Genomic DNA, 64789 nt, shown 5'->3' on the forward strand with positions numbered 1-64789 from the left:
CCTAAATCGCGCTCTTACGCACTGCAGGGAGGATCTGGTTCCATTGGCCAAGGCGCGCGCACACACACACACACACGCGCACACAGACACAGCTACACCCAGTTCACTCAGCCAGCTTTCTTATAAGGGGGGGAACCACCCGGGCTATGAGGTTGCATTGTTGTGTTTTTATTCTATCTATCAATGGCAGCAATTAAAGTGTTGGCCGTGTAGCCGCTCCACGTTTTTCAGGGGGATGATTTTTAAGGACAAAACCTCATTACTAAAATTGCCTCCTGCTGGAAGACTGACCAATTATTAAGATTGTCTGCATTATTTGCGCATTTTATTATAAAGACACTCCACGTTCTTGGGAAATAACCTCAAAATAAAAGCATAAAATCAAATGTCACAACCATTTCACTTTGAAGAGAAACATAGCATAAAACCACGTTAAATTGTGCATTGAGATCATTGGTGGCTGTTATATTTATATTTTATAAGTATATTTTAACAGGGACCTAGATTAAAGATGATGGAATATCCGATACAGTCCATTCCTTTAATTATCATTTAGCATTTAACAGTGTTGAATATCCTGTATATGTTTAGTGTAATTTGCATATTCAGTATTATTTAATGTGCTTTGTGCCATATATTCTAATACGAATGAAAATTATACACATCCGACTTTTCTAATTTAATTCAAACCCCTCTTGATCTTTGATTATTGGTGTATAACAGTGTAAATATTGACCTAACTCTGCCGATGGGATCATTAAATATGAATCTTCTCATCTTTAAAAACCCTGCATGTGAGATCAACGCCCGGCCTGAGTCGGACACATTCAGTGGTGAACAGAGCCGACCAGTGGACAAAGTGATGAGCTGCAGCTCCAGCTCACTCCAGGAACAAACCCACAAAGACACATGGTGACAAAAGAAAATAAATGGATGGTGAATCAGAGCTCAGTGTTGAAATATAAGAGCTGAAAGCAAAAGCAATAACAAAATCTAGAATGACACACAGTGGGTGCACATACCTCTGCCAACAGTCTTATAAAACCAAATCTAAATTCACTTTAGCTTTGGTTATTTATTATTCATCAAGAACTATGAATTATTCAGTGTAAAATCAACAAAAAAAACAACCTATTTCACAATGTTACAGAATATGAAAAAAATAACAAGGGTCCGTATTGAAACGTAAGGGTTTCTTCCTGTGTTCATGTCCCACCACTCCCTAGAATTTCACGGAAAGTATTTTTTGTGCAGTCCTGCTAACTAACAGATAAATAAACGTAGAGGAAAACATAATAAGCTGGAGGTGACAACAATCACAAAAAATCTCTCAACCAACACTGGATACATATTATTTTACCTCATGTATTAAAGCATATATTGCCTTTATTAGTAGTAGTAGTAGTATTATCATACACTATATTCCTTACCCAGTGACATAGTAAACAGGAAAAAGAAGCAAGAGTTGAAACATTTTTTTTGAGTGTTATTCAGTTACATTTAGAATGTGTCACAAGCATTCCCTGATCATTCTGTACAGACCGACAGAGATCGAGAAACAAAGGTGTTGCAGGAAGGTAATAAGGCACAGGAGTGGTGCTGCACATTTCATCTGTACAGAATGGTGCTAAAAGACAGTCTACCTGGACGAGTCATCACAGGGACACCATACAGCATTTTCTCACAAGTCGACGTCTGAAAGCAGCACCTGGATAAGCCAGAGCCATTTTGGAAACTGGTGCCATATAATACATCATATTATAATAATAGATAGGGTATAAACTGAGCTACTTGAATGCAAACGCCAGAGTTTTGAGGGAAAAAATGAGAGGAAATTCATGTAAAGAATGATTTACTGTTTGCTGGAAATTACTGTTTGCAGCTGCGTGGCAGAGGCCGGCCAGAGGAGCAAGGTAGCACAGCCCAGATAGATGGTGCCATCAGTAAACATCAGGAGATGCTGGATGCACAAGTCGGTGTGGCCTAGGTGGTAGAGTGGTGGTTCTGCAACAAGAAGGTTGCCGGTTCAAATCCCACTCTTACCCATCTGCATGCCGAAGTGTCCTTGTCCCAAGATACTGAACCCCTAAATGGCCCCTCATAAATGTTGAGTGTAATAATTGTAAGACGCTTTGGACAAAAGCATCAGCTAAATGACATGCAATATGAAAGTCAAAAATTCAGACGTCTGCAACAGGACAACAAACCAAGGCTGACTCCCAACTCCACCATGAACCACCTCATTCTTCTGGAAGTAGAAGAAATAATAAAATATATCTGGGGATGTGAATGAAATTTCATAGGCAAATGTAAAAAAAAAAATTCTTAACATCTAGATTAAGTGTTTGGAATCTTTAATGTCTGTGGTTACAAACTTCTGCCAAAATCTATGTTATTAGTCCTCATACTATAATAATAATGTACTGGTTCTAATTTCAGTTTTACTACTTGAACCAACAGTGAATCTAGCCAAACTTCTCTGGCTTGTTGAACCTTCAGGAAATGTTATATTTGTTTCACATATAAAGTGTGTATATAAATTACCACTAGTAAATAAACTCAGGTGTTAGCAGTTAGCTTACCTTCTCTGTCACCCCGGAAGTACTTCCCCTGTGAGATCACATGAATTCCTTCCTGCGGTGTCCGCTTGTTGACATTTGTTTACCAACTCTGTTTGTCTCATAATACTTCATTAAACTGGAATATTCATGTTCATCACGCGATAAAGCGCCAAACAAGTATTTTCAAGAAGTTTACTGAATCAAGAAAATCGCGCTTTCTCCATTTGAATCGGGGTCGAGGCTGAGAGCGCGCGTCCCGCTTCTGACGTCACGGAGAAGGTCATCCAGCAAGATAGTTCCCCTCCTGTTCACATCTATAGACACACAAACTGAGCGATGTTATATTGTCCAATACGACTGTACACATTTAAAAAATGTGACTTTTATGTAAAGGTTTTGTGTCTCAACATTTGTAATTATTGAAAAGGTGGCATTAACGCAAAGTTTCCCTCGAAAAAAAACCCGTCTGGGCTCGCTTGTCTAACCGGAAGTGACCATAGGCGGAAGTAGGTGGTAGGGAAGCCTCTTGCCGTGCATGGCCCTCTCACTGCTGTTTTGTGTGTTGGGGGGATGGGGCCGAGCAGAGGATGAGAGTCTCCACACATTTACCACTTCGCTAACTAAATATCTTTCTTTCCGAGCCGGCTTTCCTCCATCCGCTCCGTGTACATCAACACCCCTTCGACCACGCATGAGTTTCGGTGGGATTCGGCCAAAATAAAGTGGAGTATCCGCACGTCCACGACTCACGCTCGGAAAAAGTCGACAAAATGTATTCCTCTCCCGGAGGTAAGTGCTACGGCTAATGTTAGCATCGGCTAATTGATGCCGCTAGCTAAAGAAAAAAAGAACCGACTCGCTAGTTGTAGCGCCTTTGCTGCCACATTGCAGCGACTCGTTGCGGAAAGACAGACCCCCGGTCCCGTCTCACTGCCGTTTATCACCAGAGTCGAGCGATCCCCGTGATTAAGAACATCTCGTTCCCAGTCTTTAAGTGGAGGCATTAGGAGGAGAGGTAATCTTAGCTAGCGTGCAGCCACAACGAGCCGCTGTTAGCCGAGCTAGCTTCAGCGGCGCCTCGTTTCGGCAACTTGCTGTTAGCTTTCAGATGTTGTCTCGGGAGGTGCGATCGAGTGGTTTATATCGTGTGGGTAAATCGCACGATTACACACAGATCGCGGCGAGATCATCTCAACGCTAAGCAGAAAGGGTAGCCTGCGATAATGCTATCTAATCTCACCAATCTTAGCAATGGTTGGCTAGCACTATCCCCTTATGGGAGGCAGATGTAGCTGTGTTGACATTGTTTATGCCCACGGAATGAACACTTAAACAAATCTCCCTGTTGATGTGTCACAGACAGTGTGACATTAACATATTAAGGACATCGCCTCGGGTTAGACACAGTTATAGTTCAACACCTGACAAGCAGACTAGGATAGATTACTGCAACATTCCTTGATCAAAGATGGTTTCCATTATTATTCTACAGCTCAAAGAGCACACTGTATTTGTGTTACATTTAGTTCATATTGTAGTGTTTGTTTGCTTTGTCACAGAAGGCTTCTTTCTTGTTGCCTTAGTGAGCTGAAGTATGAATTCACATCCAGCACCAGTCTCTTCCCAGGAGAACGGGTGGTTTCAGGCAGATGGGCAGCTTGCACCATCCCTCCTGTGTGTATATTGATAAGGGTGTCTGTAAAAGTCGCCCCTGATTGTGGATGGAGGCGTTCTGGAAGCGATAAGCGAGCTAGACATATACTGAGACGAAGCTAGTGTTTGCCATGGAGACATACAAGTAAAGATGAGTGGCAATCTCCACTTATGGCCACCAGCTACATTAAATTACCAACGATTTCTACATGTCTGTCCTGTTGATAAGTGACTCAAATGTTCATGTTCCCTCCCCTGTATGTGTCACGACAGTGTGTATTAGACCAAATGGTTTTTTTGTGTCTGCAATCATAACATGTCATTTTTGTCCCCTGTAGCTACCGAGATGACCGAGGCCCCCCGTTCCTCCGGGTCATTAAGCTCCGGTAAGCGCTTCCCATATTTGGGCCATAAAGCCTTAAACTGGTCTCTGCTGTCGGCCAGTTTAAGTGGCCAACTGTATTATGCTTTTTTCTGACCCTTCTATTGTCACAATCATTCTCATTCAAAGTACATTTTAACTGTCTTGCCGAATATTGAAATTGACCAGGAAATAGTACACAGGTAATGTGGTGCCACAGATGAGATTCTAAGGGCGACGGCGTAGTTTGAGATTGACAATTTCCATTTAAACGCACCCCATTTTGTGCACTGAATAGCAGTGCGCTTTTACACACTAAAGAACATTCAATAAAGGCTACCATATATTATTAGGTTTTATGGGTGTTATTGTGCGTGAATGAACAGAGCTGTAGCACAAAGATAAGGCACTGAGGGGAATGGATAGAGCGCTCTCCCTCTGTCTGACCGTAGCATCTGAAGTTGAAGTAATGGAGCTTCTTGGTTCAGCATGTTGACCAATGAAGAACGCTTATAACATCTTGTGCAGGTTGACATCTCAAAATGTCCCTAATGTTTTATAAAGGAACAGGCTGCCTTTAAATTTGCTGGTGGGAAAGTTCACAAACTCACATATCTTATCAATAGCAAGAGTTTTTCCAGCCCCATCAAAAGCTTAATATTCACTGAAAGAAATGTATCTTGGATACAGTTCAACAAAACCGCAAATTACATCCCACAAATTGATCACATAGTTGCATACATATATATTTTGCATATATCTTGGATTATTTCATCCAGGTAGCCAATAAAAAGAAGAATAGACATTTATTTCTTCTCTACATGTCTCCCATAAACTTTTTCTGTTAAGATCGGTTGAAAAACACAATTGTTATTTGTGGTATCTGTTCGTGAACCATTTCGGTTACATTTGTGAGCATAGATGTTATTTATGATATAAATAAATATTGGACACTGGTTTAAATATTGTGGTAAATTTCTAATCTGTCAATTGATGTCAACCTTCTAGAGCCCCCATCTTCACCGGTGCCAGAATATGTGTTCAAGCCACCATCACGGCCCGACTTTGGCACCATGGGCAGGACAATCAAGCTCCAGGCCAACTTCTTTGAGATGGAAATCCCCAAACTGGAGGTCTACCATTATGACATCGACATCAAGCCCGAGAAATGCCCCAGGAGGGTCAATCGGTATATACACACACCTGTAGTCCTTTATCACCTGCATCCATGTTGGAATGTTTTCGGTACTGTGGTAATTTATTTGTTTCATTTTGTTTCCAGTGAAATTGTGGAGCACATGGTCCAGCACTTTAAAACACAGATCTTTGGTGATCGAAAGCCAGTGTATGATGGGAGGAAGAATCTCTACACAGCGATGCCCTTACCCATAGGCAGAGACAAAGTATGTATTCACCAGTACAACCAGCACTAAAATCTTCACCTTTTTGACGAATTTCATGAAAATCAGTGAAAAAATTATGTCTAATTATCTTCTTTCCCTTCTAACACACAGGTCGAGCTCGAAGTGACCATTCCTGGTGAGGGCAAGGACCGCAGCTTCAAAGTATCCATCAAGTGGATGTCCTGCGTTAGTCTGCAAGCTCTGCACGAGGCACTGGCAGGGCGGCTTCCCAGCGTCCCTTTTGAGACCATTCAAGCCTTGGATGTGGTCATGAGGCATTTGCCCTCAATGAGGTGGGTCTTAGACTATTGGATCTTGTTTCAAATATAAGTGATGTGTTGTCGTTATAGGTTAATAGCACAATTATCTTACTATAGGCAGAGATAGTTAGCATGACATTATTTTTTTCGGTGTCTTTAGTAGGTGGCATTCTTTCAACCTGTTCATCTAATAGCTTCTGTTTCTCTTAACGTGTCATTTGTCTGTTAAAGGTATACCCCAGTGGGCCGTTCTTTCTTCACCCCATCAGAGGGATGTTCGAACCCCCTCGGTGGTGGCCGAGAGGTGTGGTTTGGTTTCCATCAGTCTGTCAGGCCTTCCCTCTGGAAAATGATGCTCAACATTGATGGTAATTTTCAAGTCGCTCCCGCAGTGCTTGTGTGAAGTAATGGCGTTTCTGTGAATCTCACCTCTGTGTCCTTGTTTTGCTTCCAGTTTCGGCCACTGCATTCTACAAAGCCCAGCCTGTAATTGAGTTCATGTGTGAGGTCTTGGATTTCAAAAGCATTGAAGAACAACAGAAGCCCTTAACGGACTCTCAACGAGTCAAATTTACAAAGGAAATCAAAGGTAAGTAACGTTGTGTTCACTGAGCAATGACTCTGTTTGACAGTCTTTATTTTGTAGGGTTTCCTAAGTGAAGTGTCTTTCAAATCAAGAGTAGGATAGTCAGAAGTAGTAGTCAAAACCATGTAAATGGCTGAAACAAGTATGGTCCTATGTTTGTCATTTACATGTTTTTCTGTTTCTGTTGTCACAAAGTGGCACAAGAGGGAAATAGTGACGTAAATGAAACAATGAAGACGACATGTTCACCAGCTTTTTCAAAGATATTCCGTTCTTGTCTTCTAAAATCCTGATTATATAACTGCAACATCTTCTGACAAAATCCCCATAGACAAAGCTGGGGGCTGTACTGTCATTTCAGTCTCATTTATATACCAAACGATGAGTCATAGTTACAAAGTTAAAATCTCATGCAGGTCTTTGTCAGCAGTTATGAGGTCAATTAAATCAGATGCCTAGGGAGGTGTACCTTTGTAGGTAACCTTGCATTTGTGGGGCAATACTGGAGACTTGCTCTGGAATGTAGCTAAGGTCTTTCCAAGAAGTCTCTAGATTTAGCTCTGAAAATTTGGCAAATGTTGCGGCAAAGGTGCTAAACTGGCCGCATTGCCAATGAACGTCCCCCCCGGTCAACGTAATATAAACTGTGTCCACCAATTAATTTTGAAGGATCAACGGACAGTGGGGGAATTTCCAACTCTCGTCTCCTCTGTCCAGGTCTGAAGGTGGAGATCACTCACTGTGGGCAGATGAAGAGGAAGTACAGAGTGTGCAACGTGACCAGAAGACCTGCCAGCCACCAAACGTAAGAATTCAGTGTTGTTACACAAAATGTCAAATGCACATTGATGAAGGAATGTGTCCTAACACATTGATTACAGGTGATAGAATTCTCTCACTATGAAAAGCTGCTGCTTAGTGATATTGAGTGTTTCATTTGTTTATTCCCATAGGTTCCCTCTGCAGCAAGAGAACGGCCAAACTATTGAATGCACAGTAGCACAGTACTTCAAAGATAAGTACAAGCTCATCTTGCGATACCCCCACCTCCCATGTCTACAGGTGGGACAGGAGCAGAAGCACACCTACCTACCTCTAGAGGTAAATATCAACGTCTTGTGCTCACAATATTTGCTTCTACAAGAGTGCCCTGATTCACATTTTGTGTTTTGCTTTGTGCGTCCTCTCCAGGTGTGTAACATAGTGGCAGGACAGCGCTGCATAAAAAAACTGACAGACAATCAAACATCCACTATGATCCGCGCCACAGCCCGATCTGCACCGGACCGTCAGGACGAGATTAGTAAACTGGTGAGTCATTGGGAGATAAATGTTTACTAAATGCAAAACAAAATAGTTTTCCCCAGGTTTGACACTGTTTATGTATCAGTTTGACACGGTAAACAGTAGACATGTTGACACTGTGCTGTTGGATGCCAGGATTCATTGATAGTGGTTACCTGGTAATTTGGGGCCTGTAGCTAAAAAAAAACAGTCAGGGAGATAAAATAACAAACTTTATGAAAACATGACCCCAAATAACCACAAACAACAAATGCTTGTAAAATCAATGGTTGTAGCCGGTCCACTGACACATGACTCCATACCAGAGAACCTTGAAACATGCACATGTGACAGCTGCTGCTCAACAAATAGTCCTGCCAACCAGCTGTCGGTATTCCTGTCTGTCAGGACCAGGGCTTCAGACTAACGTTTTACATTGGTCGCACCCGTGTGCCTAACCTTTTCAGTTAGGGGCGCCAGCAGCATTCTTAGTTCAACAAATATCTGTAGTAGCACAAACAAGGCATAAATGTGACTTGTTTTTTTACCAAACTTTTGAAGAAAATTAATTTCTTATCTGAAATGTTAATTTAGTTGGCAGTCTTTCTGATGAGGCGTAAAGGTAATAAAAATCCATGGGTCATTTTTCTTTCAGATGAGAAGTGCCAATTTCAACACCGACCCTTACGTTCGCGAGTTCGGAGTGATGGTGAGAGACGAGATGACCGAAGTGAACGGCCGCGTCCTGCAGGCCCCCTCTATTCTGTATGGAGGCAGGGTACGTGGAGCAGCCGCTGATGTACTATTCAAGCATTTAATTTCACACAGCTCATACATTGATATTAAGTTACATTTCTAACCTCGTCGGCCGGACAGTTGATTGGCTCTAATGCGGCTGCTGTTCTTACTATTTGCAGAACAAAGCAATAGCCACACCTATCCAGGGAGTATGGGACATGAGGAACAAGCAGTTCCACACTGGCATCGAGATCAAAGTGTGGGCCATCGCCTGCTTCGCACCACAGAGACAATGTACTGAACTCCTGCTCAAGTAAGTGACATGCATAGAGTGCATCTTCCCCAGCATACAGCTGCTCTTTGCTGGCTATTCAACAGGTGTGAGCATAGCTTGATTTTCAAACGTTGCAGCGCAGAAAGGGCAATGAGGTTGTCTTATTTGATTTGCTTCTGTTTTAAGAGCACACGTTGAGTATGTACAGCTGTGCCATGCGTAAGCCAGGCTTTATCCTTTGCTTTTATGTGCGTAAGTGTATGGTAGAGTTTGTTACAAGCTTCATCATGTTCGAGGCCAAATATAGTGCAAAGAAAGACTGGTAGTTTTTTCTAGGTTTCAGATTATCGTCTCATGTTTACAGCCGTGCAGGCTCCACATTGTGCTCTGGAGTCCCTGAACTGCTCTTGATTTTGCTGTGACGTGGCTCCGTCTTTTGTCTGAACGGATAAACAATAAACAAGTTCCTCATCTGCCTCAGAGCCTTCACAGATCAGCTGAGGAAGATCTCCAGGGATGCAGGGATGCCCATCCAGGGTCAGCCTTGCTTCTGTAAGTACGCCCAGGGAGCGGACAGCGTGGAGCCCATGTTCAGGCACCTCAAGTACACCTACCAGGGCCTCCAGCTGGTCGTGGTTATCCTGCCAGGGAAGACGCCTGTCTATGGTGAGGAGTGGACTTCTACTACTACTGTTTGACGTTATTAGTAAAATATGTTTTCTTTGCGGACAATCTGCCTATTCTACAAATTATCATTTCCAACAGTTAGGGCTGATAACAGTAAGATAACTGTATACATTGAATATAAACAGTATTTGTCTGAATAATGAGTCAAAGATGGCATGCAAATTAGGTAGTTATAAAAGTATTTGTGGTATTAGTGTCATGCTGATTAAAATCACAAACTCTAGTACATTTTATGGCAAGGTAAGTCTTGCACAAACTAAATCAGTGAGTTGTATTTGAAGCTTTGATAGTTGCTCTGGTGAATCCAAACCTGGCTTCTGAATCAGAGCCTGCTGAGTAGATTTAACTGCTTCTATTTTTTTGCTTTAGGAGATAACCACGAGGAAAAAAGGGTTAAATCAGCCACATTCTCTCTGTGGTCCTCCCCATCTGCTCTCATGTTCCCTTCCCAGTCATTAAAACATCAGTAAACCTGTTTCATATGTGCACAGCAGCCTAATTAAACCACTCATGTCGTCTGAAAGTACTCAACTGCTGTGATTGGTCAGTGTAGCTGTGTGCACTTGATCAAGTTGGTTAAGTGACACCCTTTATTTGTTTTTGTGTCGTAGCTGAAGTGAAACGTGTCGGGGACACGGTACTCGGCATGGCCACGCAGTGTGTGCAGGTGAAGAATGTTCAGAAGACAACACCTCAGACTCTCTCCAACCTCTGTCTGAAGATCAATGTGAAGCTGGGTGGCGTCAATAACATCCTGCTCCCACAGGGCAGGTTAGTGGACATACTACTACACTCCAATTGAAATCCTGACAGTAAAACGATGAAGCCCACATGAGTGTCACAACCCAAATGTTTGTTTTTTTCCCGTTGCCCCTGTGTCTGCACTGTGTATCTGCTCCAGGCCGTTGGTGTTCCAGCAGCCAGTAATCTTCCTCGGTGCAGATGTGACTCATCCGCCTGCGGGAGATGGAAAAAAGCCTTCAATCGCTGCCGTGAGTAACATTACAACACGACCGGAACAGAGTAGCTTCAAAAAAAGTGAGCTGTAATATCATTGTAGCTGAAAATAGAGAGAATAACCAACCATCCCTGCAACTGTGGTGCTTCTTTCAGCTCATTGCATTAGTTTAATGGTCACCACATTTACTTAAAGGTTGAGTTTCAGTTTCAGTCGCTGTATGTTTCAAGCAAGAATCCACTGCTGAGCTCAAAGTTGAAACACACCCCTGCACAGTGACACGAAATTAAGCTTCTGAATATTTGACTAGTTGCCAGAAACAATGTTGTCAAATCAAAGTTGGATTTGAAAGTAGGCATCTTTTCCCTTAAACTTCCGCCATCACGACTACATAAGCACTTATAAGCACAGGACCCGAGACCTAAGAAATCATCATCCAACCATATTATTGTCTGCAAATAAATTCCCCAGCCAACAAGAGTTGTTAAAGTAATGAAAACGTATCACTCTTTAATTTCTGACTTCGTATTTTCATTTCGTTTACATTTTTATTGTGGATAACTTTGATGTTTATCTAAGGATATCTGCTCTTCCTCTTCAGGTTGTTGGTAGTATGGATGCTCACCCGAGCAGATACTGTGCCACTGTCCGGGTGCAGCAGCACCGACAGGACATCATCCAGGACTTGGCCACCATGGTGAGGGAGCTTCTCATTCAGTTCTACAAGTCCACCCGCTTCAAGCCCACCAGGATCATCTACTACCGCGATGGCATTTCTGAGGGCCAATTTAACCAGGTGGCGTGCACAGTGAGGATGTTCTTAAAATTCTAAGCAAATTTGTGTTACTCATTTCTTCCAAATCCACTCCATTTCAACTTCTTAATCCTCAAAATATTCTTGAATTGCACTTCTGCAGGTTCTTCAGCATGAACTGCTGGCAATCCGTGAGGCCTGCATCAAACTAGAAAAGGACTACCAGCCCGGCATCACCTTTGTTGTTGTGCAAAAGAGACACCACACAAGACTGTTCTGTATGGACAGAAATGAGAGGGTCAGTATTGCATCATTGAAATTAATATGACTATCGATTGTTTCATTGCCTAGCTCGGAAATAAGACAGAGCCGACTGCAACTGTGTTGTAATTTGTCTTGGTACTGAGGCATTAACACATTTTTTGGTGTATTTCTGCAGGTTGGGAAGAGCGGCAACATCCCTGCAGGCACAACGGTGGATACGAAAATTACTCACCCATCCGAGTTTGACTTCTACCTTTGCAGTCACGCTGGAATTCAGGTACAAATAGTATTTGGATCACGTGGAACTGAATCACCAAGTGAAGCATGGCATGTTTCTCAGAGTTACTTCAGAAAAAAGGACAACAAATTTAGGTTAACAATTATTCATAGCTCAATGGGTTTTTGCTCAACACCTGTCATTCATTGTGTCTCCTTTCAGGGCACCAGCCGGCCGTCTCACTACCACGTGCTCTGGGACGACAACCACTTCACTGCAGATGAACTGCAGGTTCTCACCTACCAGCTTTGCCACACTTACGTGCGCTGCACCCGGTCCGTTTCCATCCCAGCACCAGCCTACTACGCCCATTTGGTGGCTTTCAGGGCTCGCTATCACCTGGTGGACAAAGAGCACGACAGGTAAGAATTCAATGGGATTCGCTGTGTTGTGAACCTTGTCTGTAAACCTCACACAATGGACGTGGAGGATTTTAATTTTCAACTTTTCCCAATTTCAGTGCTGAAGGAAGTCATACCTCAGGCCAGAGCAATGGGCGCGACCAGCAAGCCTTGGCTAAGGCCGTTCAGATCCACCAGGACACGCTGCGCACCATGTACTTTGCCTGAGAGCACACAACCCCCGGGTGGCGTGGGTGAGACTGATGGAACACACTACCATAATCCCCCTGCTGTCTCGCTGTCGGCTCTAGATAACATCACAGTGGTTTTACATCGTGATCTTCCTACTTAACAAACCTGTCAGCTGCCCATACACATCTACAATTGTACTTGAGCCCCTAGCCCACCCAAACCAAGCCAGCTATTAGATTACGAGGCAAAAGAATCCCTCTTCCACGGGGGTTGAGTCAGAGGAGGTTCATGTTACATGTCGTGACATGTTGTGCATTCGTGTGTTTGTACTTGTTGTAGGGGAATATGTTGCAAAGCCTGAGAGGAAGAGGAAAAGTTTTTACACTGATGGGTGGAATCTACCATTTCTAAACAAGTGGGAACTAACATTTTACATGGGGGAGGTTTCTAATTAAGCTGTTCACCCTCCTCCTGTCTTTTATTGTTTGTCATGGTCTTGGTGCTCGAAGGGCGAAGGAGGCGTCAAAAAGACGAGGGGTCCCGTTCACTGTTTATATGCCTGATGTTTCGCTCCTCTGACAAACATTATTTATCAGCCAATCAAAGCAAAGTGCACTGACCAGAGTGGGTACTTAACCTGGACAAAAGTACTTAATATATTGAGGATGTGTGTGATTTTTCACATAGGACACTATGTGATGAAAAGTGCCATTTAAGACCACCTTTCTATCGTCATTTCTATGTAAAATACTATTGATATAATTGTCCCACATCTGCTGGGTTTTCAGTATTTGTCCTTGATTGACCTTGACGACCATTTCACGCCAAATCTGGTGACAACTAACGGATTCCTTGAGTCAGATTTGTTTTCAAACCTCGAACCAACAGTTCATTCTAGATGGGGTGGCTTTTAGTGTTCAGATTTAAAGTGCAGCAATTTTATCCTCCGGAACTGACAGAGTTGCACCAGTAATTCCCATAGGAGAACTAGTGTATTGGGACTGGATCCCAGCAAGGACTCCTTTCTAATGTACTCTGAGCCATGTTGATATAACCACACACACACGATGTAGAAATCAACATAGAAGGGATCTTGATGAAATCAGTTTTCCTTCCTTCCGTTTTTACAGTCTATTTTAATTTCAATCATTTTATTTTGTAATGATGTAATCTGCATGTAGCTGACTCATCTTTTTAGACATATAGGCATTCGTGACAATTGTTCCTTTCTCCCACTTGTACACATGAACCCTTCTTCGGCAGAACAAGCGTTTTCTGCGGTGTCTTTGTCAGAGCAACGTTTGCGTGGCGTATCGATATCCGGGCGTACGGTACAGTGGAGTGAAAGCTGAGTTTAACCGATTGAAATTTCCTTTAAAAAAAACAACCTCTTGAATTATAGTGTTTGCTCCGGGAAACGGGAGCAGTCGTCGCACAAAAGCTTGGGTTTTATGCAAATGACTTTTTGTGAGTCTTTATACTATATATAGTAATGTTGGTAATAAGGTATATTTTGAATAAGCTTTCAGTGAAGGCTGCTGAAAATACTATAAAGATTTTTGTTAAGGTGACTGGCCCACATGTAGTCTAAATTAACACTGTCTATTTGTATACAGATTTTAAATGCAAATATCCTCTTGCCTTTTGGAGACTGTTACAGTCTTGTTAACAATTCTAGACATTTCCTAAAACCCCACCTAAGTTTTACTACTAAGTTAAGCTGGCGAATGTTCACAAAGCCCTGATCAGAGGCAAGTAGTCTATTTTCTAACTATGCATCATTTTTAACCAAGAGATTTAACAGTGGGTTATCTCACTGGAATTTAGGTCATTTATAGAGGTAGATAATCAGGGCCTTTCTTTTGTTATCGTAGTTTTTTTAGCATGTCGCATTTAGTAGCGTTTCTTAGTGCTTATCAGCATCTTCATGCCTTTCTAACGGGATGAAGTATTTATGTGGTTGTTTGTAACATTGTAGATTTTATAACCTTTAAAAAGAAAAAAAATGTGGGTGTATCCTTTGTAACACGCGATCTTTCTTAGCCAAACAAGATTACAAACTTTTACATGATTTAATAATCGAAAAAAAAAAGACATGGAAGCACAACAAGACATGTTGACCTCTGGGTGCTAGAAGTTTTCACTGTAAACCACCTTTTAAAATCCTCACTGGATTTGGTCCACAGAGCTTTTTTCTTCGTACGCTAAAGGAAGCTTCATCATTTCGAGGGTCTTCTCTTCTCTCTCAAATTGACGACCTCTCCCTCTGAACTCATCACCCGCGAAAGCAACTAGAGAAGCCGACTGACTGTGTTTGTGGGGCATTCTAAAAGAGAAAAAGAAAAATCACCTACTTGATATTTACTGTTATGATGTCAATATTGTTCTTATGGGTGCTGGTCTCACAACATGTAGATTCGGATGCACTTTTGATAGCAGAACGTTGGTATGGCTTCTATAGATGTGGGTCCTCGATCCAAGCAGGAGACTCGGCCATACCGTGTGACACTGGCGTAATTGTATGGAAATGGCCGTGTGTTCTACCTCTTGTTACCTGTTTTAAGTGTTATGGTAACATCACAACACTGGCCATTTCTGTATAATTACCCCTGCTATCTCTCTACTTGGCATTGTTTGAGTCTTGCATTTACAGTAGAGGTTCAGAAGGCTTGGCGTGCGTGACGTCCAGCGTGCTTTTCTTAGTTTGTCCTTGTGATTTTTAGTAGTTTTACTCAAACTGATAAGAGAGAATGTCTTTTTTCTTTCCTTTCTAGTGGTTTTGAGCGTCTAGCTGCACGACCAAATCCTTGAAGTGTGTTTTGTATTCACACACAGCTTTTCCCTGCATTTGTTCCTTTAATTCTATGCACCAAGGAAAAGACGGACATTTGCACGACACATGCGTTTTTTTTCCCACTAGAGAAGTGTGACAGCGAGTGCAGAGCTCCCACCGGGTGTGGTCACTGCGGTCGTAGACAAATTGACGAACGGCACCACTCGGGTTCATTTACAGACTGTTAACTAAAATAGTTTGAGAGCTCAAAAGAAATGAGAAAACAGCTGAGAAATTCCTGTTAATAGATGTTTGTAGCGCAGCGAGGTCAATCTGATCAGGTCAAATTCCCCACAGAACATTTACTAATTTGCACATTAACCTAATTAAAGTACAGTTAAGTACAAAGCTCTGCATTCTGTAACGTGAATGTCCTCTTCTCTGTGTGAATGCCGGCCTTTACGATGCTCCCCCGAACATCCACGTGAGTTGATGTACTTGAATGTTCAGTCTCTCTAAGGGATGCCTGGGTGTTAGAGTTCAAGTTGCCGTTGGTCGTCCTCAAGAAGATGCCCGAGTGACATGTTGACCACAATAATAACGGGTGTCCCCCAAACATTTTTTTCGCTAATTCCAAACATCAAGATGTCATTTAGGAGACGTGTTTACTTGTCATTGCTTCTTCTGTTTGTTTGTTGTTTTTGTGGGTTTTTCTAGTTACCGATACCAGCACCTTAAAATACCAGATGACAATGGCATTGCTTCTTCTTTTTTTTTCTGGAGATAAAACTCAAAACATTTGACAAATGTTGTTTTTGCACTAAACAAGAATGGACTTTGTACCTGTCGCAGCATTATGACTATTATCAGGTGGCGCAATGGCAGACATTATTTTTCCCTCCTTTTTCTTTTGTTGGTCAGAAAGCAGCAGTTGGCGTTGGTGGCTTTTCAAAATGGAAGATGCACAGAGCCTCAAATATGTGCGCTCGTCTAGCCGACCAGCATTTAGCATGTAATCTTAAAACAAACAAAAAATCCTGATGCCTTTTAAATGTTAACGAGAGAGTGAAACTTTGTAGTCGCGTGGGATGCATACTGATGTGGGTGAAAGGTGCTTCACGCAGAAACAATCGTGACAGGATGAGTTGAAAATCACCAGTTGTGGATGATGCCGTTTGTCGGAGACGCGATACCAAAGTGCTGTGCGATGAGTAAAGTGCAGGAAGACGTCAGTGTGCATAGGAAAGCATACTGAAACCAGCCATGTCGGACATATCGATATTCAGAAGAGGCTTTATACCTTTTTCATCAATCTGCCTGATCATGAGCTAAATGGAGAATGTGTTTGAAGTAGGGATGTCACGATACCTAACATCGTAGCTGTCGGTAGTGATACCATGACATTTCCACGATTTCCAGATTGCTAATTCGATACCACTGCAACAGAACAATAAATATCATTGACCTCATCAAAACACTCCTTTTATTTAATATATTTGAACAAGCAAAAAAACTGTGGTTATGTAGCCTTCAAGTTATAAATAAAAAGAGAAGACTTATAACATTATAAAGCAGAACACTGGCATATAGGAAAATAACACGCCTATATACTCGAGTGTGCCTGCCCCGATCACGAGGCAGCAGCCGCAACATCCGGTTCTGTTAAATAAAAAAGTACCGTGACACTTTAGGCATCGACTTGATACCGAAGTATCGGTTCTCTTGACATCCCTAGTTTGAAGAAACAAATACACCAGCCTGGATGAATGTGGCACTGCTCCCTCAGTAAAACTGTGCCCACGGTGCTTAGGTGTCCATATTACCTGCAATGGGATCCATCATTGTTAGACAACACTTTTTCTTTATCAGACACGTCAATTGAATGCACACCTCGACCTCAGTTCACCTGTTTTTCCGTTATCTGGAGGGGACAGAACCATTACAAAGCAGGTTCTACAAATGACTGATTTGTAAATAACACAGTATATCGTAAGATATTTTCACAGATGTTTGAAATGTAGGGTTGAAACAGTGATCAGCCTGTTAACTGACTGGCTTTTGAATAGTTTTTGGAATTGAAAAATAGCTTGAATTCAAATGATGCGACGACTTAGACACAAGTTTGTTCCGAACCCTTTCCCCTCGGTGTACTAACGTCTTTCCTCCGAACCCGTTTCCTGTAGAGAAACTATCGCTGACATAAAGAAACCTCTTGTAGAGTCAGACCTATTTTCCTAGCTCCAAATAATAACTATGAATGTACCTAGAGCCCTGCGTGGTTTGTAATATTGTATGGGCGATCCATCCAGTCAATTTATGGTCATGTTTGCTTCCCGTGTACAACCTTTTCTTTTCTCTCTTCGTTTTAACTTATAGGCTTTAACAGTTGCAGAAAGTATTATGTTTTCTTTAATATTTCATTAATTCGCAGCTCATATAATATATCTTCTCACTGTGAGACCTAGAAGTCTGCAGTTGTCCTTGTCTGGGCGTCGGCTGCTGTATCTTCTAGGAGGCGCAAGTTGTCTCGCTGGTGCAGAGGGGGGGGCATCTTTCCCGTGCTTTAGTGGTGCTGTAACATACGAGCCGTGTGCGTATATACGATTGTTGCTTTCGTGTGGGATCTTGTTTGCCGTTGAATTTTTTTTGTCTTCTACTTCTTTCTGTCTGAGCGGAGCTATCATGTACAAATCGTGTAAAATCCTCCCACCGGAGTTTGAGTCACTAACTAATTAGCGCAGTGCCACCTTGTTTATTCTTTCCGTACTTTGGTTGATTGTATTATTTCCCGTTTTTTTTAATCCCACATTTAACGACAGCTTTACGTGGCGGTCTGTTGGTTTCAGCCGAGCTTCTTCTCCCGTTCCTTTGCCTAGATTAACCTTTTCAAAGCATCACCTTGTCCATGAGTGTGTATCATGCCAATGTCCATCCAGTTAGCCGCAGCCGTGTGACGCCAGTTTGGTATCGAGGTTTGTCCGATACTCTGTTGTTGTTGTGTTTTTTTTTTTTAGCTACAAGTCCGAATTATTAAGTATAAATTCAAATGGGTTTCTAGCAGTCCTGAAGAAACGACCTCTCACGTCCACCACATGCAGCTCCTTGAGCACACAGAGCTTGAGCCTCTTTGTCTTTTTATTCTACCAGAGCCTTGAAACTCGTATGCAGCTCATTTCTGCTCAGTGTGATGACAAATATACGCTGAAGCTGAATTTTAAATCACATTTTAACAAGTTAATACACAATTACATCCTTCAGACCCCTTCCACCTTTCGGCACCTGACAAAGATGGTGGGCGCTCTTGAGTCAACTGAGCCGGGATGTGACCAAGCTGCACGTGGTGGACATCAGGGGTCTCGCTCGGGGCTGCAGTGAATCTGACCTCAACCTTGAGAACTGCTACCAGGCTTCACCAAACCAAACCAATGCCATCCAGTTGATTTACACGCAGCCAATCATGCAAGACTTACTGGCAACGCATTTTTGTTTTGTTCCTTTCAAAGCATTTCTTGTCCTCAGAATGGCTTGGCTTTATATTTACCAACTTGGAAGAAAAAAAAAACTACCTCAGAGCAGTGTCAGGTGCTAGCTGAATATCCCCAATTTTTAACCGCGGCAATGAAATCGAAAATTGTAGTGACCAAACCAATACAAGCCAATATCTCGTGAGAGCACTGTTCTTCTCTTGAACCTCGACTGGTCGGTTGCTTCAGAGACACGTTAGGGGACCAAATCTTTGCAATCGGGAGTCTCGTCATTTCAGTTTAGTCCTTTTGTTTTTCAACTGGCAGCCACAGGAAATATACAAGCACAAATGAGGATTCATACATGTTGTGAAACAAACTATAGGCTCGACTGCATCATATGTTAGATAATTACTTTAAACCATGAGTGTGTTAATATTCCAGATACATTTTGGTGATGTAGAGATTTGTTTGGTTGTGGCGATGAGGGTTTTCTCGGATAGACGTATGTACAGCAATAATGTCAGTGAGAGTGAGAGCTACGAGTTGTTGGTTATTGTTCGTTGGTCTTTACACCGGTAAGTCCTCTTAACGCAGCTCAAGGCAACGCACGAGAAACATTTGAGACTCTTAGTCAGCAGAACACTTATCAAATGGAGAGTTATGTGGAAGCCAGCTTCTCAGTGGTTGCTTTAAAAAGATGGTTGAAGTATTCAGATAGTCGCTCCGTGTGATCAAATGCCTCCATGTCTCTGCCGTGTTGAACCCAGGACTGCAATAAAATCAGGGCTGAGGGTCCCTCGCTCTTATTCAGTTGATTTCCCCCCTTTCTTTCCTTTGATTACCCGAACTCGACGCCATTTTTGTTTAGGGTTTGACGTATAGTTTTGCATGCAACTATTTTCAAAGGGAATATACACATTTTACCGGACATTACAGTGAATCGACATCATTGTAAACATCAGCGAAAGGTACATATGAGGTTGTGCGGCGTGTCAACGTCAGGTTGTTGTCATTTTAGCGTGGGCGGAGGTCATCCAGTGTGGCGGTAGTCGATTTGAATGTGTGCCTTTTTTGTGGGTTTCTCTGAGTCCTCTCTACATTCAAACATACAAGAATCTGCTGCGCCGCATGAAAACAAGAAACTATCCCCATTTCGAACTATCATGCAACCTTTCGTGTAGACGCTGCATAAAACGATCAGTATTTGTGTTTTGCACTTTCAAAGCAGTCTCAAAAAAAGTGTCCATGTGAGGATGGGCAGAAAGTGAAAAGAAAAAAAAAAACAGACGAGGTATTTTATGCTATCAATAGGAAATATAAGGAATAATATGACTTTGAAGAGCTTTTCTAAAAAGGTTGATATATCTATATATATTCATGAAGTACCTCATAAGCCTGATATATGCTGCATTGACTTTTTTTCTTTAGTGTACTTCATATTTTCCAAATAAAAATTTCATTTTCCCCCTTCTGGGAGGGTTGAATGTCACTACAGGCTGTGCAAATGCCACAACCATTTCGTCTCACTAGTCTGTCCTAACAGGGGAGTGTGTTATTCCCTGTGGCCAAATGATAATTAGTCATTTATGCAATTTATACTCTATGGTCTCATCAGAATATTTTTCTCAGCTGTAGCCAGGTCTTCTTGTGCTGTCTTTCTCTTTTATTATTTTGACATCTTCCCTGTGTCTGTGTAGCCAAAAAACATTGGGTTTATTTGATAAAGAGTTAAACAACTGTTGACTCGGGTATCGCCGTGAAAGGGCTGTATCTGTTTACTGTGTGTCCGCCCCCCCCCCCCCCCCTGCACCTTTGTCTTAAAATAGCCTTAGATCGTTAGTGAGGTTCCTATTTGGCCTTAAAAGTTGAACAAATTCCAGTATGCACTACAATTCCACAGACTTGACATCGAGCTCGACTCCTGTTCAGACACATTTCTGAATGTGTGTATTTTTTTGTTTGTTTTGTTTTTCTTCTGCCCTGTTATCTACCTCCTCTGAATGTAGTGGCTGGAGTCGACTGCAAAACTTTTTTGATTTTCTCGTTCACTCAAAGAAAAACAAGACAATCATCTGTAGATCCTTGAAGTTATAAAATCCCCCCCGCGTTCATTCTGTCTTAGAGCTTAATCCAGGACACTCCATTTCTCCTGATGCTTCCCCCCTCCCCCGCTTTCATTGGCCATTGCCATTTCTACATTGTGCGTTTGTTTTTTTTTGTTATTGTAAGCCATGATGGAGAAGCAAAGTGACCAAAGTCTCTTGGCAAAGGCAGCCCTGCACAGCCGTGTGAATTCAAACCTCCCTTCATTTGTGTCATTTTGAGCTCAACCTCTTGAGTTGTTGTTTTATTTCCTCTCTTCTCTCTCTTCCTCCTTCCTCCATTATTTAAGCCACGACATGCCAAAACTGAATTTGCTGTCATTCCTGTTCTGGTGAGGGTCTTTTTTGCCGATTTTTAATTTGTTCACATCCACTGCTAAGCTCCTTGTTCTTGTTGTTGTAAAGTTGTAAGCTTTTTGATTTCTATTTTACATTTCCTTGTTTTGTTTTTATTTTTGTTAACAATTATGCTTACAGAACACAAGATATGCTGTAAACCCTGTTAGAGGACATAATGTGAATACGTATCACTTAATGTAGTTCACTCTTTGGCTTGACTGTAAGTTGCTATTAATTAATAAATTGTTTTAAAAAAAGTTTTCTTGCCGTCTCACATCTTTTATAATATATGTTCTTAATCGATTTTTTTATAACTTTTTAGAAGGATTTCTTTTCGCCAGACTACTTTTAATAACGAAAAGAAAAGCCCCATCTCGCCATGAAATGGTTTCTTCCTTGGGTCCTCTCACAACTGCACACACTGGACTAGTGGCAGAAACTTGGACTAAGGGCAGAAAAGGTCTCTGGTTCGACTCCACGGAGAAACAAGACGAACCTGGATTGATCTGTCCAAAAATCCAAGAGGATTCTCCCTACCCTGTCTAGTGCCCCTGAGCAAGGCACCTTACTCCCCCAACATCTGCTGCCCGGGCGCCGTACATGGTCGCTCACTGCTCTGTGTGTCCTGCACACAGATGGGTTTAAAGCAGAGGTTCTATTTCCCTACCTGCATGAGTGTGCCTGTGCATGTTTGTGCATGTGTTTGGGACTAATAAATGCATCTTAATCATAATCTGCTGATACACAAACAAAAAAGAATATTGCTTAAACATCAATGAAGAAATAACCACCTTGATAGGTCATCTATAAAAAAGAATTACCCATGTGAGGTTTAATAAACTTTATTCATCATAAACTTGCTGATAAAAATGTAAAATCAAATCTGTGGACATGAGGTTGATGTAAATACTACAACAGGCAGTTGGGCAGTTTTTCTGAAACGTGGCACAAATTGATCTCAGGATGTTAAAATGTTACATAAATCATAAAGAATATTCATCAAAAGCTCATGTCCTTTAGTGAGATGGTCATTTTCTTTAATGCTCTCTGGTTTTGACTAAGATTTACAAAGCATTATGAGACATACAGTAGTACTAGAAATTTACCCTTTGGCCTTGCAAGCTGCACTCACCATCCAGCGTCACATTATTTCATATTACAGCCTGTAGTTGAACTACCAATCCGACACCACAGGAAGGGAGAGGATTTCAGCCACATTCACATATATAAAACATTAACAAAGTGGTTTACGCTGTCAGTAACAGTGGTGATCACACTCCAGACACATACACTGAGAACAGGATCATTTCAAATCAAAGCAAATGATCGTGTGCGAAGAAAAACACTAAACTATAAAAAAAAAATCACCTCACAAAAACTACAAGAAAAACAAATCTACACAGAATTACCAGACACAGACAATTCTTCATCTTATAAAGTCGTTTTTTCTTGAACTTCACAGAGTTGTGCTCTTTTATTTCCCTCCGCCCAGTTTCTCCTGTGGACAAAACCATGAGACGACTTGAGGACCCGCTAGGTCAACACCAAAGGATTCAGTTGTAGGGAGGTGAAATAATACAAACAAAAAACACAAAGCCACACGTCGCTCAAACATGACGACTGCTCATACTCTTCTAACTCATCGTCTCTCCTCATCTTCATCGGTGAGCGTGGGGGGTTACTGTAAATCCTGGGGGTCCGTGAGGGAAGACGGCAAACAAACTAAAATCACGTTGAAACCAATAAGACTACAAAATAAGACGTGTCACTACCACATCAATAAATTAATGCAAAAATATGGCCCGAGTACGAGACCAGATTTTCTTTTGTTTCATTCTCACTGGAATTCCACATTGAATAGAAAGATCTTTCATAAAAAGTTATAAAATAAATAAGCACTCTTTCCCTTTGAGTTTGGAGTAGAAAAAAAGTTGCGAGCCGTGCAGGCCTAAGAGGAGAAAGAGCAGTAGGAGTTTTTTTTTCTTTTTTTTTAATAATTATTCAGGTCATTTTGCAGAAGTATCTCTGCACTCGTCTCCTCGTCTTTGGCCTTTGTGGTCATAAACACTAACATACGCGCACACACACTCACACACTCTCTCTCTCGCACTCTCACACGCGTGCTGATGGGTCAGTGGGACCCGCTCAGTGGCTGCGGCTAGTCATCAGTACACCCAGTTCACGGGCACCCACTGGGGTTCACTGCACAGTTTGTCCACAGCGGCCTGTAACGTCTCAAAGGCCTTGTCCAGGTTGTCGTTCACGATGGTCAGGTCGAAGTAGTGGCTGTACGCCCTCTGGATGCGGGCGCTCTCGTCCACCGTCTTCCTCAGGTCCACATCCTGTTAGCAGACACGTTGACAGGTGAGGTGTGGGAAGTTAAAGGAAATGAGGCGCGACCCGATGAATGAGTGGAAGTGTGTGAATAAAAAAGAACTCTACAGAAGGGTGTATACACTTGATATGATGTAATACATGTGTATCATGGTTTCTGCAGGTTTAAATCAATTAGCCCTTAGTAGAGACTAACCACATAGTGAAGCAGACTACAGGCAGAGACAGTGGGTATCATTAGTCTTTCAAAGAGCCAAGCAGATCAATTCTGAGTGTTTGTCGTCTCTGTTCCATGTTGCTCTTGCTTCCAGTTTTATTATATTATATATTTACCATTACTATAATATGGTAAATGGTCTGTGTTCGCAGTATATAGTGCGTTCCTAGACTTGATGGCCACTCAAAGTGCTTTAGTACTTTTGCCATTCACGCACACATTCATTCAGTGCATATATGTGCTTGCATAGTGTGCTAATATCTAATATTGTTGACCAAGAACTACAATACTCAGAGACATCACAAACAATTTTAAAGGGCCAGGAGAAGCATTTAATATTGCTATAATTAAGACCTAGCTAAATATATTATTTATAACATAGTACATCATATTTTAACACATTTAAGACTTTACAAGGCCTAAAATTCAGATTATTAAGTTTAAGACTATTTTAAGCTTTTTTTTAAATCCTCAGGAACCCTATAGACAGATGTTGTCACTCGACATTTGACACAAAATTACGATATACATGATTTATGCCTTCCCTCTCCTGTCTGCATCGGTAGGACGGCTGTGGAGGTGGTCCCTGCATACAAGTACCTGGGTGTCACACTGGACAATAAACTGGACTGGTCCACCAACACAGAGGCCGTCTACAAGAAGGGCCTGAGCCGGCTTTATTTCCTGAGGAGGCTCAGGTCCTTCAATGTCTGCAACAAGATGCTGCAGATGTTCTATAAGTCTGTTGTGGCGAGCACCATCTTCTTTGCTGTGGTGTCCTGGGGTGCGGGCATCAAGGCTAAGGACGCCAACAAACTGAAAACACTGATTAGGAAGGCAGAGTCTGTTGTTGGCTCTAAGCTTGTCACCCTGGAGGAGGTGGTGGAGAACAGGATGCTGGCAAAACTGCTGGCAATCATGGAAAATCCCTCTCACCCTCTCCACAAAACACTGGACAAGCTAAGGAGCAGCTTCAGCCACAGACTCATTCAACCCCGCTGCTCTATGGAACGATACAGGAAGTCGTTCCTCCCAACCGCAATAAGACTGTACAACTCATCTACCTCTGTCAGAGCCACCATCACACAACTGCACTAAACATACCTGTCGCAATTCATCACTTTATACAATAATATTGTCTTTTGCACACTCAGTCTACATATTCTTACACTCATAGTATATTATATATCTATTGTATCGCCAAATACTTATATTTATACCCGTACTATATATCATATATTATATCATACTCTTTATATATTCTTTGTATAGATAAGTCTATATACACATATTTATACATGTGTACATGTTGTTATTATTATTATATTTTACTATTATTATATACTATATATACTGTTGCTGCTATTATTACTATATACTGCTATTATTATATTGGTATAATTACTTTCATACTTTCATATATAAATATATATTATATACTATATATACTGTACTATTTTTTTTATTATTTTTTATAGTTTATAGTGCTATGACGACTTAATTTCCCTATCTATCTATCTATCTCTCTTATTGTACAATTTATATATTGAGTAAATTTTATTAAAGCAATTTAAATAAAACCTTGAACTTGTGTCTTTTACTTGTATTGTGTGTGTGTTTGCGTGCGCGTCAACCTACCGTGAGCTGCTTGGTCGTGATGCCTGCGTCCACCACAGCTTTGTGCATTCCCTTGAGTGTATCGAAATCTGGCGCCGCGATGAAAACCACGTAGGGCATGAACTCCGCAGTTTTGAGAACCTTCAGAGCCTGGACGGAGACACGAGGGAGACATTACAGCCAAAACAAAGAACCGGTGGTTCTCTAACACCGATTTCCCCTGCATCAACCACCTCTGCTGTCCCACTGCTCTAAAGACACCTGACGACCTTCAGTGTCTCAAACCGTCTGGTACCTGTGGGTTGACGTCCAGGATGCAGGTGCGTCCCGTGTCCACCACCTCGAGGATGGAATCGATCTTGGTGCCGTACAGGTTGCCATCGTACTCGCCGTGCTCCAGGAAGCGGCCGCCCTTCACGTCCACCTCCATCTCCGTCCTGCTGGTGTAGTGGTAGGAGTTGCCGTTCAGCTCGTCGTCACGGGGTCGCCGCGAGGTGTCTGACGGAGGAACACCACGTTTGATTGGACTTTTCATGACGGGGGTGGGACAGAGCTTTAAAATACAGTGAAATGCGAGCAGGGGCGTACATGGTATGGTTGTGCCGAAGCGGGTCGGCTGGAGCACCATCAGCCGGTTTTTGAGGCTGCGTCGACCCACGCCCTGAGCACCAATCAGAACCAGCGTCTTCCTCTGGAACGCCGGCACTTTGGCCACTTCCTCATAGATCTGCAGCTCGTGTCTGTCAAACTCTGCGAACACACAATCACACTGTGAGCCAATCAGAGGAGAGGGAAACAACGATGTGAACGGAGGGTCAGCAGCGTGGGGGGTTCTCCGACCTGCGTTCTTGGCCGTCAGGTACATCATCTTCTTCTTCTTCTTTCCAGCTATGGTGCCACAGAGGATGCCTAGAAAAAACAAGACTCCACATTATATGTGCTGCTTCTTTCTGCAGTTATGGTGTTTGGCCAAAAGGGGGCAGGTGTGGACCATTTTCAAATAAAAAAAAAAGAAACAGCCTCTTCCCAGCCGCATTCACCATGAATCAGTGCAAAGTGGTGAAAGCAATTGAGAAATCTGGCAGCGAAACAGTTGACAGACCTTTCGGGGGTCACTCCATCTTTTCCACATCAGCACTGCTCAAGAGAAAAACTGTCTCGAACAAATCTCAACAGCATCTGTACGAAAACACCACAGAGAAACATTGGCAGGGACCCACCTGAGCCTTCATAGTCTCGTGGGACAAAAGCTTTCCTCTTCTCCTCCAGGAACTGACTGGGAATCAGTCCTGTCGCTCCAGCCACCACATGACACGCCTGGAACAAGATGGTAAATAAGTTCAGGTCTTCAATTTCAGTGACAGACGTCCATCCATCCATCCAGTATCTACACCACTTATCCTTAGAGGGTTTGCAGGGGGGGGGGAGCTGGAGCCAAACCCCAGCCGACATTGGGCGAGAGGCAGTGACACATAAAGGAGAATCGACGAATGAAGGCCCACCTGCCACCAGTTGGGATCCTCCCTGTTGACGATCTGAAGGATGTCGCCCCTCTTGAAGGTCATCCCCGCCTCCCGACATGGGATGAGGTTGTCGCTGGCCGGGTTGTAGTCAAAGTACGGCCTCACGTACACCTGTCGTGAACACACAAACCGTTTAGCTTGAAGGGGGTGTGGTCATCGGGACATCAGGCGCATGTCGAAGAAAGGCGTCTCACACTGACGCCCTGTTCAGACCCGGAGCTAACATCTGTCCTGAGACATCCGATCCCAAGTGGTCAATGTTAGATCTGTGTGCTCCCACCTGGCATTAGAATGAGTCCTGACTGCGTCTCCTGTGATTGGACCTCACTTCCCTGCACTGTATGTAAATAAACACGACCATCTTTTGAGTTTGACAGATGTGTTCTTAGTGACTGTGTGTGTGTGTGAATGAATGAATGAATCGCATGAAGTTGTGCGGCGCTGAATGATTTGACCATTTTAAGAAAAGTATCAGTCGTTAGTGTGGAGGTTCAGGGTTGATGTTGTGTTAGCAAACAAACGTATGGACACTGAGATAAAAACTTTGGAGTTATTGTGAAACTGCAGCGTAGACGGACCTTCACATGTGGCCGAGGACACGTTTGAGTTCACACAGCGAAGTGAATGTCTCCACATGCGTCCCAGACCACGTCCAATTGTGTCTTTTCTTTTTTTAATCGGACAATCGTGGGTGCGCTCAGACCTGAACGTTAATATCAGGTCTGAACCGGGTCACCCTGGCACGATAGAATCGAATTCGCACCCATTCTGTCTCACGATGCACTTGACGCAGCTGCTCAGGCTGCAGTGGCTTCTTTTTGCCAGGAAGGCAAGTGCTCTGGCTGACGTATTCGATTAAACAAGCAACCGGAGGAAGCAATAAAACAAGCCAGTAGAGTATTCTGTGCAGCGCGCCCTGAGCCACAGAGCAGGATGTGATTTGGCCTTCTGTCTCGTTCCCTCTAACTGCTGTTCATTCATTTTTACTCAAGAGCTACCACTGGTGAGAAGGAGGAAAATGACTGTAAATATCATAAATCTCTGTCCACTTTCCACGAGCGGGAGCGTGAGATTACAAGAAGCCCATGTGTGTGTGTGTGTGTGTAAGAGACAGAAATGGCTAGTGTGACCTAGATAGCATGTGGAGTGTTATTAATAGGGCTGCAAGGGTTCACATTCCTGCACAGGGGATTGTAGGAGGGCTGTAGGACACATCACCAACCAGCCCTGTACCACTGCCCAACATCTGCCACCTTATTACATCAGTGTGCATGCACGTGTTGAGGTTATCATCTCATTTGACGTGTGAGCGTGTGTGGGTGTGTGTGTGTGTGTGTGTGTGTGTGTGTGTGTGTGTGTGTGTGTGTGAGCGTATACCTGCGGAGGAGCGGGAGCGTCCCGGTAGCTCGGGAGGATTTTCAGCGTGATGCCCCCGCTGCAGTCTTTGAGCATCTCCTGCAGCTCGGTGGGGTTGTTGCCCACGTCCTTCCCGTTCACCTCCTTGATGATGTCGCCCACGTGGAGCAGGCCCTGCCGGTCGATCATGCCGCCGTGCAGGATCCTGGCAATGACCAGGTCCTCCTTCTCCACTCGAAACGTCACACCCTGAGAGGAAGAGGAGGCGAGGAGAGGGTGATGTTTTTTCATGTACTCATCCAATGTCTTACGCACTCAAGTTGGCACAGCTATCCTCAGTAGGACTTTGCATTGACTTCCAATTTATTTTGGACAGCCTAACCAAAACTTTATCCCTTACCTTAACCAGGGTCAGTTCCTACCTAGCCTTAAGCTTTACCGACCCACCATTTACATGTCGCCCCCAACCTTTACCAGGAGCTCAGAAATGAACTGTTGCATTATTAGGACCAGGCTTTGATCTCCATGAGATTAAGATTAAGATTTAAGATTAAGATGCATTTATTAGTTCCAAACACATGCACAGACATGCAAAGGCACACTCATGCAGGTAGGGAAATTTAACTTCTGCTTTTGACCCATCTGGTGCGGGACACACAGAGCAGTGAGCGACCATGTACGGCGCTCGGGGAGCAGATGTTGGGGGAGTAAGGTGCCTTGCTCAGGGGCACTAGACAGGGTAGGGAGAATCCTCTTGGATTTTTGGACAGATCAATCCAGGTTCGTCTTTTGTTGTCTCTCCGTGGAGTCGAAACCAGAGACCTTGTCTGCCCATATTCCAAGTTTCTTCCACTAGACCACCACTTTACTGGTAACATAAATGTATACACACACACACACACACACACACACACACACACACACAGATCATTTCAGTTAGAGCGTGTCTCCGCTCACCAGTGGCTCTCCGGCCTTCTTTCGGATGCCAATCATGCGCACAGCGTCGGCCTGCATCAGAGCGCTGTTCACCGCTGCGTCATTGGGTATCTCCACCGGGGGCAGGACTTCGAAGCACTTTGTGGCCACCATGTCATGGGCCTCCAAAAGAGACTGAGAGAGGGGGATGATACATATTTAAGTTTTGGAGGAAATAAAACACACACACTCGTCTTCTTACTAATGAAGATGTGAATCCTACAGCAATAACACACACTTGAATACACTGAGCTGTAGCTTGAGGTTGTTGATGTTTTTAATCTGTGAATGTTCTGATAATTTCTGTTTGCTGCCTCTTCTCCACTTGAGCTACTGATACTCTACATTTCACTTTTCACTATTATCCTGTATCTGTCTCACTTTAAATAACAAAATATATATACATTTATTTATATAATCATATAAAAGCTGATGTCTGTATGAAGTATTGACTGATGGTAGAATGGTGAAGTTGCGCAGTTACATTTGCACTCAAGTCAGGAGCAGACAGCTGAGCTGAAGCTTTTGTATTATTGTCTATAAGAAGACGAAATGAATAAGAATGTGAGCACAAAGCTGTTTAAACAATCATGCGCCTTCTCAACAGCAGATTAATAGTTTAAAAAAAGATGAATCATCTCAAGACTCAAATCCCAAACATGGATTTAAACCAAAATACACTCAATTATTTCTCAGTTCGCTGAGTCGCCCAGTAACGGCTTAAATCCAAAATCATTTCTTGTTATATTTTCGGAAATATTTTTTAAAACATCCTCCGGCAATCAGAGAAGTGAGCCTGTAAAAGTCTGTAAAGTCACACACTCACTATGTGATGTAATTTCTGCTTCCCTCGTTCCCTCCCTCTCTTCTCTCCCAGCCTGCCTTTCCCTGCCTCCCTCCCTCCCTCCCTCTCTCTCTCTCTCTCGCTCTCAGTAGGTCAACCGGGTCTTATCCTCCAGCTTACAGCACAAAGGGCTCTGATTGGTGCACAGGCCTCATCGGGCTCAGAAGTGTAACTCCTATTGGTGGAGCCTGTTAAAAGCCCCTGGCAGCTCTGGGGATAGAGGCTGTAGAGTCCCGACTGATGAACGAGATCGGGATCCAAAATATCATCTCTGTGCTACTGTATCTACAGTCAAAACATGACACGACTGCAGAGTGTAACATTTACTACGACACGAACAAGTGACAGAAAAACATCTCAACCAGTTGCTAGTTCAAACAAATATAACGTGGTTTAATACAGAAACTCACTTTACTCAGAAAAAGGTGATTTAAATTGGCAACAGGTTGAGTTACTGGAACAGAGCTGCAATATTAATTTTGATTTATAATGTTTAGCATTATTTTATTGATGGAAATACATTTGCAATAATATGTGATCTGCTATTATAGTGTCACCGATCACCGGAGTTGGAAGGAAACAAACAACACTCTGTAACTGTAATTAAGTCAATATTTTAGGTAACTGTACTTGAGTACTTGTTTTCGGATTACTTTTAGTTTTACTCCTTACATTAACAGAAATATCTGAATCTATACTTTCATTTTAATGAACAATCATCTCAACAGAATTCAACCTGAACCCTTGATGTGACAATAACTCCGAAAAGTCGATCCCGGGTAAAATAAGTATCAGGGATAATTATATTCTGTAGTGAAGTCAAACTAAACAAGGCTCAGTTTGATTTGCTCAGATACAGCCGACAGAAATTGCCTTTAAATGGATACTTTTTACTTTAATACTCCGACTACATATCAAATCCTGTACTTTTACTCGAGTAAAGAAGTTAAATCAGTACTTACACTCAAGTTTGAGTCAAGTATATATTAAGTATAAATGTGTGTATTTTTGCCATCTCTGCTGATCCCCTGTATTTTACTTCCCCCATTATAAATTCACTAGCAGCCCAATTATGTCCAGAATGATCCTATAACCTGCTCATGTGTTATTCACCTTATCACCAGAATAAAGATCTGACATGCAGCACATGCACTCAGTGTGTGGATGTGTGTTTACCGCCTCACCTGGAAGTGTGGCTCCTTCAAGATCTTGGACAGCTCGGCCGCGCTGTCGTCTTTAACCTTGAGGTTGTTGATGTCTCCGATGATATCGGTCACCAGCTCCATGTTGTTGTCCTGCACCGCCTCAAGCTTCACCTCCTCCAGCTGCTCGTGGGCCTTGGGGGGGGGGAGCGCAGGGTGAGTAGGTTTCTTACAGATGAGATGACCAGAGCTTTTAGTTTTGAGTAGTTAGAATAAATTCCTTTCCACCATGACATTGGATTCTTCATGTACACACTGTTTGGACCTGGTTTACCATGGATATATATTTAGCTGACTCATAGAACCAGCCACTGCCTGCAGTATTTTGTTACAGTATTTGTTTTAGTTTAGTCATCCGTCCTCCCTACAAGATCCATCCCCGTGGGGAGCAGCTGAATGTGGGAAATGACAACAGCGCGTCGAGCAGGAAGTACGACTGTCCCCTGACTGACCTCAGAGCTCAGCAGACTTTAAACAGCACTGGAGATGTGTGCACAGGCAACATGCACTGCCAGTTAAAAAAAACTGAGATAACGGAGTAGCGCTAGGTCACTTTGTTGCTGACAGAATGTATGCACTGTGTTGGTCCTGGCCCGATCGTACATCAGCACCTCAGTCACAGCGAGCAGAGCACTGCTGGGTGCAGGTGTGAGGCGGGGGGGCTTGGACCCGGGCAGCATGTTAGCCCATGCCTCACCCTGGTCTATGTCTGTGTGCTACCTTGGCGAGGGAACGTACATTGGGACTTTCCATGATGCCGCGCAGGAAGAGCAGGTCGATGTCCTTGGCCCCCGCGGAGGTGGGCAGCTCCCCCACGTTATCCAACACCTGCTGCATGGCTGGAGTGACGGGCCCGAGAGATACAGACACAGACGGAAAAAGAGAGGGAGGGAGATAAGGAGGCGTTAGCTCAGGCGTGAAAGTCATACAAAGCATAAACACACACGCAACAGTTTGTAAGACACTGCAGCAGCTAGAGAGAGAGAAAGAGAGAGAAGTCACTGACTCAGGCCACTTTCTCACAGTCTTGCAGGGAAGATACAGATCAAAGAGATACCCTGATACTCATGACAACGGTAAAAACACTACATCAAATATAAAACTTTACAAGTTTAGTGGCAGGGGCCTACACTGCAAGGGGAATGAGACTGAGAGTGAAATGACAGGAGGGCAGAAGATACTTATTTACAAAATAAGATGCTAATCCTTGGAATAATGTGTAACTGAAAACCTGGCAGGACAATGTTAAATGTGTGGAAGAGGTGATTCATTCATAGGAATCAAAAAATTATTTAAATATTTTAAACAGAACTTGGGTTTAGCTTGAGAATCAAAGGCGATCAAAGTTATGAAAATATTACTATCATCAGCCAAATCCATAACATGTAACAGTGTTATCTCCAGAATGCTAAATTATATTCTCCAAGCCAAGTCTGAAAATACATTGTGTACAAAAGATAAGAGTGAGAAGGAGGGTAATTTTAATATGTCAGAGGAGGGCTGCTGAAGAATGTGTCAAACACAACTAAATTCAACTAGCTTAACTACAGGATGAGGATGAACTATTGTAATTGTGGGGAATGTCAATAATCTAAATATCATATAATCAACATTAACAAATAGTATATTAAATACTGTGTACAATATGAAAAGGTTGACAGTTTCCCCGAAAATCAGAAAAGACAAAGACCAGGTGGACTGAGAACATTAAACCCATAGGGTCAAACTGCAGCTGACTGGATAGAGTCAAACAAGTGTGAGTATATGTATTGGGTCTTACAGCTCTCTAGGTCAGAACCAGCCTCTAACTTTCAGGTTACTGCAAAAACGAATCGTCTAAAAGGCTGAAAATCAAACGACAATTTCATAATGTGACCTTGATCATGACTGCAGCCCATTCAATCTCTTTATGCACGGCTGCGAACACAAGTCCTACGGGAGATCAAACTAAAGCTCCCTCTGGAGGTGCAGTGACTCAGGTCTGTTTAGACACAGCTTGTGCAGAACGGTAGAATAAGCACGACGTTCAAGCTCAATGATATCCTGTTTATCTAACTATCTAGCTACACCATAAAAAGCATGTTCAATCACAACTAATCTCCAGGTTTTCAAGAGTGAAGTTGTGAGAGTGATTCCTGACATACAAGCTGTGATAGAGTCTAGTTCACAGAAATGGAGAGAGAGAGGGAGAGAGGGAGAGGTGAGAACTGCAGGTATGAGCCAGTTAACGCCTTAATGCCAGGGTCTCAAATGTAATGCCCATGTAAGCTCATCTAAGACACTTAAAGCCCTGGGAATGTGTGTTTGTGTGTGTGTTTGTGTGTGTCATTATACACTTATGTGCGTAGTAAATGTATGTCCAGTCAGCACTTGTATGCAGTTCCCTCACTCTCATGTACGTACTGTATTTTGTTCCCCTATCCCATTATTACTGTGTAACCCTGACTCATGTTCAATGTCATTAGGTCAAGTCTTACTTCTGTCTCCCATTTAGAAGAAGTGGCACTTACTAAAATCGCAGCTTTGGAAATACAAGTGCTTGATTTCTGGTGAAATCTCAATCAATGGGCTGTCACAAAAGAAATCAATTCATACGTGATAAATGCAGTCTCAGCTATTTTACCCATTTTTGTACTGCTTCTGTCCTCAAATCTGAATTTCTCTTTTGTGAGTGCTCAGAAGGCCCTTTTATCCCAAATTAATCTTTTAATGTATCTCATATGTAATCTCTTCGTAAATTTCACTTTTTTTCTGGTCGGCAGCACAAAAACTGCCACATCAGTAAGTCATTGTTTTCAATCACTTATCATTCATCCGTCGTTCATGCAGGGGCCATGCGGGGGTATGATTAAAGAGGGGGGGATTGTAAAAATACAATTGATCTCACAGTGGGCAAAGGACCTCGCTGCGGGTTGGACCACCGCAGGGCACACACAGACTACATAAACAGCCGGCTCCATCCTAAAACAAACCTTAAATATTTATGATCCTCTTAAAGAGGAACAGATAGAGGGGGGGGGGGGGTTAAAAAGAAGCACTGCAGATGATCGGACCTTATAACCACGCAGCTACATGCATCTCTTGATAGAGTATATGAACCTCCTACTACTAATTAACAGAATATGCAGGGTATTCAGTTTCAGTATCGGGACCACACACAATCTTTCAGAGCTGTAATTGTAAAGGCCTCCACACAACCATAAACAAGCATCAAAACACCAGCCTGGCTGCAGTGCACTCACTCACTGACTTTCTCATCGCTTACACTTGTGTTTTTCGCTATTTTTCAAATTCACGCATCACACAACAAAATAACTTGGAGGAGTCTGACTGAATTTAAAAAATGTGCTAAGCGCAGAGAAAGAAATCCAAAAATCCAAACTGACCTCACTAACATACTTGAACACGATCCCGAAAACACGCCGACGTATCCGAGCTTACATCCAACGTTTTGTGCTCTCCCCCTCTCTCTCGTGCGGACAAACTTTGGTCAGCTCGTTGTGTCATCGACCACAGGAATGTTTGCTCATCCCGGCCAGTCCGCCGCCCCCCCCCCCCCCCGCCCCCCCCTCCCTGCCACGTGTACTAGTGTGTACATTACTCATTCCATCGAGCCTCCTACCTAAAGTCTCCGTAATCCTACAAAATATGGCACGGTGATAAAACCACCTACCGGCCTCCTGCTCAGCCTGGCCATGAAGAACTTGGAAACGCTCAGAGAGCAGAGTACAGTGCGGCCGAGTGTTTTCCTTTCAGCTGGTTGGTTCATCTACATAATGAATCATCCTGCATACCTGCTCTTTAATTTCTCTCTGCAGCTCTCCGGCGTGCCTCCAGTCTCCCTCACCATCGAAACCACCGCCCGTGTGCACACCTACCAGCACTGCAGTGGTTTGAATGCCAATGCAGAGAGTCCTTACTTAAGAATTCCTACCTCTTGTTTTTCAAGGAACTCCAGGCAAATCCCTCAGGAAAAGACCCAGCAACCTGTGCTATTATTATTTTTTCAGCTCGCAAGATTGAAATCACAGGAGCACCTTGACAGGAACGAAAGTAACATCACTCATAACAAATACACTATATCGATTTTAGTGTTTTCCTTTTCAGTAGTTCAGGTTAACGACCGAACCTCCTTCTGGGAAAATAGGCAACACAAAGCAAAAGCAAAAGCTTCTCTAAAGCCTCAGATTCCTTCTGCAGTTGCCTGGTGGTCAAATGCTGCTGAGAAGCTGAATTATTGAATTAACAATTAAAATAGTTAGTTTAACGTATCGATATATAGGTAAGCTAAAAGTAATTACTTAATAGTTCAAATACTAAGCAGGAATGAATAAATAGTCCAAACAGTTAGCTAAGTAGCCTAATAGCCAATAACTTTCGAAATAGCAAAGACTATTAACTTTATTGATAAACAACAGGACTAGTTAGCTGATTACAATGAGCTTAAAGTAGAAACACTTAGGTAAAAGAAAATAATAATGCTTTCAAAACACTAAAGAGAATGAGTAAACAGCTCAATGAGAGAGTTAAAAGTTGCACAGTAACTTAAGATTTTAAGTTTTTTTATGGATAAACAACTGACCCTCTTAGCTAAAAATGTTAATGTTTAAATTTGATATTATAAATCAACAGATTTATTAATTGAAATAGTTAGCAAATTTGCTACGTAGTTGAAATAGCTAAATGTAAACAAAAACCAAATCAGTCAAAATGTTGATAGTTCAAAGAGCCTTTACATAATAATATTGAATTCGGGTGAGCACGTTTGGAACATGACAGGTGGTGACATGTTCCTCTGACGTAGGTGCAGGGACACGTCAGACAACGTGGGTGTAGAACCACTCCACTGGATCATCTATTTATATGTAATGATAAATGAAAAGTCTGGCAGTCGAATCCTTCTACCTGCCCCCCGCTTATGAATATTTGATTAAAAACACATTCATCAATCCCTACCTCTCGAAATTTCAGAACAAAAAAGACCACAGTATGGCTCCAGGTCTGAATAAGTGACCCAGCGCCTCCTCCTTTTTCTCACCTCCAGAAGTTTCTGCTCCCTGGGTGGACTGCTCGGCCGGGGGCCCCTCCACGCCTGGATGTCTCAGGGCCGTCACCTCCTCCGCCTCCTTCTCCTCCCGCACCCCGTTGGGACAGGCGTCCTCCATAGCCGTGACCATCGCCAAGCCCTCCTTCTCGCTGCCTACTGCCAAAAGTACGCTAAGGCTATAACCACTAGTCAACCGCCAGCAGTTCTGCAACTATGTCGTCTGTCCTCCAATCCTGTTGTCTGGCACTGCTATCTCTCTAAACTCCCAAACAAAATAAAACAGAGCGGAGAAGGTGCAGAGGAGAAAGAGAGAGAGAAGAAAGAGAGAGAGAGAGAGAGAGAGAGAGAGAAGGAGGGTTTGAGGTTAGAGAACGACAGAGAAACAACGACAACGACACAAAAAAGCGGGATTAAGATCAGGGGATATTCAGAGACGAGGAGGGGAAAGAGGAGCTCAGAGGAGGTGGAGAGATGATGGGGAGAAATCGGTGGAGAAGGTCTGACGTGAAGATGACTTCAGAGAGAGAGAGAGAGAGAGACAGAGACAGAGATAGAGAGAGCGGTAGAGAGCTGGATCGCACACACAGATGTGGACATGTGTTCAATGCTCGACAGTCCCCACCCTCCACTCGGCCTTTAATACCTTCCCTTCCCAGCCCTGCCCCCCCTCCCCCATTGATAACACACACACACACACACACACACACACACACACACACACATAATCCCACAATCCTCTCCTGCTGTTGCTCCAATACTTCTTCTTGTGTCCCACCTCCCGTCCCCGAGCCACCCCACCCTAAGTTGAGTTGCCCCCCTCTTGCATGTCAAGTCACTGACACGCGTACATACACACCAGTTGAATGTGCCATTATGTAAGCAATGTGCGGATCGTGCTCGGACGTACTCCCTCACCTCCTCAAAGCAGCGTGTGTCTGTCTAATTGAAGCTTTTTTTTTTTCCTCTTCTCTCTTTCGCTCGTTTATTCCTTTCATCCCATGTCCCCACTGAAATGAATGTGCCCTTATCACCTTACTTCATGCTAAGTCACTGTAATTAAGGTGCTGACGGGATTACGAGCCTCACTCCTGAGCCAAATACATTTTGGGAAATATGTTGGGTGCAGCGCTGACTTTTTTTTTTACTTTTACTGTGCTAGACTGGAATAGAAAAATCAAACAACATTTTACATGAGGGCAGTCTAATATCTCTTTTCATTAGCACCGAGCTGCTGGGGATGTCATTAGCTGTTGCGAGCATTGGATCACACTCAGAAAGGTAAACTCCTCTAGCGGCAATGGAAAAGTAGTCACTTGCCATTTTTAGCTAATTTCTGGTAAAAGTAGATGAGTCTTTACGATTCATCCTCTGGGGGAAAGGAATGGCCGTAAAATGGCAGTCCCATCTGTTTAGATTTTTCAGTCTCAACTTTCAGGCTAAAAGTGATGAGCAAACTCACTGAGGTAAAATAATTACCGTCCTTAAAATACCAAGCAGCCGGTGAACCCCTTGAGCAACTGCATAAGAGTCCTGCGTATAAATGACATAAACACAACGACCCATTTGAAAAGCTCAGCAGAAATGTTTATGGTTGTCCTTGTAATATCAGAATCGTCACGAACAGAGACGTCCTGTTGTTGACGGGAATAAGGAAAGGCTCCTCCCCTCCACCATCCATCAAGCCCCTCCTACAACGCCCCAGCTGTGCACGGAGCAGATCTGTAGGTTTTAATCCACACTGCACGCTAACCCCCCCCCCGCCGCCGCCGCCGCCCCCCCCATGCGTGCTCCATCCGAGGCACTGCCCTGCATGCAGCCCCTCCCCCAATTTGGGACGTGGGATTTTAATCTGGCCACGAAAGCATGGGATTATAGAATCTCTCTGTCCCTCGCTCGTCATATCTGGCTCTCAAACATCTCTGAAACAGGGAACAGAGTCGGTGTGTGGCGATGGTTGAAATGGCCTTTAGCCTACGCTGCCTCTGACCAAAGTGTGAACGGGAGCAAGATATTTTCCCTTCTTGGTGTCAATGCAATACTACAGTAATTTGCCCTCACAGAACTAAAGTTAGTTCACAGTTTGTTGCTCAAACACACACACACACACACACACACACACACACAATCACATCTTAACTCCAAAATGTCAGACTAATTATTCCTCTTCAGAAAGTAAAAAGACGCAGTTTGACTGTGGCGGAGCAGCAGTGTGAAGAGGGAAAGAAAAGCACTTAGGCCATTACAAAGCATCGTGGGATGTCAACACGGATTTCAGGAAAAACAGAGCACCCCAGGTCTATAATGAGTTAATCTAAATCGTGGTTCAATTAGAATAATTGGTTTATTATTCAGCAACAAGCTCATTTCAGTATGTAAATCGCACTGAGTCAAAGACAAGAGAAAGCAGTGTGTGTAAGAGCTCTGTATCAAGGCAGACTGAAAATGTTTTGACAGGAACATACTGGTCAAGCAAGGACAGGTAGGAACTACAGGCATCGAATGGATACATGCAGATTTTTCTCATTTAAACTTCGATCGCACTGGTTTAGTTTGATACAAGCATGGCCTTCCGAGTACATTAAACGTTTTATAACCTTGTAATTTACACAAACAGTTTGAAAACCAGCTGCTTCCGTTTGCGCTCTTAAAGAAGAAAGCTGTGTCTTTTAAAAGCAGCGAACAGCACATCCTTTGCCTCAGAACATGGCAATGCCCCCCCCCCCCCCCCCCCCGAGCTGTAACGATTATTTCAGCATGCAGAAGACATGATCCCTCCAGTAGAGAGGAAGAGGACGTTTGTGTTTACCTGTGCCAGTCGGTGCTGCCCAGACCAAGTCCTACTGGCTACTCATCAGACAACTGTGAAGACCTGCATAGAGGAGAAGAAAGGGGGGGAGAGAGATGTGTGAACCATTTCATCATTCCTCACACACTTGTTTTTTCCCCCCTTGTGGATTATCTGTTACATCCATCTATGCCATCTCTACGTCTTTGCGAGGCGGCAGCCCTGTTCGAGGACGGAGGCCGTTTTGCTTTTCGCAGTGATGAACAGAGTCATCCAGGGTCGTTCTTGTACTCGGCTCATTCAAGGATGCATCATCAGCTGGCACGGCGCCATCCACGTAGTAAATGTCCAAATGATGACAAAGCACATTCATTCCCAGAGAGATCTCTCACTTACACTCACGCATTTACGACATCGCTGTGTGTATCATGGACGGTTATTGGTTAATATCTGTCAAAGCAAGGATTTAGTTGTGCAGTTATCGATGTTGGATCATATGCAAGTACAGATGCAGCAGATATTAGAGGAATCAGAGATTAGGGCAATTGAGAAACTGTGAGAACTGTGTTGTTTGTATAGAATTTGTATTTTTTATTTTGTGTAATACCCGAGTTGGTATTGCAATTAAAGAGTGTAGTGACGTCTAATGGTGAGGTTGCATGTGGCAGCTCTACTAGTACTACTAGTCCCTTTCACCTAGATCTTAAACACTGGACCTTTAAACGGTTTAAGAGTCCCTTTCCTTAACTCACTCCCAATCTTAGTACTGCAAACTGCAAAGTCTGGTAGCGATAAATCCCATTTGTGCTGCTGTGAATAGCCATTGTGAAATGGACCAAAAGAAAATGCAAGCCAGCAAAAAAATGTAATAATGAAATGGTGTGATTACAAATAACGGATGCCTGCCCTCGCCCACAGGACAATCATTATCACTCTTACACCCCTCATTTAGTTCAGCCTCTTTCACTTTCATTTTATTTCTCTATTCGCCCCAAGCTAGGAGAGTTTGGAAAAGATTATCCAATAAAAGCCAAAAGCTGGACATGCTCACTCAGGTGTTTAAAAGAACCTGAAGTTGCTTTCAGACATGCACTGAACTCCGGATACTCCCCTGACATTATCCGGAGGCGCTGTATGTGAGATCACAAATGTCCGATGGAGAGGCTCTGGACTTTCTCTGGACTTTCTCCAACCAGACCCCCCCCAGGTACAACTCTGGATAGTATCCCAAAGAACTCTTGTGAGAAGACTGCAGGAGATTCTCCGGAGGATTCACCAAAACCATGGCGTTTCTAACACGCGACGGACGCAAATGTTTTGAGCCAGTGTTGATGTAAATACACGTGATCTCCACGACGGAATTCATATGTTACATCCAGCCTGCTGCGTGATTGAGATAAGAATCTCCTGCTGCGCTCTTCATATGTGGAAGGCAACCTCCAGAGAAAGTCCGGACCCAATGATTCAGACTTTCTCTGAAGTTAATGTCTGAGAAAAGGGGAGAGAAAGAGTGTTTGTCATTGTGACGATGCTCTCTCAGACACATTCAAGTGGACGTCACACTGTCCACATAACCTTTGACCTTAAGCATTTCTCTGTCTGGGTCGTACCAACATGTTCAGTCGGACAGTTTCCATGGTGATCACATCACACAATAGGACATCTACTCATCACCGGTTTGCCATTGTCCCTTGTGCTGCCCGGAGGACTTTTCACCCATCATGTCAGAGCTAATTGGTCCTTTCGTTGTTAGAGACGAAGAGAGCGAGAGAAAGAGAAGTGAGGAGTCAAGTCATTACGCAACGCAGATTACAATCAGGCTCGGCACACTCATTGGAAGTGAAGGATATCCCTTGGAAGAATGTTAATGGAGGCATTAGCCACCAGGGCAATTCCTCACCAAGTCATCCGCACCACAGAGCAGAGCAGGAGCCAAAAGAGGGAGGGAGGAGCGGGCAGTGATCAGACATAGATGGGAATGGTCTGGTTTTAGAGGAATGTATGAAACGGACGGAGCAGAATGAGAGGAAGAATTTCAGGGGAAGAGATCCACAGCAAGAAGATAGGTTAGCGGTCATGAAGAAGAAGAGGAAGAGATTAGACTGTTGGAGCTGAGGGAAAGGAATCCCAAGCCTTGGGATCAAGGAAGGAGAGGGAAGAGACAAGAAAGTCTTGAGCCAGGTGTGAGAGGACGTCTGAGGACAAATAATGACTATCTGTCCTTTCCAGACCCTGGTAACAGGAGTTCCTCTGGTGATAGTTGCATGAAATCTGAATGTATATGATTGCTTCCGGAGAAACTGCTTTACTTTGAATAGGGGAGCTTGTACATGCATTTTACTTGAACGCAAAAGCCAGGTCATCTCAAGGACTAGAAACTGGGTCGCATCATAACATTACAAAGTTTCACCAGCCAGGCCAATCTGCCTCACACAAGCATGCACTAAACTCAGGATCCCCACTGAAGGCCTGTTACATCCAATACAGTCCGCTCCCGTGTCCTCCTGCGACAGAGAAAAAAATCACAGGAAGTGGTCATGCTCATTCCCAGCTGCCATTGGCCGATCTGAACGCAGGACGAGCAAACAAAAAGTGCCCCCTGGTGGCCAAGTATACAGATGATGGACAGCTCATGGAAGGGAGGATTACGGGGGAATCAGAGGTTTTGTTTTTGTACAAAACATCACTGCCGTCTCACTCGCACATAAACACACTAGTGTGCGTGTGTGTGTGTGAGTGTGTGTATATGCACGCAATTCCATGCACAGACAAACACCAGCAGGCTGTGTGGTTTTAATTCCTCCAGTTCTTGTCCGGCTACAGCAGGAAATCTCTCTCTTCCTCCGAAGCGGCGCCTCATTGAGCACATTTTGTGAGTTCATAGTCTCAGATGGAGTAGAATACGTCCCTCAGGGTCATTGAACACAAATACACACACACAAACAAAGACACACACACACGCACACACAGGCAGGCCAGTAAGGCACTCATCTTTGAGGAGCCATTCAAATCACGTCTACAGGTCCTCTTCTCCTCTATTAAAACACACGTACTCTCGCTGCCCTCTGAGTGCAGCCGTCACTCTCAGTTCCTCTCACTGACTTGAGAACAACAAAGCAGGCTGCCGAGCCCTCTGTCCCGCCGGCAGGTCCACATGTCACGTCATTGGCCGACTCCAAGGGCATAAGGAGCCATTAGTAAACTTTCCTGAGCTAGCAGGCTGCGGCGTCCCCTCTGCATGACACACCAGTGTGGTTAGTTATTCGCGGAGCAGAGTGTAGCCTACATACATGTGGACGTGCATGTATGTGTAATGACAGCCTAGATATACACCCCCCCCCCCCCCACCAACTCCATCCTGTCCTGCCTCGCAGCCATCGCCCTCTGCCTCCAGACGAGCCTTATGTAGGTCACTCCATGTGTTACAGCACTCAATAAGAGGATTACACTGCGACCCCCCCGAGATGGCCACGTTAGCAGATCAATACATGTTTTATAGTCATCATAAGTGGATTCTGTAAGCAGAATTTCATCTCCCATTATTCCGGCTTCTATAGCAAGTTGATGAAATCAGCTCGGTTTCTACAAAGTGAGGATGCAGCTTTTCTCCGGCCCTCTGCTGATTCATGCCTATACCTCTACTCATCGCCTGCAATCTAGATAGCCACTATTTAACACAAACACCATCAGTTGCATCAGAGCACTTTCCCCACATCGCCACAAAAATGACCACTACGCCCTCCTCCGTGAGGTTTTCCCCCACAGTTTGGGATGACACAATTACGGAGCGGCCCGCGTGCAGCTCGTCAGAACCCCCTCGGCACTGCACATGCAGCGAACTTAATAACGAGCACCTTTTGACATAATCTAACCCGCCACATGGCTGCGCCTGCTCCTTCTCAGTCTCTCGCTCTTCCCAATAGTGCAGCCTCCTGCTCCTGATCATTAGTATCAAGGAAAAGAGGATGAGGGGGGGATGGAGTAGGTGATGCAACAGCACTTAACAAGACTGCAAAGTTAGAGAAATGATGTAAAAGAAATTCAATGGACGTGGGAAAGATAAGAGGAAAAATAAACGAGGCTTGCTGTGAGGCGTTTGAATTTCTCAATTTATCTCGTCACATTTTTTAATATTGGAGGAGAATTACAAACGTATGTATCTCCTTTGATAGAAGCACGGGCTGTCTCGTGGCTCAAATGAATGGGACTTTGATCTGGTTACATCACAACCTCATATGATCTTAATGCCAATGCGTTCTTAGCATTAAATATGCTGTTTATCTCAGTGTTTATGATTATCATCACTTGGATTTTGCGTGGAGTTGAATGATAATCGGGCAACACAGATGGGTTTTTTCGGTGATAGAGACAACAACAGGAGGACACTTCCACACAGAATCCCGCCGTCTTATGCCATCTAGATGATTTTATTGTTTATCTGCAGTGGCGTTCCCCTTTAAGGCCTTTATGATGGATGAAATCTGGTGAATCAGCACTATAGGCTGCAGCAAAAAGAAAAAATCATCAAAGATGTTTTTTCTTTGCCTGGTAGCAATTCTGACACACAAACACACATAAATAAAGTAATGTCCCTCTCTGTAATTTAGTTGTGTATTTTCTTGGCAGGGATGTAATTAGCTTATGATCACTGTTATGGGGCCAGTAAGTCTGTGTGTTAACAGTAGGGAGGTGCAGTCTGCTGTCAGGGAAGGGAGGGTTTGATTGTAGGTATGTAAATGATGTGTGGTTCTTATGGAAGGTTTGAGTCACTGTGCGTGTGGGTGTGTGTGTGCGAGTGTATGTGTGTGTGTAAGTGTATGTCTTTTCTCTCTTGCTCCACTCCTTGCTCCTTTCCTCTCTGAACCGTCTATCCCATAGCTGTGTATCAATAATGGAAAAGTCCAGGCTTCTAAGTGTTGGATCTGGTCTCTGAGTGACTCACAGACATGTCTCATGTGCCGCAACATCGAGAGCGTGTGTTTTGAAAGTCCTGTTTTCCTCCGCCCCGCCGACAGGAAGGGATGTGCATGCGTACGAGGGGCTGAAAAGTCTCAAACTTAAAGCAGAACAATAAAGGTCACCCTGGATCTCTGACTCTGTGGCTGTGTATCCCTGCCCTGGATGTGCACTAAACTGTCTCCGTCTCCTTCCCTTCCTCCTTTTGTTGCTCTCATTCGATTTTTTTAAATCTGATTATGGCTTGTAATAGAGGAAGAGTGGAAGACCCATAAACTCTACATGCAACAAGAACCCCTCTCAGGAGTCTGGTGGCCACTCCCAGGAAGGATCCCCTAGGATGTCGTGTAGGGCTTCCCCCAGCACGTGCAGGAGGCCTGATCAGCTTCTAACCCCTGTGCCAAGTGAACTGACCCTGATGTGCTCTCCTCGGAGTCTGATACTTTGTTATGACAGGCTGTGTAGGTGGTTTTGAGTTTCCACTAAGTGCTCTACATAAAGTGGGGCTGACATCTTGTGAGTGCATTATTATTATTAAATGGTGCACGCAGGGATCACAGTGGAGGACAGAAACATGTAAATCAATAGGAGCGTCTGGCTGCGCCTCCGGTCTGTGCCAAGCCACCGCTCTGCATCCAGACAATGCTCTGTGGATATTTGCCTGAAAGTTTCCCCACATAACGGAATAAGAGAAATTGTTCTATACATGTTGCAGATATTAGTGTACGGGACTTTTTTCTGTATATTTTAAGCGCACTCCCTGCGTCTTATCAGGAGACAACAGGCTGGTGGATGTTGCAGTCAATCATTTCGGATCGGTGGCTCCCTCCTGCCTCGAACAACCCGCAGCCCGTTCCACTCGTCCCCTCTGCCAGTCAGGGATCCACACCCGCGCGCTCGAACCGTGCGCCAAATCCGTGCCATAACGCCGGCACCGCCACACGACTGCAGGCTATAGTCACACCGATTTCGCCACACGTGCGGCCATTTTTTTTGTTACCCATCCTATCCATTGTGGCGTGCGCGCACTTCTAACCACTCCGACCCACCCGCAGGATCCTTCCCCCGTGAGTAGCAAGACAGACAGGGGGGGAATACAGGGAGCGCGTCCGGATCCACAACGGACCAAAGTGATCGGAGCCCGGATAAAGCCTCGGCTCTCGGAGGGGAGCGGGCTCCACGGGGGGGGGGGCAAACCTCCCCCTGCCACCGCCACCTTCTGTCAAACTCCGCTGCACCTCCAACACGACCAAGTGTCTTTGTCTCTGTTCCATACCAGCGAGTGGATGAGTCTAAACAAGCCGCCGCAGGACGCGTCGGACCACGAGCCGCCACTTACCTGTGAATCGTGCCGGTCCGCGCCAGTCCACACGCACGCACACCGTCCCGGTTGGACATTCAGACCCCCCTCAGCTGTCTGTCCTGGTCCCGCAGCAGACTACCAGAGAACACGGTGCCAATCAAACCCACACGCCCCGCCTCCTCCCCCCTGACGTCACGGAGCTCAGACCAATGGCTGCCGAGGTCCCACCCTCCCCTAGTGAGTATAGGCTGCGTGTTGTATTGTGAATATAGTATTTTTCGATCACACACTCGACCATTCACAGAAAGAGGAAACACTTAAACAAACATTTACACGCCCCCTGTGTAGACAGGGCGTAAAAGTGAAGTACATCGAATATAATCTTAACCTTTATTTACCCAACATATCATAAAACTATAGACCTGGACTTCCGTTTACTAATTTACTAACTAATGCTCATTTTACATTTGACTCATTTACCGAGCGAGAACTTTAGGATTAAGAAGTAATATTTAGCTAATATGTCTCCATAAATCCGAGAGTCAAGGTTTTCTGCTGAGAGAAGGAACACAAGTCTTTATCCCAAAGCTCCGTCCTAAGCCTTTGAGTCCCAACCATGACTTAACCATCATATCATGAAACCATATAGGCCTATTAGTGTAAAGTGTTTTTGCTAATTGGACAAGTAAATTAAGTAAATTCAATTAAATACAATCAAATTAATCTAACAGGGTACATTTCATTGAGTAAAGTCCACTACATTAATACAAATTCAATAAAGAAACACATTTGCATTAACTTAATCACCAAGTGAGACTTTTAAGATAAAGATCTGGATGCCGCCCCACCCCATGCCCATACAGACTTACTTTTAATTTACATTTTTACCTTTCATCTAAATCTGAGCATAATTTTTTTAAGCTGAGAGAGAGAACGAACAAAAATCAAGGTGTTGACAGTGAATGAATAAAGAACCCGTCCTCTTCTTCTGTCTCATTTCCAGCTCAGCCTGTGATTCTGCAGCATCTCTCACCCGCTTGATTTGTGCTGTGCGTGTGCTGGTTCCATCATGTTGACCTGGACTGACCACCCATGTAATTGCAATGATGCTCCTGAAAAATAGCCACTTCTCCCAGTCATTTAGTGCCTGAGTCAGTGTGGCCACAAGAGAGCGCCATAAGCCTCCCAATTGGCCCATTTAATCTGATTTATCCTCTCTGGTCATGGGGGACCATTGATGCTTGTCAGACACAGTTAAAATGTTCTATAAACCAAAAACAACACTTGCCGAGATATGTGGCCTCACGGAGCCACATGAGCTGGTGGTAAAAGTGAGTATGAGTTTCATTCTATGCCGGGTGTGGCACAGCAAGCCCAAACTCGATCTAATGCAGCGGGGAGCACACAGTGTTTGAGATGTGTCGTGTGGCATTCAGGACCAGTGATCTCATCCTGACCCACCCTGATTAATATCTGATTCTACGGTTCCTTTCGAATCTGCCGAGTGCAATTGGGCTCTGACATTTTGACGCCAGGGAAAACATTCCTTTAAACAATGATTCTTTAATAGCACATTTATACAACACAAACAACGTGGCCCTCCCCCCTTCACCTTTATGTGTCAGAGACGATAACTGAGTGAACAATTTACAATTTGATGGCACATGCTATAAGCAGTTTTGACCCTGTTCGATGGTTAAGGAGGAGGGGTTGATTACGCGTAGCGGCTCGTAGAGGTAAGAGGGGCACGGAGGCAGGGGAGGTCTCTTGGCGTATAGGAGGAAAATGACGTGACAGAGGTTCAGAGGTCAGAATGTCAGCAGCGGCGGGGCGGCGGCAGTGATGTGGATTCAACGTTGATGGCAGCATCACCACAATGATGGGTCATATCTGGTGAGACAGGGGCAAAGGTCAAGGGATCCGCTTCCTGTGAGGGTTACAACGAGGTTGTGCTCATTCAACACACACAAACACAAACACACACACCTTGACTGTGGAAGCGTGTCTGTGCTTTCCTTCAGCAGCAGCTCCGAGACCAGCGTGTCCAGAATCTCAGGACTGGACCTCTTCCCATACCTGAGACACAAAGAGAGACACATGGACAGATGGACGCACATGCAGAAACACATATTAAAATGAGACTTTTCTATTTATTGCAATATAAAGCTCAACCTTTTGGCTGGAGCATAAGAACAGATGAAAGAAAAAGAAGAAGAACTTAAAAGCAGACGCAGGGTAACAGATTACTGAGACTACAACTCTGCATGACCTGATGCCTTTGGTCCAATCAAAAGCTCAGTGAAAAGTGAACACAGTCAGACCGAGACCCAGCAGGCACAGACAGGAGTTGCCTCGCGGGTGGTCGTATTTTATTTTCTCTGTCCCTCAGATGATAAGCTGTGCCAGTGCGCTCGTCCTGCTGGGTGGCTAAATGCCTGCAGCAGCATCCGAGCGCCTGACATTCCGAGGAAACCTTGAAACGGTGGGGTCACATGCTGAGGCAGTCAGTTCTCCTCAGATTTTTACTTTTCTTTTTTTTTTATTTACAGGAGGTAACTGGGCAGCAGGTGTTCTCCTGCTGAAACAAGTGAGAGGGAATAAGTTGGGGCCATACAACCTGCCAGAGTCATTCTGATTTACAGATGAGCTCTGTATTGTCATCGTACATAAACAATACTGTCACCTGTTGATGGAGTGTCCCTTTAAAACAACGATACACATATAAATAAATAACCTATATCATTTTTAACCTGCCAAAAACACTGAATTCCTACTTATCTTGGATAAGGCAAACTATTAAGGGATTTAGGAGAAAATGACTTGAAGTAGAAAAACATAACATTACTTTTTAGCTGATAAAGACAATCTCATTATTTGCATAAGATTAAAATAATCATAAATTGATATACTAGAATGAAGCAAAATGAAATACATGATAGAGGTCTTTATCAATTCGGTCATTTTAAGAGGAAATACATTTAAACCTGACCTCTAACTTCCTCATTCTGACATCTTCCACTGTGCCATTTGCTGTGCTGATCTAATATATGAAGATGTGATTAGTCCGCCTACCTCTGTCTCGTGATGAGGTTGATGTAGTGTCTCAGGGCTGAGTAGTATTTGGCCAGATCCTCCGCCGGGGCGTCCTCCCCGGGGTTCTCCGGTTTCATCGGGTATCCCTCGGTCAGGGCGCTCAGGCAGAGCAGCGCCCACAGCAGGAGCCCCAGAGTCCCCAGCCAGCTCACCAAGTTAGGATTCATCTGCAGAGTATATTTTATGCATAAATTATTACCATCTATTAAGCTGATATTGATCTTTTTAAGCTTCAAATAATCGCTTGAGGAATACATCTCGAGTTGGTCCAAATAAAAAACAGCATTATTAGTAACGATGCAGCTCCCAGCAAAAGTCCAGTGGAGACAATTTCAACAAGTTTGTAAATGAATGTATGAAGTATTTTCTGAGAATCAAATGTCCAGATACTCACAATTCCCAGTAGGTCAGGGGGAGGTTTGATCAATGTCCTGGTGCGTCTCTTCAGCTCCTCTGGGCGCCTGGTGGGAGCTGCGTGCTTTTATATCCATGTGCACCAGACGCGCTGCAGACAAACACGTCAGAGCTGCGCCCGCACATAGCGCAAGTCTCAAGTGCGTTTTCCTCATGTGAACGTCACAGCTGATGCTCGTGTGTGTGTGTTTTTTTTTTTTCTTTTATTCTGAACCTTTTTTTATTTATTTGGAATAGGTAAAATAACAAAATAAAAATAGATTGAGCAAACCTCGTTTCCCGAGACCAATTAGGGATTACGTCCTCTTAAAAACATTGAAGGATGCTGCACAAAGTCCCTTGAGAACATTACATGGAGAGTTGAGTCATTATATGGATTAGTCACTATAAAAAGTTCACTCACTCACTGTTGCACATCTGACATGTATTATTCCCCTTGGAAATAGGACTGCATTACGTGACAGCATTGAAAATGTAATGACATGTCTCAACTGAAGGTGAGTACACAAACACACACACGCACACACACACCTCCCTTTACCTCAACTATTACAACTAAATGCCTGACACTAACATTAACCCTAACCCTAACCCTAACCTAAAACTAATTCTAACCCTAATCTTAAAACCAAATTTTAACCCTCAAACAAGCCCTGGAAAATTTGAGGAACGGCCAAAATCACTTTCCAAAAACGTCCTCACTCTATAAGGTCTTTTGCTAAATATGGTCCTCGCAAATATACGAGTACATGTACACACACAAACACAGCCCATTGCATTCAGAGATACAGTCGGACACCAACAGCGATGATTTGCTGTTTACGAGTCTCTCTCTCTCTAAGAGAAAGAAAGATGATGAATCATTTCACAATCAACTGTTGATTGTTCTGCATAATTTGTTCAATAATCCTTGCTGACGTCACTGAAGAATGGCAGTAATGTGACACAGTGGGCAAACTTCAGATGACTCTGCCACAGGCGGCCTTCCAACCAAACGAAGCCCCTCAGTCGATACCTCAGCTGATGTGGAATACACAGATCTCAGACGGAGTCATGTTCACTGCGGCTTTCTCACACACCGTTTGAATCGGTCCACTGATTTCATTTGGCAGTTCAATCCATCTGATGGAACGAGAGAGTGCAACACTTAACCTGAACAAAAGGCCTAAATGTGAATATTGAGACACGCCAGCCAAAGAAGGGCCCAATCTGAAAGATACCCACTTAATAAGAAAACCCAAATAGCACTTCAACTGAATCTGTATCATCAAGTGCTTCATTTAACTCCCATTCATAATCCTTTTGTACCGCGGCTGGCAGCCGTATAATCTATTAAAACCGTGAGTCTGCAGCAGAGCTGCTATTTAAGTTGAGCAGAGGATGTTTTAAGGGCTTTTTGTGTGGCACAGGATGCCAAGAGGGAGACGAGCAATGAGACACAAGTGAAAGAATGTGGAGCGCAAAGTCCGGATCCAATCATGAGGAGCGCAAGTAGGAATTTATCCCACTTCTCGTCCTCTTCAGGGGATACGTGCGCACTCAGTGACTCACTTCAATAGATCTAGCGATTTCTTAAGCAACAGCTTGCACCTATACGTAAGCCTGTGACCTGTAAATATCATAGATGCATAAAGCCTGTGTAAGAAGCTGAGAGGTCAGTTTGTGTTTGCATCCTCTCTAGTGTCGTAGCCACAGGTGTCGTCTGAATTATCAGCCCATCGGTCATAGAGCCACAAGAATCATCAGCAGAAGGCGAGGTCGAGATTCATTAAACCCATTATTTGTTCAGTTAAAGTAAAATTCCATGAACAAGTAGATTAAAGCAAATTGTGTATAAAGTTCTTAAGAAAACTTTGCTCAAATAGATACGGTTTTTGAGCCTGGAGCAAACTGGTGAACTGTCTGATAAACCCCCAATGCCATCCCATTAGCTTCGCTGCTAGCATTGCCTTGAGCTAAAAACATGAGCGTGAAAAGATCCAACGTGATGAATCCATAAATCCACCATCGTTGCTATCCACAGCACACTGTTGTTGGAGAAGGTTTTTATTGGCTTCCTCATTTGCAGTGGATTGTCACCTAAAGGGTTGAAGGTTGGTAAGTTGTTTCTGAGACACTTGTTTTTTTTCTTATTTGTTGAAATCCCCTTCCTGAATCTTCAAAAGCCAGTGCCTCACAGGGTTGTAACACAAATGGCAGAACAGAGAAAGACACACAGCGCTGAAGCAGAGACGTCAGAAGTTAGCGAGGGAGTTTGGTAAAGTTGTCTTCTAGCGGTTGTCAAGCAGTGAACGTTCATGTGATCATGTGATGGCTGATGGGAGTTGTTGGGAGGTGGCCCCCTCTTGTTACTTTTTTCCAGGATCACCAACACTTCACGGCCACCGTCTACCAAATACCAAGAGCTAAATAATGCCCCATTGACTCAAAAGTTTTCATCAAAGTGACGTTAATTAAATTTTTTACTCATGTAGCCCTTTCAGGTTCTTCGGTCTAAACGTGATGTGTCACAGATTGTGGTGAAAATCTGCTGGATTTCTGTGAAGCTCCAAAAAGGAAGGGGGCGCTGTTTCAGCTCGAGGGGAAGACAAGTGAAAGTAGAGCATCGAAATTGGGATTCAGGGGAAGTATGGTCCTTAATTTTGATCAATATCAGCACTTGATGATATCAATGCTATTAAAAAGATAGCTACCAATCTTCTTCAATACGCTCCCGGTTGTTTACGCTAATTAAACCAATCATTTTAACCGCATTTGATGCAATAATAATACATTGCTGCTGTATATGTAGCTCTTTAGGCAAACGGAAGAATCTCCCGGAGCTCGGTTTGTCGTCATCAGAAATCGTTTCTGTGGCGAACGAGTCCTTTGAGAGAGCGAGCTGTTTAAATGCAAATTAGTTTTCTCCTCCCCTATTCAGCCTCCTGCTTGGGACAATAAGTGATTTCCCAGGATTTGTCAAGGCGAGAAAAGGCCTGTAATTTTCCGCGGCTGTGAATCACACTTTTCCGATTTACAGTGTGCACGACTGCAGAAGGAAATACTGACAAGCAGACTGCCTGTAGCGTCTCGCGTGCGGGCGCACCGGGAAGGCAGATTATAAGAAGGCTCGATCTCGTTCAGCGTTGGTCCTTTCGTGGCTGTTACCTCGTTTTTACATCCAACTCTGACGTGTAAATTGCCGCCTCTGACTTCACTATTGTCCTATGGTGACAATCTGTTACAGCTGGTAAGCAAGCACTACCATTACTTAGATAGAGCAACAACAGACCCTTGTTTTACCGTCGTGGGCTGCAGCTCCCAACTAAAGGTGATTTGAGTCAAGAGGGTTTGATGCTTTCAGGTTTATTGGATACAGCCCATTGATTTTTCTGAGTAAAGTAGCTTCGGTAAATGATATATGTTTATAGATTAATATTGCTTCAGTGTAGTTTCAATTAATGCCTCAACAATAAGTGGGTTGTTCTTACAGAAGTTGTCTACCGAAGATGTATAATTCTTCCTGTCCACTGCCAGCGATCAACACATAAAAAAAAATAGCGTCCTTTTTAGCAATTGCTCAAACATAAAATCATAGAGCACACATGCTTTTCTCCATTTTTGTCTCAGAGTAAGTACAGAGGGGACATCCGCTCGATGAGGAAATAACAAGAAAAGAATTCCCTTTCTCGCTTGTTCCTCGATCGCACTGACTGTTCTGTCGGCTCGTCTACCCACAGTGTTTTAATTTACCCGTCTCTATCCTCTCCTCCCTATGTTCCTTGCTGTCTTCTGAGATCTCTTTACAGAGTGTCTGTCTGTGTGACACATAAACGTGTCCCTACCACATCTGCTCCTGAGGTGGAGAGCGGCACAAACATCACGTCAAGAGAAGCTTCATATGCGGTCTGTTGATTGACAGACACACAGAGGATGGTGGCAGCTCGGTCGGCTCAGCTGTGCAGGTCAGAGTCCTGAGAACTGAACATGAGGAAACCTGAGGAAAGTTGTAAGTACGTCAATGGGCACGAAACTTTGGTTTAATCCCTGTTAAGACCACAGGTGTTTGGACTTGTCACTGTTATGTCAGTGTATTGGAAGTCATCACATGCACTGATTTGATTTTCACCTGTATAATTATAAAGTTTTGATTCAGTGATATTTCCTCTCTAAGTATGCCACCATTTTTTCTATCTTTTTAAAAGAATATATTGATTTAAAAACATCTTTAACATGGTTATTTCTTTCAGTAAGCAATCATTAACCTTACATTAATTATAAAAATGATTATAAATTGTAACAAATTGAGAATCCATGATGGTTATGGCAGATGTAGTGTCAAGAAACATGCATTCAAGGAGGCACATGTGCTACGAAGTGAGTTAGCAGGTGGTTAGTGGTTAGATAGGATTAGATTAGATTAGATTCAACTTTATTGTCATGCACAGTAAAGTACTTATACAACGAAACGCAGTTTAGCATCCAACCAGAAGTACAAAAAAGCAGTAAAGGTGCAGAGTGTGTGCATATTTAAAGTGGATGGAATATGTAAATACATAAGACACTGGTTAGTGAGTCAGTGGGTTAATGGTGTTTCTTGATACCACCTCCACCATAACCTGCAGTGGCCGCAATTTCAATTCCAACCCGGCCCTTTTGGTTTCCCTCTGTTCTCTTTCTCCGTTCCACACATGTTCTTTTCTCTCAAAAAAGCCAAAAAGGCCCGAAAAAAAACCTCCCATTAAAAATCCTAATCCTTTAACAGGCTTTTATGTTTATGGTGGATATTAATGTATTCACACAGAGGACAAGCAGCACAAATGCAGAAGAACGTCATGATGCATGAACCTCGTCACAGTCATGGTTCAGATTGGAATGTATCTGCCGCCTACTAGGTCTGAAGAGTTATTATGATGAAGCACGGCTGGGTTAATACATTACCAATCTATCAGAAACCATGTAATGTACAAGCTTCACGGGTGAGGAAGCTGATAATGGGAAGTATGAGTTGAGCGGTCGACCTACTGCATTAGTAAGCAGTTAAACACATCAATTCTCAAGAGTGTGCTCTGTTCAATTCAACACATTTTCCCCAAATTGCTGTCAGTCAGCCACCGAGTGTGACCAAACGCTTTCTTCAGCAAATGAAAGTCATTTGCAGGTTAAGGGTTATTATTCAGGCCGCTATTGGAGGTGTGCATTGTGGGTGAATTTCTCAAGAGGGTTAAACACAAGGACATCCTCATCAGGAGCTGACTCAAACACTCACACTGCAGCAGCAATCAAAACCGGAAGAACAACCCTTAGTTCAGAGGGGTTGCAGGTGATGATTAAAAAAGTGATGACTCATCTGCTGACCCTTAAAATAACTTTAAAAAAATCTAGATTTATGGACATGATTTGTGTAGAGTGTCTTCAATCAATAGTTTTAATGCTATATCATATTGGTCAGTTCGGTGTAAAGCTAAGATGGTTAGCTTAGCCTAGCATAAAGAAGGGCAAAGGCTTGCCTTGATATACGCAGTGGCAAATCTGTCGACCACCACTAAAACGTATTTGTTACCACATTATACTCTATTTATTTAAAAAGCTTTATGGGAAACTCTTAAAGGTGGAAATCTCGCAACCTGAGAAAAAGACATCCCAGTTCGAACCCGAGAGGTTTGTGAATCTTCTCAGTGAATATTAAAAAACAGGATGACAACAGCGAGAAACAGCAGGAATAGCCTCAAATAAGAGACTGAACCTAATACACACATTTACCTTAAATTGAATATCGACAGCTACCTTTGTTACACTGGCAGTAAACATGCTACCGATAATGGCCTGTAAGGGACAGAAAGAGAGGTATCGATCTCCTCTCTTGGCAAGAGGGCAGGAAAGCATGTATCCAGACATTTTTAATAATTTATTGAGGTATTAACAAAAAAAAAAAACTATTTATGTCCACATGAGAAAAGGATGCAAAAGTCAACCTGTAAATGCAACTATATTAATAGAGTCCTATGTTTGACCCTTTTCCTCTAGTGGAAACTCTTTGTTAGAAAAAGCTCCCTCACATAAAGCCTTAAAGGCAAACTTCTCCCATGTGCTACGTGGAAACCCCTCATATACATATTGTTGCTAAGCTATATTTAAACCTACTTTTTGTTTGACATTCAGTCGTTATTATTGATTTAACCAACCTATACAACATCCCCCTGTTTGTTATCATAGTGCTCTGTGAAAAAAGCTAAATCCATTTCTCTCCCCACTTGCTCCTCATCCTCCTCCTCGAGTCTGTTGACGCAGGAGGGGACCGGAGCAGAACCTCTTTGTAGTCGCTGCGTTGTCACCTCCCCACTGTTTCTACGACAAAAGGGACATCTCACACACACACACGCACACACTTTCGGGAGACCCGGGTGGTTTAGGGTAAGGTCTGTCCTAAGGGACTACAGACAGAAGCGGGAAGCACTGGAAATCTGAGTGGATGGTGTTTGAAGGTAGCTTTGAGGCCCATTATTTAAACTGTTTTAATCCAAATCATTCCCCTCAGTTGTACCTGGTTGTCAGTTTCAAGTAATTCGTCCGTGCCTGTCCGTCTTGTCCTGTGTTTGCCCCGCCTAAGATTTTGCTAACTCTTTCTCAAACTGTGGGGAAATTAGGGGAGTGTGGTCTTGGTCTCCAGTTCAGTCAGTGTGTGCATACCCTGACCGTCAGTGGGGTAATTAAGTTATTCCTTGGGCAGTAATTGCCAATTTAATCTTCCGCGCTCACCTCCTGGTTTGTAACATCGGATCCGTCAGTCAAACTGGGCATGGTTTCCATGGGGATCAGGGAAGAGTTGTAGTCATTCCCTCTAAGCAACGCCACAGTAAATTACCTGTAGTCTCCTGAACGAGGGGTTGCCATGGCGAGCCAATTACCCTAAATTGCAATTGTGCCAGACTAATGTGCCAGGCCTTTACCTCTCAAATTAATTGGTTTTTCACTCTTTCATTCTCCACTGACTGACTCATTTTTTCTCACAGAGGGTCTCTATGAGGAAAGATGTCCAGGAGTAAGCGATGGAATCAGGTCAAGTGTTGTTGTTTTTTAAAGGATGCTTCATTATAACAGTCGACAAAGCTCTTCGGAGTCGTGAATGGGAAACATGATTGGTTTAAAGCGTGATTGCGGCTGTGAATTTGCGTGTAGCTGCTTTATGCTGTGGCAACCTGATGCCACAGTCGTCATCGATATGCGGTGGATTTGAAGTGTCAGCTTTCGGAGGGGACCCAGGTGCATCCATGGCGTGCCTCAGGCGTAGCCCTACTTCTTACCCTTAAGACCACCTGTTAAGCTCACACACACACATATACACACACACACACACACACACACACTTATTTGTACTTCTATCTCAGTCTAACACTCAAACCCTTTAAATTAACCATAACCATCACAACTAAATGTCTGAACCTTATCTTACCATAAACAAATTCAAACAACCCTCTAATTTATTTTAGAAAGTGAACACTTGTGGAAATGTCCTCACTTCATCAGGTCAAAAGCTGAAACTGGTCCTCACAAAGATGGAAGTACAAGTAAAAACACCCCTCATTCCCTCAGGTTATACATTACAACACAGGTGACTTGAGATGCACTGGTCAGCCCCAGTGTGGATGCTGATCCAGTGTGACTTGCCCGTCTGCACAGTGGGAACACATGAGTGGGTGTGAATCCCCACTCAGATCCCCGTTAAATGTATTTTGCACATTAAAAAAGACGCAGGAAAGTGGGCCGCCAATCAGACAAACCAAACCTCCTGCATTCTCTCTTCACCGCGTGGATTAAATCAGCTCTCATCACCGCTGATCTGCCGTGAGGAATGGGATTAATCAATCAGGGACAATGCATCTATCCGCAAATTAAAACACGCTGCTCGTAGCATGCGTGGTTTTGATGTTATTTTGGTGACGTGTTGAGTGGGCGGCTTAAGAGAACATCGATCACACAAACAGATGTGTAAACTGACCAATTTATGGAACACGTATGAGGAGATGAGGCATTTTCAGAAAACGGCAAAAAGGTATCAGCGACGTGGGGTACTGTCAAGTTCATAAGTGCCAGCCGATATCCTAAACGACACATGCTCAACATAATTTAGCCAACCTGACAATTTCAAGTTTCAGGACAAACGGCTCACGACAAAAAATGTCCTACTGGTTGTGTTTCTTCTTGATTGTTGATGGTTGGTTAACCCTTGATGCTGAGCTTGTCTGCGGGCAGCTGTCTTCTGTGTGTTGATCTGGAAGAGATGGAGCAGAGAAATCAGATGGGACGGACACAAACAAATAATGTGTGCTATAAAGATATGGGAGCTTATACAATATTTGAAATATGTGAATACAAAATTGCCCCTGATGTGAATGGGTAAATAAAACCACTAATAGGCACCACCTAGAACATATTTTATAGTTTTTTTCAATTCATTTATCATAGCGTATATACACCTCCAATTACCCTAAAACTCTAAAACAAAAGAAAATGGCGGTTACAAGCAGACCTGAGCTTCTGCAGGATGTTTGGGAGCGAGTCTCATTCAGGATATTTTTATGTGAGATTTTAGACTCTTACCTCAGCACCTTCGTGTGAGGATAGCAAAAGCCAAATCGTGGCATAATCAGTCAAAAGCATATTAAATCATGCATAATGAACTACACACCTACAACCAAATGGATGATAAATGTAATTAATGTCGCATGTTCAGTCATTCATTCAATTTAAATTTGCCTTGGGTTTTCAGAGGAAGTGAAAATAACCCCTCAAACGTTGAGGAAGCCGTTAGAAATAATGAACTCACGTTGGCTTTCTGACAGCATTTTTTATTTTTCGTTTTAAAATAACATAATCAATTTCTCAGCAATATGAAAATCATGTAGTTTTATATCCTATAATCTGGTTATCCAGCACTGATGCTGCGCTGCTCTTTGCTGCCCTCACATGCCTCGTACGGGAACTTCCTTCACCTTTTGTCAAACGCCTGCCCACACGTCCACTACGCTTCCGTCTTTGCAGAGGCCGGATGAATAGAAGAAAGCCTGAGCTGAGAATTAGCTTGACTGGTATCCGTTGTGCCTGCCAGTCTGGTGTTGCTCCATGTGACCACATGTGCAAGGAATGTTCCAGACTCAAGATACCAGATTGACAGCAAAGCTCTGCTCTCATCCTACACACAACCATTTTTAGGATGGATCTGTTATTGTAGCTTCTATTGTCTTGAGGTTGTCAAATAAATAGGTACCTGAGCCACAGGTCTCCAGGTCGAGGTAGCCGTCCAGGAGGGAGCTGAACCCCGTCAGCCCCCCCATGGCAGCATACGGGACATCCCTGCCCACAGGCCGACCCCGCGACTCCCTTTCCGATTTTGTCTCAACCTGCAAAGTGAAATAAAGCCTGTGGGCATTGCAATTTTTTGCAGTTGTCTCAAGAAAGATCCTGTGTTTAAAGTTGTTCTCACCAGGGTCTGGTGGGCAGAGCTGGGCTGACCGCACCCACAGATGAAGGTGCACTGGAACCCAGAGCAGGATCTGCCTGTAATTTTGTTTTTTAAATCAAGAATCAGGTATGTGAAAATAATCTTTATAGCAGTAGCTGTATATGAGATTATTCCCAGGTAAGAGAGATTTTTTGCTGGTTTATTCCATTTTCGGACTCACACTTCTTGCACAAGTGTCCCATGGCTTCCCTGTGGTCCTGAGGTAAGTGCTTACACCTGCAGCGGACTGGGTTTGGCCCATTTCGAGGAACATACTGAAAGGCAGGACAGCGACATCCCCTCACCTGACACGGTAGAGCCAGAGGCCGCTCGGAGGGGACCACCTCAAACTCGGTCTTATGTTGCTTGTACCTAGACGACATCATTTTACTTAAAAATGTATGTCTGCATGTTGGGGAGAGGAACGTCTCATTTAATGTGTTACAGTGTATTGCAGAACCTATGTGAGCAGAAGCACTGAGTCTCTGGACCAATCAGTTTGCAGTCGATACCATCAGGCATCCCAAAGCTCACAAACAGCCTGTTCTTCATGCGTCGAGGGAGGACCGTCCTCTTGTACTCCTCATACTGCTCTGGGCTCATCAGACTTCCTCCATCATCATCACCCACAATCCTTACAAAGACAAACCACTATTAGATACAGTAAAGATTATTGTTTGAAATATAACTTTAAACCCTCCAGTGGTTACTAAAACCTAGATCTACTTTAAAAGCCCCCAGTCTGATATTGAGACAAACCTTCTGTACTCGCAGTACTCATCCACCGCTTCCAAAGCTGATTTATCGAGACTTATCTTCTCCATGGTTAGAAATCCGAACCTGAAACCTGTGGGCTTTTCGTCATACACAACAAACAACTTCTGTTTACTTCCCGAGAGGTTCCCATGGAAATGGATTTAGACATCCCTCTAATGGTCAAAAAGGGTACTGCAAAAAAGGAAAGAAATGCAAAAACGATAGTATTTGTAAAAATTAAAACTATTGACGAGTATTAGAACCAGATACAAGAAAAAATATGAGAAGCAAATTTTGTGAAGGTTTTAACTTTTTTAGTTGAAAATAAATGCTGATATGATAAAATTGAAATAAAAAAAGACTTAAATTAGTTGCATTTTCAAGAATAAAGTGGAAATATTGAAAATAAAGTACACTCCCCTGGTCCATGATCAAATCCAGTTGTTCCATCTGTCCAAGCTTGTGTGGCTTCTCCCTCTGAAGAAACATGTTTTGTGCATAATCTCTTCAAAGACCTATTACTGATTATCACACTGTGTTTCTCTACTAAGAGACATAATATTACTGTTACTGAAGAAAGACTTGTAGTGAGTCTGAAGAAAAATTTCACAAATCCATTTCAACAAGGTATTTTGTAGTGGCCGTCATATGCATTAGTATTAGTAGTTTGATATATTCGTACAAAATTGACTTTAATTTCAAATTTAAACTTTAAACTTTTATTATCATCATTCCAACTCTTTTAGGTTTGACTTTAGTCTTGACATTTGGGCTGTATTTGCAATATTGAAAAACAAAGCTCCTTTGACTTGTAGTGGGACATTTCAACTTTTTCCATGACATTTTTACATAATTTGCAATATTCAATATTAAATAAGAAATTTCCTCTGATTGAGTTCAACTTCATTCCTGACACTTCAACTTCATGCTTGACATTTCAACTGTATTCTCGATATATGATATTAAAATGTGACTTTTTTCTTAACACGTTGACTTTATTCTCAACATGAAGTATTAAAAAAAGAAATCTTCTGTTTATTTCGCCTGCTTGGCCTTAATAGTCGTCCATAAAAATCCTGTGGAAGGAGAAAAAACCTGAGATTTAATGTACATCAAATTAAAGTTGTCAAACGAGGCATTACCTCCTTTTGACCGTAGGTGGTGCTATCAATATCACTACGTACAGACTAATAGATCTTTTCAGGTCAAAATCACTCTTCTCTTCAGATCATATAAATCTTCCACCTCAGCAACAGTCTACGACATCAAAGGAATCTATGAACACTGACGCTTACATTACAAAAAAACTGACATCAAAGAATTATTTGCTTAATGAATCTTTAAAGTTTCCTTTAATATAAAGACAGTTGAGTCAAAAAGTAAGTTATTCTTTCAGAGTAATCACATGAACGACAAAGCTCAACAGTGCAGTAAATTTAGGAAAGGACCATAATAGCACACAAGATGAATATTTAGCTGATACATTTCCCTCTATACCTTGCAGCTGTCCTCTCTGAAAACAGCAAGAAACATTGGGAGGAGAGGATGAAGACTGGTAAATTCAAATACTGAGGGTAGATGAGCTGAGAGACCAGTCAATGTGATCGAGGAACAAGCGAAAAAGGGAATCATTGTTATTTCCTCATCTTCATCTCATCTCATCTCATAATCTTGTCTCGTCTCATCTCATCTCATCCCATCATTTCGTCTTGACTTATCCCATCCCATCCCATCTCATCTCATCCCATCATCTCATCCCGTCTCATCTCATCTCATCTCATCCCATCATTTCGTCTTGACTTATCCCATCCCATCCCATCTCATCTCATCCCATCATCTCATCCCGTCTCATCTCATCTCATCTGATCTCATCCCCTCCCATCCCCTCCCATCCTATCCCATCCCATCCAATCCCATCTCATCTCATCTCATCTCATCTCATCTCATCTCATCTCATTCCATCTCATCTCATCCCATCTAATCTCATCCTCTCACTATCCCCTCCCATCCCATCCCATCCCATCTCATCCCCTCCCATCCCATCTCATCTCATCTCATCCCATCCCATCTGATCTCATCCCCTCCCATCCCATCCCATCTCATCTCATCTCATCCCATCTCATCTCATCTCATCTCATCCCATCATCTCATCCCATCCCATCTAATCTCATCCTCTCCTATCCCCTCCCATCCCATCTCATCCCATCCCATCCCATCCCATCCCATCTCATCTCATCTCATCTCATCTCATCCCATCCCATCTGATCTCATCCCCTCCCATCCCATCCCATCTCATCTCATCCCATCTCATCTCATCTCATCTCATCTCATCTCATCTCATCCCATCATCTCATCCCGTCTCGTATCATCTCATCCCATCTCATCTTATCCCATCATCTCATCTGGCCTGGTTTCATCTTATCTCATCCCATCCTATCTCATCTCATCCCATCCCATCTCATCCCATCATCTCATCTGGTCTGGTTTCATTTCATCTCATCCCATCCCATCTCATTTAATCCCATCATCTTTTCTGGTCTGGTTTCATCTAATTTGATCTCATCCCATCCCATCCCATCTCATTTCATCTCATCCCGTATTGTCTCGTATCATATCATCCCATCTGATCTCATCCCATCTGATCTCATCCCATCACATCCCATCACATCTCATCTCATCTAATCTCATCCCCTCCACTCCCATCTCATCCTTCTCATCTCATCTCCTCCCATCATCTTGTGTGGTCTGGTTTCACCTCATCCCATCCCATCTCATCACATCCCATAATTTCGTCTGGTCTGGTTTCATCTCATTTCATCCCATCTCATCTTATCCCATCATCTAGTCTTGTCTGGTTTCATCTCATCTCATCCCATCTCATCTCGTCCCATCCCATCCCATCCTAACCCATCCCATCCCATCCCATCTCATCTCTTCCCATCATCTCGTTTGGTCTGGTTTCATCTCATCTCATCTCATCCCATCCCATTTCATCTCATCACATCATCACGTCTGGTCTGGTTTCATCTCATCTCATCCCATCCCATCTCATCTCATCCCATCATCTCGTCTGGTCTGGTTTCATCTTATCTCATCCAATCCCATCTCATCTCATCTCATCCCATCCCATCTCATCCCATCATCTCATCTGGTCTGCTTTCATTTCATCCCATCCCATCTCATCTCATCTCATCTCATCCCATCCCATCTCATCCCATCATCTCATCTGGTCTGCTTTCATTTCATCTCATCCCATCCCATCTCATTTAATCCCATCATCTTTTCTGGTCTGGTTTCATCTAATTTTATCTCATCCCATCCCATCCCATCTCATCTCATCCCATCTCATCTTATCTCATCCCATCCCATCTCATCTCATCTCATCTAATCTCATCCCGTCCCATCCCATCCCATTTCATTTCATCTCTTCCCATCATCTGGTCTGGTCTGGTTTCATCTCATCTCATCCCATCCCATCTCATCTCATCACATCTCATCTCATCTCATCTCATCTCATCTCATCTCATCTCATCTCATCTCATCTCATCATCCCGGTCTGGTCTGGTTTAATCACATCTCATCTCATCTCATCCCATCCCATCCCATCCCATCCCATCCCATCCCATCCCATCTCATCTCATCCCATCAACTCATCTGGGCTGATTTCATCTCATCTCATCCCATCCCATCCCATCTCATCTCATCCTATCCCATCTGATCTCATCCACTCCCATCCCATCACATCCCATCTCATCCCATCCCATCTCATCTCATCTCATCTCATCTCATCTCATCCCATCATCTCATCCCGTATTGTCTCGTATCATATCATCCCATCCCATCTGATCTCATCCCATCCCATCTCATCCCATCTCATCTCATCTAATCTCACCCCCTCCACTCCCATCTCATCCTACTCATCTCATCTCATCCCATCATCTCGTGTGGTCTGGTTTCATCTCATCTCATCCCATCCAATCTCATCACATCCCATCATTTAGTCTGGTCTGGTTTCAATTCATCTCATCCCATCCCATCCCATCTTATCCCATCATCTAGTCTTGTCTGGTTTCATCTCATCTCATCTCATTCCATCTCATCTAATCTCATCTCATCTCATCTCATCTCATCTCATCCCATCCCATCTGATCTCATCCCATCTCATCTCATCTCATCTAATCTCATCCCATCCCATCCCATCTCATCCCATCCCATCTCATCTCATCCCATCATCTCGTCTGGTCTGGTTTCATCTCATCTCATCTCATCTCATCCCATCCCATCTCATCTCATCACATCATCTCGTCTGGTCTGGTTTCATCTCATCTCATCCCATCCCATCCCATCCCATCCCATCTCATCTCATCCCATCATCTCGTCAGGTCTGGTTTCATCTCATCTCATCCCGTCCCATCTCATCTCATCCCATCATCTTGTTTGGTCTGGTTTCATCTCATCTCATCCCATCTCATCTCATCTCATCCCATCATCTAGTCTGATCTGGTTTCATCTCATCTCTTCCCATCTCATCTCATCCCATCATCTAGTCTGTTCTGGTTTCATCTCATCTCATCTCATCTCATCTCATCTCATCTCATCCCATCTCATCCCAACCCATCCCATCTCATCCCATCCCATCCCATCCCATCTCATCTCATCCCATCATCTCGTCTGGTCTGGTTTCATCTCATCTCATCCCATCCCATCTCATCTCATCCCATCTCATCTCATCCCTTCATCTGGTCTGGTCTTGTTTCATCTCATTTCATCTCATCTCATCCCATCATCTTGTCTGGTCTGGTTTCATCTCATCTCATCTCATCTCATCTCATCTCATCTCATCTCATCTCATCTCATCTCATCTCATCCCATTTCATCCCATCCCATCTCATCTCAACCCAACATCTGGTCTGGTCTGGTTTCATCTCATCTCATCTCATCTCATCATCTCGTCTGGTCTGGTTTCATCTCATCTCATCTCATCTCATCCCATCATCTCGTCTGGTCTGGTTTCATCTCATCCCATCCCATCTCATCTCAACACATCATCTGGTCTGGTCTGGTTTCATCTCATCTCATCTCATCTCATCCCATCATCTTGTCTGGTCTGGTTTGCTTCTCATCTCATCCCATCCCATCCCATCTCATCCCATCTCATCTCATCCCATCATCTCGTCTGGTCTGGTTTCATCTTATCTCATCTCAGCCCATCCCATCTCATCTCATCACATCATCTCATCGGCTCTGGTTTCATCTCATCTCATCTCATCCCGTCCCATCTCATCTCATCCCATCATCTTTTTTGGTCTGGTTTCATCTCATCTCATCCCATCCCATCTCATCTCATCTCATCCCATCATCTCGTCTGGTCTGGTTTCATGTCATCTCATCCCATCCCATCTCATCTCATCTCATCTCATCTCATCTCATCTCATCATCTTGTCTGGTCTGGTTTGCTTCTCATCTCATCCCATCCCATCCATCTCATCTCATCTCATCTCATCTCATCCCAGACCAGACAAGATGATGGGATGAGATGAGATGGGATGGGATGAGATGAGATGAAACCAGACCAGACGAGATTGTGGGATGATCCCATCCCATCACATCTC

At 43.5% G+C, this 64789-nt stretch overlaps 5 protein-coding genes across 10 annotated transcripts in view; 1 reads left to right on the forward strand and 4 right to left on the reverse strand.

Annotated features, from left to right (window-relative positions):
- Positions 1–41, reverse strand: part of dlx5a (distal-less homeobox 5a) — a 2511-nt gene extending 2470 nt beyond the window's left edge. The window contains exon 1 of the mRNA XM_062410025.1: positions 1–41. This exon is cut by the window's left edge and continues 540 nt beyond it. The gene's annotated coding sequence lies outside the window, so the exon portion shown is untranslated.
- A 3064-nt stretch (positions 42–3105) lies between these two features.
- Positions 3106–21135, forward strand: ago2 (argonaute RISC catalytic component 2). Of its 4 annotated transcripts, none has more exons than XM_062409251.1 (20): positions 3106–3350; positions 4553–4600; positions 5584–5764; positions 5858–5978; positions 6090–6271; positions 6470–6606; positions 6693–6827; positions 7494–7629; positions 7778–7925; positions 8016–8135; positions 8764–8886; positions 9026–9159; positions 9602–9786; positions 10419–10578; positions 10709–10799; positions 11367–11573; positions 11683–11817; positions 11959–12060; positions 12223–12422; positions 12521–21135. In XM_062409251.1, exons 1-20 carry the CDS (start codon positions 3332–3334, stop codon positions 12627–12629), a joined length of 2673 nt encoding a protein of 890 aa, XP_062265235.1. In that variant the 5' UTR covers positions 3106–3331; the 3' UTR covers positions 12630–21135. The 4 variants fall into 4 exon arrangements, with proteins under 4 accessions (XP_062265235.1, XP_062265236.1, XP_062265238.1 ...); XM_062409252.1 differs by having other exon boundaries at positions 11367–11561; XM_062409254.1 differs by having other exon boundaries at positions 7542–7629.
- Positions 21136–22100: 965 nt separating this feature from the next.
- pals2b (protein associated with LIN7 2, MAGUK p55 family member b) lies at positions 22101–45579 on the reverse strand. Of its 3 annotated transcripts, XM_062409944.1 has the most exons (14): positions 45470–45579; positions 39196–39258; positions 36381–36646; positions 32081–32181; positions 31325–31477; positions 29279–29431; positions 28343–28570; positions 26945–27076; positions 26663–26759; positions 26283–26351; positions 26031–26192; positions 25738–25940; positions 25464–25592; positions 22101–23616 (listed from the first exon to the last, which is right to left on the reverse strand). In XM_062409944.1, the coding sequence occupies exons 3-14, from the start codon at positions 36517–36519 to the stop codon at positions 23440–23442; spliced, it is 1743 nt and encodes a 580-aa protein (XP_062265928.1). In that variant the 5' UTR covers positions 36520–36646; positions 39196–39258; positions 45470–45579; the 3' UTR covers positions 22101–23439. The 3 variants fall into 3 exon arrangements, with proteins under 3 accessions (XP_062265928.1, XP_062265931.1, XP_062265929.1); XM_062409947.1 differs by lacking the exon at positions 36381–36646; XM_062409945.1 differs by lacking the exons at positions 36381–36646; positions 39196–39258; positions 45470–45579 and adding an exon at positions 34729–34820.
- Positions 45580–46985: 1406 nt separating this feature from the next.
- npy (neuropeptide Y) lies at positions 46986–49485 on the reverse strand. Its single transcript, XM_062409153.1, has 4 exons — positions 48921–49485; positions 48506–48693; positions 47420–47509; positions 46986–47323 (listed from the first exon to the last, which is right to left on the reverse strand). Exons 2-4 carry the CDS (start codon positions 48691–48693, stop codon positions 47302–47304), a joined length of 300 nt encoding a protein of 99 aa, XP_062265137.1. The 5' UTR covers positions 48921–49485; the 3' UTR covers positions 46986–47301.
- A 5037-nt stretch (positions 49486–54522) lies between these two features.
- Positions 54523–59310, reverse strand: fam221a (family with sequence similarity 221 member A). The gene is made up of 6 exons (XM_062410091.1): positions 59181–59310; positions 58882–59055; positions 58603–58793; positions 58404–58477; positions 58188–58320; positions 54523–57191 (listed from the first exon to the last, which is right to left on the reverse strand). The coding sequence occupies exons 1-6, from the start codon at positions 59243–59245 to the stop codon at positions 57103–57105; spliced, it is 726 nt and encodes a 241-aa protein (XP_062266075.1). The 5' UTR covers positions 59246–59310; the 3' UTR covers positions 54523–57102.
- Positions 59311–64789: the final 5479 nt, after the last annotated feature.

The sequence above is a fragment of the Platichthys flesus genome, chromosome 17, assembly GCF_949316205.1.
Source record: "Platichthys flesus chromosome 17, fPlaFle2.1, whole genome shotgun sequence".
Taxonomy (NCBI): domain Eukaryota; kingdom Metazoa; phylum Chordata; class Actinopteri; order Pleuronectiformes; family Pleuronectidae; genus Platichthys; species Platichthys flesus.

Coding starts and splice junctions, on each gene's coding strand:
- ago2 (XM_062409251.1), top strand. Junction 6,607..6,692: donor AATGATGCTCAACATTGATG/GTAATTTTCAAG, acceptor TTTTGCTTCCAG/TTTCGGCCACTGCATTCTAC. Junction 9,160..9,601: donor TGTACTGAACTCCTGCTCAA/GTAAGTGACATG, acceptor CATCTGCCTCAG/AGCCTTCACAGATCAGCTGA.
- pals2b (XM_062409944.1), bottom strand. CDS start 36,519: ATGGTCACGGCTATGGAGGACGCCTGTCCCAACGGGGTGCGGGAGGAG. Junction 26,352..26,662: donor ACGAGACTATGAAGGCTCAG/GTGGGTCCCTGC, acceptor TGTTTTTTCTAG/GCATCCTCTGTGGCACCATA. Junction 26,193..26,282: donor CCTGACGGCCAAGAACGCAG/GTCGGAGAACCC, acceptor GTGTGTTCGCAG/AGTTTGACAGACACGAGCTG.
- npy (XM_062409153.1), bottom strand. CDS start 48,693: ATGAATCCTAACTTGGTGAGCTGGCTGGGGACTCTGGGGCTCCTGCTG. Junction 47,510..48,505: donor AACCTCATCACGAGACAGAG/GTAGGCGGACTA, acceptor TTTGTGTCTCAG/GTATGGGAAGAGGTCCAGTC. Junction 47,324..47,419: donor GACACGCTTCCACAGTCAAG/GTGTGTGTGTTT, acceptor CTGTCTCACCAG/ATATGACCCATCATTGTGGT.
- fam221a (XM_062410091.1), bottom strand. CDS start 59,245: ATGGAGAAGATAAGTCTCGATAAATCAGCTTTGGAAGCGGTGGATGAG. Junction 58,321..58,403: donor GCTCTGCCCACCAGACCCTG/GTGAGAACAACT, acceptor TTCACTTTGCAG/GTTGAGACAAAATCGGAAAG. Junction 57,192..58,187: donor CCTGGAGACCTGTGGCTCAG/GTACCTATTTAT, acceptor CATCTCTTCCAG/ATCAACACACAGAAGACAGC.